The sequence below is a fragment of the Heteronotia binoei genome, chromosome 1, assembly GCF_032191835.1.
Source record: "Heteronotia binoei isolate CCM8104 ecotype False Entrance Well chromosome 1, APGP_CSIRO_Hbin_v1, whole genome shotgun sequence".
NCBI lineage: Eukaryota > Metazoa > Chordata > Lepidosauria > Squamata > Gekkonidae > Heteronotia > Heteronotia binoei.
Genome location: NC_083223.1, coordinates 39,233,957 through 39,306,045, shown reverse-complemented (window position 1 = coordinate 39,306,045; position 72,089 = coordinate 39,233,957).

The following is a 72,089-nucleotide window of genomic DNA, read 5'->3' as shown; positions in this document are numbered from 1 at the left end:
ATTTTTCTCCTTTCTTTTATCTCCAAAGCAGGGCTGGTCCTGCCACTTAGCAAACTAGGCAATTGCCTAGGGTGCCGGCCTTCTGGAGGCACCAAATTGGGCACCCCTCACATGACTCTGTGACATTATCAGTGCAGAGGGGGCACCAGAAGTTAGCCTTGCCTAGAGTGCCAGACAATTGAGGCCTAGTCCTGCTCCTTAGATGTTACCCAAGGCCAATATATATTACCCGAGTCCAAGCACTCATCTCTCCTGGAGGAGAAATATGACTTTACAAGCATGCATGTCTGATTTGGGAGACAATACACAATTTTATCCAATGAAACACTGGGGATAGGCCATGGATGTATGGTAGAACATCTGCTTTGCATTCTGAAGGTCCCAACTCTTAAGTTCAAACCCCAGCATCTCCAGTTAAAAGGATCAGATGGTACTATATGTGAAAGGCCTTCACCTAAGACCCTGAAAAATTGGTGCGCTTTAGAAAAGGCAGCAGTGACTCGGTATAAAGCAATTTCACATCTGTCTAGTTAACCCAAGACAGAAGTCACAGAAAGTGAAACTGGTCATTAGGTAACCTTGACACTGCTCCCATCTGTGCTGTCAGCTCATCCACTCACCATTACCCTAGGTAGCACCTCCTATCTCTTTAGACATATACTTTCCCAAGCAAGGGCACCATTTAGGGAGATGTGCAGTGTTTCTTCCACAGATTTCATAATACACGTTGGATGCATACAGCCACTTATATCTTGGATTATAATGTATCCAGAAATACTTTTTTTAAAAAAAATTAATCTTAGAAGGAAACTTTGAACCTTGCTGTGAATTCCTACAGAGAGGTGGGGGGGGGGGGAGTTGGACAAATCCTAGAGTATTACCCCAATGTGCTGATGTCACTTTCTCTTCATGGAATGTTTTAGTAAAATGTAAAAGATTTATATGGTCTGAAGAGAAACCAGAGTTCGCTAGCGAGGTCCCCCCCTTACCTTCCCAGCAGTCTGTCAAGTGGTGGCATAGGGTTGCCAGGTCCAGCTAAGGAAATATCTGGAGACTTTTTTTAATGATAGTCACCAGATGCTATGCTGGAAATTTGGTGAATCTAACTCAAAAAAACAGCTTGCTCCAAGTCCCAGATATCCACAGATTGATTCTCCATTATACCCTCTGGGGAACAGTCTACATAGGGTATAATGGAGTGCCCAGCAGACATTTACTCCTCCTCTCCACTTTCTGATAACCCTGAATTGGGGGAGGGCCTCCAAACTAGGGGAATCCCCTGACCCCGTCTGGGGATGGCAACCTTATGGGTGGAAAGAAACAGGGGCTGATGCTGGGAAGTCCCACACTATAGCCTCCCCATCTCAGACACACTGAAATTTCTCCCTCCCACTCACCCCCTTCAAACTCTCAAGAAAAGTCTTGATTGTCAGCAGAACAGTTTTGACTTACTCAGATCTGACTTTGGATGCAACACAATTGGCTTAACTAGCACTTTCTTATCACTTTTGTGCATGTACCAGCATGTCCTATTGCCAGTCAGAGATTGGTCAGCTTTCATGAGAATGAACTGGTGGAGTGAACTCAGTCTTCCCTTGGTATCCTGTGCTAATTAATTGCCTTGAAGCTTTTCCCCAGGCTACAGAAATGCCCTCTTCAGGTCTCAGCAGGGAACCGAGTAAAACTGACAGGAAGATCATTGCCAGTATGGTTTAGAGGGACCCCTCCCCCCACACACAGGGCATTCAGATATATGAAAGGCACTGCATAATTGAAATATTGTTTTGGGCAAGATAGACAGGCCAAACTATTTTTCTGGCCTTTCTGCATTGTTTTATTATATGCAGTTTTCATACTGATGCTGAACTAAGCCCGCTCTCCATTACCTCGCTCTGCCCTGGCTTTCCATCTCTACAGCTTCATCCCAGCCAGTTTATAAAATCAGGTCCAAAGAGAAAATGGCCTGAAGTTCAACTGGAACAAGTTTTAAATAATAATTGTAAAAAGACTCCAGAAAGGAGGAATTAATTCTGACACATCCTATCAGCAATTTGTGTTGTCGTTGGTCTTTCATTCCCCAGACAATTGAAATCAACAAAAGATAATCACTTTTGAAATTACAAAATTTCAACTGGAAAGAATTGTCTTTGCTCCCCAAGCTTTTATTGCTATTTTTTTAAAATCTCAACATCTTTAATCTTTTTGCTCGTCTGCAACAGTATGCAATGCAGATGGGCAGAAGAGGAAACACTTGGCTACTTTCCACTCCTGAGTCAAAGAATGAGAAACAAAGAAAATTGAAAGCAAACCCACCAGATATGGGAGAGTCAAACAAAAAAAGGAACACTTTTATTACTTAGCAGCTGGCACAAGCACTTGGTGGTATTTGTACAATGGGAAAGACTATAGGCCAGAATGTGCTAGGCTGTATATGAAATAAAAAGAACCCACAACTGAAGAAAGAGCCTTTCAGCAAAGTCTTGTGCACAAAATGCATTCCAGGATAGGGGACAGTAAGGAACAAAAGGTAGTCAAGTTAAATTGCCTTCTTCCTCCTCCTCTTCTGTTCATGCCTTTTTTTCATGTGTTTGGGAAAAAGAGGGAAAGAGGCCATTTCATTTCATTTCATTTCCCCTTGTCACTGTAGCCCCTGCCCTGCAGCACAGTTTGCTTGGAAGGCTCTATCAATCTGCAGAGGGCTGCTGCAGGATGAACACGAGGCTGCATGAAGAAGAAACGATATGCTCTGCCAACAGCAGGAAATGGTATGCTCTGCCAACACTTTCCAGGAATTCTTCCTGTGGCTCTAAACTTCCCTCTCAGGGTCAAACTGCATGCTATGGTAGACAGGGGTGTCCATCAGAAACAACTTCCCATGATGCATCCTCCACTCCTTCCCCCCATTGTGCAGCTTTACTTAATCGAAGTTGTCAAGGCATCACCTGGTGCATTTCCTTGACTGCCCACATCCCTGACCATTGTTGGTCAGAGGTGAGTATACACAATATGATGGCATAGCATCACAGGTGAGTTTAACAAAATACAGTCCATGGTACAAGTTGGAAACATAACATAGGGAAGCAGTTTTGGGTGGCCAGGTGTGCCTGTCATAGTGTGCAGCCTGAAAAGTCTGCAAAACTCTTGCCTCTTGACTGCCATCATCTTCCTGGAGATCCCTACTTTTCAAGCAAGCTTTCAAAGGTCTTTTCTTCTTTTACTACAAAAATCTTGTATCTGCCTTCCCCCCATCTAGGATCCCATCAGTTTCACCAAACACTGCCATAAGCCTTTCTGACCAACAGCAGCTGAGATAGGCACAGGCTGCACATATGCAGGGTGGAGCATTCACAGTGCTCCTGCACATTCATGGTGCACCTGGGCCAATCACATGGCTGGAAATGGGCCACGGAGACACGACAAGGACTTTGCCACTGGGAAGTTTCCAGTGGCTATCCAACACACATGGGAGTTGTCTTACTACAAGTTAAGACTAAGCAGGCAGATGTGCATGTGTGATTGTGCACATTAAATCCAGGGATGCAGGTGGGTATGGCGGGCCAAAAAGCCCATCTGATTGCAACTGCAGTTTGATCACCAATAGTGAGCAATACTTAAAACTCCTTGATTGCTTATTCTAAATTTTATTGCAACTGTTTTGCACAGGCATGTTCCTACACTGTTCTCCTGCAACTATCCATGCCCCTCTCCACCATTTGCAAGAAAAATATTTCCTTGGTTGTATCAAACCTTCTGGGATGAAGAGGGTATGCGTCTCTCTCTCTCTCTCTCTCTCTCTCTCTAACACTCCAGCCTTGTCCATTTTGCCTGCCAGGCTCTGAAGAGACAAATATGTTTGCAGCAATCAAATGTGCTAAATGAGGTTGCAAAAACTTGGCACCCACTTCTTGCACAGCCACCTGGAAATTGTTCTTTGACCCAGCAAGTTCTGAGCATGCGCCAACACAATTAATGCCATCCATTAATTAACACCATTGATTGTGCAGGCACAAATGCAGTGCATGTGTCTGAAAGCACAGCAGAATTTCGGTGATATATGGAAGACCTTGGACCGTGGAGAACCCAAGGAGGCATGAGCCCAGAGCAGCCAGCCAACATGCTCAGTACTGTCAACTATGCAGATGGGAAACTACTTATAGTACTGCCAATAAATCATCAAGGAACAGGGCACCTGACTTGAAAGAAAACAGGCAAATGATAAATTGGATTTTCGAACAGCTTATTTGTAAAAACTGAATCCTCTCTCATTTGGACCATACAGCAACTTGCTGATATGTAGGAAGCTGAGCTACTTGGTACCAAAAGCTTCATCTTTCCCATAACTATCACTAAATCTTTCTAATATTATAGATGATGGGGGAATGTACTCTCAGAAGCTGGGTCCCCTGCTGCCACACCAAAACAAGCAGCACCAAGATATCCAGATTTACTCTACCTGCCATAGCAATCCAAGACTACAAGATGCTGCCATTGTATTGTTTCATCAGTACATGAGGGATGGACTTGCTCCCTTATTATTTATGCCACTTCATGGCTCCTCCTCAGTCTGATTGAATTGAACATCCCTTTGCATGGCTGAACTGCTTAGGTGCAAGGGGTACTGCATGTAACAAAGCAGTGTCTCTGAACATGCCAGCAAAGAAGCTAAGAAGACTTTAGATTGTTCCACATCCAGTAAAGGGTCATCCATCAATACAAAAATGGATGCAACTGTCATGGTTTTGTTCACAAATTATCCTGGGCAATGTGGTTTACTGAGGATAAGTGAGAATTCTCTACTGGCAGCACCTATACAGATGTTTTGCTCTGTCTCGGCTTCCTAAGAGCAGTGGGGGTTTTGAGAGCACCAGCAGAAAATTGTCCTCAAAATTTGTCCCTACAAGAAAAGATGGCCTTGAACTGTGTCTAAAGGCTGAATCACTTCAGTTGCACATAGAGAAGGTGATTATGTGTTTTTAATGTGTTTTGCTTGCTTTTAATTTAATAATGTTATTGTTCTTGCTGTAGTTTGTCTATGTTCCCATTTGTGCATTCTAATGATAATGGTCTTTGACCCCACACAATAAATGCTACCTTCCTGGCTTGCTACTTTGTTCCCATCTTTCCCAAATTTGGCTTCTTTGTTCAAATCTTTCCCAAACTTTGCTTCTTATAGTGGTCCAAGTACATTTGCTGGACATCTGGATGGACAGGTGAACATTGTTGAACCTCTTCCCTACCCCATATAGCAACTACCATTATTTTTAAAAAGCTTCTGGCACCATGACACATGGTGGTAGGGGGAATATGGTGGTTGCAAGGGGATAACAGAAAAATGTGAAGGAAATCCTCCATGTGCTACTGCTGGAAATGTCTCTATAGTCACAGTAGCAAAAAACTTGCAACAGAGAATCATCACCATGATGTGGATGTAGCCTTAGACTCCCTAGCTTCCTCTTCAAAACTAGGAAGAAAGAACACTTGTTAAAAAGGCTTAAGTCTGTATTCAAAGTCTTAGCCAGTTTCCTAGCCAGGCTCCCAAAAGATAAGCATATTTGCCTCAATCAAGTGTATGAAAGTGGATGGTAGCTAGATGCTTCTGAAAATAATGAAAAACTCATTATTAGTGTGGAAAGCTAATGGGGAAAACAGTTTTGTGATCCAATTTTAGACAAACATTCTTTTTAAAAAGGAAAGATGTTACCCTACAACCAATTTAAAGTTGTTCCACACAGGATGTTTTGAAATGTTCATGAATGGTCATTAAATTGCATTTATTTTCATCTATCTATCTAATTCTCAACATGGTCCCCTGTGTGTGGCTATTTATTTCCACAGATAGGGGTCACATGGAGGGAAAAGAGATTATCCTGCACATGTGGGCACTTCTACTAATCAAAATTTGTCACAAAGAAGGATCTTCTGAAACTTTAGAAGCCTGGCCCTATGTTTAATCAGAGATAAATCCCACTAAATTCAGTTAGGAATGTGTAATGGTGCATGGTGTAGCCCCATCTTGTCAGATCTTGGAAGCTGTGCTTAGTCAGTACTTGGAAGGGAGACCACCAAGGCATATCCTGCAGAGGAAGGCAGCAGCAACTGACTCTGCTTCTCACTTGCCTTGAAAGTTCCTTGCTGGGTTCATCAAGTCACTTGTGACTTGAAGGCACATACATACATAAATTCAATCAAGTGTGCTTAATGTTGCAAACACAGAACTTCCTCAAGCTCCACCCCCAAAATCTCCAAGTATTTTCCAACCTGGAGCTGGCAGCTCTATGAATAGCCGAATTTAGTCTGATCTCATCAGATCTTGGTAGCTAAGCATGGTTAATATTTGGATGAGAGACTACCAAGGAATTCAGGGTCACCACGTTAGCTGTGATTTGATGGCAAACAAAAGTGTTATAAGAACATAAGAGAAGCCATGTTAGATCAGGCCAATGGCCTATCCAGTCCAACACTCTGTGTCACACAGTGGCCAAAATTTTTTTATATATATGTACACACTGTGGCTAATAGCCACTGATGGACCTCTGCTCCATATTTTTATCTAAACCCCTCTTGAAGCTGGCTATGCTTGTGGCCGCCGCCACCTTCTGTGGCAGTGTATTTGACATGTTAATCACCCTTTGGGTGAAGAAGTACTTCCTTTTATCCGTTTTAACCTGTCTGCTCAGCAATTTCATTGAATGCCCACAAGTTCTTGTATTGTGAGAAAGGGAGAAAAGTACTTCTTTCTCTACTTTCTCCATCCCATGCATTATCTTGTAAACCTCTATCATGTCACCCAGCAGTCGACGTTTCTCCAAGCTAAAGAGCCCTAAGCGTTTCAACCTTTCTTCATAGGGAAAGTGTTCCAGCCCTTTAATCATTCTAGTTGCCCTTTTCTGGACTTTCTCCAATGCTATAATATCCTTTTTGAGGTGCGGCGACCAGAACACAGTGGTCCAAATGAGACCGCACCATCGATTTATACAGGGGCATTATGATACTGGCTGATTTGTTTTTAATTCCCTTCCTAATAATTCCCAGCATGGCGTTGGCCTTTTTTATTGCAAACGCACACTGTCTTTACATTTTCAGTGAGTTATCTACCACGACCCCAAGCTCTTTCTCTTGGTCAGTCTCTGCCAGTTCACACCCCATCAACTTAAACTATTTAAGACTTCACTGTTAACTTACCACTTAAGGCAGCAATCTGGGAGTAAGTCTCATGGAACCCACTGGACCTTTCTTCTGAGGTTCTGAAAATCCATACATAGGGCTCAAGGTGGGTATCAGCTGGAGATGGCAGCCATGTGTACAGAGAAAGGGGGAAAGTCCATTGATTTTCCTGTAATCAGACTCTCATGTTTTGTTTACATTTCCTACAATTGGAATGTGATTAAATATGTACATATTAACGTGTCAAATGTTATACTGCTGTACTGGAAATAAAAGAAAATGATTAATAGCAATAAGAAAACAATCACTAGTTGTTGACAGCTGCCATCTCTGAATTCTCACTGTGACAAGCCATATCTTGAAACCCAAAATTGGGTTACTTGCATTGGAGGGTGTGATTTTTAAGAATGCAACAAAAACCATCATTACTTCTTTTTCCATTATAGTTCCAACGATGAGGAGACCACAGAGGTCAGGTGATCCCAAGCCAGCAAAGGCTTGGTGAAGAAGAGATTAAATACAAGGAGAGACTGTTCCAGCATTGAGTGCTTAGAAAGTTAGGTACACACAGTACTGACATTGCCATTAAAATACCATGCAACAGCAAAAAAAGGAAAGTGGAACAAACTGAACCCAACCGATGAGCTAATACAGAGAGCAGAATGGGGCTGGGAGCTGGCCAACCATTATCACTTTTTAGCATCAGCGAATCTGTCTGAAATAGAAGCTAAAAGCTCAAACTCCAGGAGATTCAAAAACCCAACATAATCATTATTATTAAATGAGTAGAAAACACTTTGTAACTAACTAAATTCCACAAGATGGAGAAATGACATCTAGTTAGGGCTTAAAATAAAGTAGAATACATTCATGGAGGATAGGTAGATTGGTGGCTTTTCACTGTAATCATGGGATATGGAGATTTCATGCAACCAGCATGACATGATTTCAACAAAAGGAAATGGTTCTCACCTTGATTTTCATGGGCATCTGCCTAAAAACAAATTGGAAAATCTAATAATTACTGCCAACCTACAGGTGGAGCCTGGAAATTTCCCAGAATTCCAACTAATCTGCAGGCAACAGAAATCCGTTCCCCTGGAGCAAATGGCTGCTTTGAAGGCTGAAGTGTCTATGACATTGTGACCTTTTCAGACAGTCTATCTATTCTGTTTTAGTAACTTGTTACTAAAGGATTTTTCCTGACATTTCAGACAGACTCATATTAGTAACTGGTTGTTAACAGAATTTACTTACCTGTTCATACAAATGTCCCATTAGCACAGTGTGCCTAGGCATTGTTAACGTAAACTGCTTTCTCCCATTTTTAAGCACTTTGTTGCACTTCTGAATTACCAAGGTGTGAAATGACCATAGTGCTTCCTAGAATGCTGCTTCTCTCCCCACCCCCCTTTCTTCTTTTGCCAGGCACATGCTCTTCCTTGGCCTTTTTAAAAACAGTTCTAATGGGAGTAATAAAGTGCTAAACCAACATAGCATGTCAGTGTCGTAGTGACACCATAGAGATGCATTGGTCAGGAGGTGCTCAGGGCATCAATGATTCACGTGACAAGCATCCTGATGTTAACCCATCCATGCCCAGATGTGATTGGCCACTAAGTGACTTTCAGGTCAGGAGAAGCAGTGTGGACTATTGCACTCTGGTTTTTCAGGGGGATAAGGAAAGGCTGCTTGGGTTTTTAAAATGCCCCCCTTTTCCTTCACTATCATGTAGCAGGAACTCTTTTGCCTATTAGGTCACACACCCCTGATGTAGACAATCCTCCAAGAGTTTACAGTAAGCTCCATAATAAGAGCCCTATAAGCTTCTGGAGGATTGGCTACAAAGAGGTGTGTGGCCTAATATGCAAAGGAATTCCTGCTACAAAAAAAGCCCTGACAACATCTGTCAAACCAGTCACTGATGTCCTGAGCGGCCATTGCCTTATGAGCTACTTCTCTCTTGTTTCCAGGAGACAATAGTTGTGATCAATCACACTGGATCAGCACTTGAGATGCAGAATGGAGTCAATGCATCTCTATGATGCCAGTCTGACACTGGCACACTTATATTGGTTTAGTGGTTTCATCACTCTTGACAGTTTGAATGTTAGTCAAAAAGAGGATTCAAAGGAAAGATGTCACAAACTCCTTTACTGAGACAATTTGAGTAAATATTTTGTCTGTGTATAAAATGAAATACTTTCTCCTTTCTTTTCCTCACAACTTGAGATGAATATGTAGCTGGCCCAAGGTCACATAGGCCTTTTCACATTACCATTCTAAACTACATGTTATTCATTGTTGGCCCAGTTTTGAGCAAAGCAATACAGTGATGGGAGTTTCATACAGTGAATTAATGAGCTGTCTCTGAAACAATATGGTCATTTCTAACAGTGCCGTTTTTCCCCCAGTGTGATCTTCCTTGGACTTCCTCTCCACACCCTTTTTCACTATGTGATCTCCCTTTGACATTTTTAAACATTCTAATGTGAGCATTGTAGCACTAAAGTGCTATGGTGCAGTTTAGTGCTATAGCTCTCACATTAAAACATTTTTTGAAAGTCCAAGAAAGATTGTGTGGCAAAAAAGGGGCGTGGGGAGGGGGGGGAGAAGTGGCATTGTAGGATGTACTATGGACATTTTAAACAGTACACCACAGCAATTCAGAAGCACAATGAAGGGGTTAAAATGGGGGGAAAGCAATTTCCCCCAAAAGTGGCTCAACCATGCTTTGCTAACCTGATGCAAGTAAGTTTGTATAAACAGGTAAATAAATTCTGCTAGCAGCTGGTGATTAAAATAGGTCTGTCTGAAATAACAGGAAAAATCTATTAGCAACCAGTAATTAAAATGGAATACAAAGGCAGTTTGAAAAGAGCCATAGTGTAGTGTATAGCTAAGTGGGGATTTGAGCTCTGGCGCAGTGGTAAAGCAGCAGTACTGCAGTACTGTGGTCTGAACTCTCTGCTCACGACCTGAGTTCGATTCCGGTGGAAGCTGGATTCAGGTAGCTGGCCCAAGGTTGACTCAGCCTTCCATCCTTCTGAGGTCGGTAAAATGAGTACCCAGTTTGCTGGGGGGGAAACGTAAAAGACTGGGGAAGTCAATGGCAAACCACCCCATAAAAAGTCTGTTGTGAAAACGTGAAAGCAACATCACCCTGAATCGGAAACAACTGGTGCTTGCACAGGGGACCTTTCCTTTCTTCCCAATCTTAGACCAATCCTATAACAACTACACCATTTGCATAATGGATACTGGATATGAATCTCCAAATGCATCTCAGAATCCCTAACAAATCCACAGTAGATACTGACTTCTCAGATATCATGTAATGGGTCACTTAGGGCTCAGTGACAGTGAGGACTCCCCAGAAGAGAAGGAGCTTTATGTAGCCAGCCCAGGTTCAATAGAAGCCAACCATTAGGATAGAGAGGAGCAGATACATCAAAAGTTAATTACAGCCAGAAGGTGATGCAGAAGAACCTCTGCCCTCCAGCTCTGCCCCAGAAGATGAAAGCCGGTTAGTCATTCCTAGGCCTCCAAGACCACCTGTTCCATTGGAACAACACAGACATAGGCTGAGGAAAGAGTTTTAAGATAAAAAGTGAGGTGAATTTCTCCTGGCTCATCAAAGGGTGAGGGCTGAAAACTGGGAGGCTGATTATAAAAGCCTCCTGGGGGGGATGATTGTAGAGTATGGATTTAAGGAATATAGAAACTGCTGGAAAGCTGACATCATTTGCCTGTTTCTTAGATGACCAACTGGGAAATGGCTGAACCTCTGAAACCCTGACCTTTGGACCGAATGACTTGCTTTTGGAAGCCTCCTTGCCTAATATCATTGATAAATTGATGCTGCAACCTAAGACCAGAAGCCTGTGGGTCAGTACACCCTTATCCAAAATTATGGGAGCATTTCTTTGGTTGAGATGAAGCCCAGGACATCAGAATTACCTCACTTTCTATATTTGGTGAACCAGCTTTCTCTCTCCCTCCATCCCCATGTACAGATGCACAGAGACCCAAAAAGTGGCTATTTCCATATCTTCCATTACTTTTTCTTTAAAGCTGCAGGTCTCAGGATACCGAAATCACCCCAACTTCCAGCATTTAAGCCACACGCCTCTTCTCCCCCATCTGCTAACACACATGGCCAAAGAAAGAAATACCTCCATGTCCTCCATTTCTTCTTCTCTAAAGCTACAAGTCCCTAAATCACTTTAACTTCCAGTATATTGTCTGTTTTGATGACTCACAGGTTGAAAGGAGGGGCTTTAGGCAGAACTTCCAAGAAGTTCAAAGAAAAAATAAGGCAAGGCCATGGAAGGGTGCTCCTTCATGGCAAGCAAATATCCCAATGTCCTGGAGAAAGAAAGCAGAGTTGGCAGCCTCTGTGCTCTGTACAGAGGATGAGGCTGTACAGTTTAATCCTAAACAACTTCACAATGCTGCCTGACCCCTTGGAGGGCACTGCTTCCCTCCAGGAGTCCCACTGTCCCCCCCCATCAGTTTACACCTCTGGGTAGGGATACAGTGAAATGGTCTGTCTTTTTGACTTCCTAATTTCAAAACCCCACAAGGCCCCAGCATTTAATTAGCTGGACAGACATTCCCATCACTAAGAATGTACGCACAATCATGCATAGAGACTTGGCGACCTCTCTCTCGACAGCCTCCTTTCACAGACTCCATTTACATGGCCCATGTCCTTTTGCAGCAAGCCAGGCCAAAAAGGGAGTGATGAGAAATGTTTCTTGCTACCAAAGCTGATTATCTCAGCAGATAACGCTGCCAAACTGCCATCATTAGCAGGAAAACAAGCACCATTTACGGGTTTGTCTGGAGGGGGGGAGAGTAAAACTTGCATGGTTTCCAAAAATCACTACTTCCATGCTTATTAATACTTTTTTTTTTTTCATAAACTGCATGATCTTCTCAACAGCAGGGGTGCTGTGAACATTTCTATTTGGCAAGACTCCTTCAAGGATCCTATATTCACCTGCATTACCTGCCACAATGCACTTTGCCCCGCCAGCCATCATACATAGACATTCCTGAATCTTACCATGGTCATTGCCTGCCAAGTCCATGTACTCTCAAACTGCCCCCTTTCCTCTCAGCCAGGTGACCCACAAGCATCCACTCCAAATCTTAGTAGAGGGCAGATACAGCACTGAGAAAAGCCATTTTGAGACAGGATTCTCAACAGCACTTACACATTTTTGGAACAGAGGTGGCAAATCTTTTGAGGGGTTTTTTTTCCAGTTGGCTGTATTCTTCTAGAGTTTTCCATCCTGACCAATGCCATCTTTTCTAGACTAATCATATTAGTTGACGTTCTTCCTCAAATGCTCCTCCTTTTGATCAGCAAAATTGTGACCCTAGTCTGATGTTTCTGGTATTTTCTGGAAGAAACAGAGCATGCTTCAAAAGAAGTGGATGAAACCACAGTGAAATTAGGGTCCTCACCAACTCCCCCCCTCCAATCCAGTTCTATGCCTTATGCAGCTTTTTATTTATGGACCTTTTAGAAGACACTGTAATGCAATGGTGGTGGTGGAAAGCACCGTCAAGTCTCAGCTGACCTATGAAGACTCTGTAGGATTTTCAAGGCAAGAGACATTCAGAGGTGATTTGCCACTGCCTGCCTCCAGGTCATGACCCTGGTACTCTCTGGAGGTCTCCCATCCAAATACTAGCCAAGACTGACCCTGCTTAGTTTCTGGGATCTAACAAGATTGGGTTAGCCTGGGCATACAAGGTTAACCTAGACTACCCCTAAGCATACAAGGGCACAATTTACCAGCATGCTGCATCACCACTGTCATTTCAAAGGATATAACCTGTGAGTGTCTTTAGCTTTTCTGTTTGCTAAATAGGAGCCTGTTCCAAAAGGTATGAGTCCTGATTTATCGTCATGTCTGGTTTACAACTCGATGGCATTTTATCTGTGCAAAGATAACTCAATTCTCCATAAATCACAAATTCTCTTTGTTAATATGAATTTACAATGGCTTGCAGAGTTAATCCTTTCCAAATTGGATAAAGCCATTCTGAAATCTGTTTCTAGTAAAATCAAGTGCAATTCATTGTATGAAAAGATCTTCCTTCTTTACACAAAAAAAAAAAAAAATCATGGAAACAGAACTCATTGCAATGCATTGCTGGCTGACCTTTATATAGTTCTTCTATTCTTTGACTCAAAAGGCATTATATGCATGTAATTTCCAATATGGGAACAATTTGAGTTGTAATTAGGCAAATCTCAGATGGTTCCGCCACTGATTTGTTCATTCTTTCAATATTATTCTATGGGACACACCAGAAACGCTAGGTGGGTTCAATAAAGGGACAATTAGGAAAACTTTAATCTTCTTGCAAGGGGTATGTAAACACATCATCACTTCATAATGGTGTTCATGCACTTGATGTACTAGGCTATGAATCATATGTTTTTTGCCTTGGCATTAAGCACAAAAGAACCACCTCTGTTAGATGACAAATAGCATGGCACCCAGCTTTTAAGGCAGCAAGAACTGCCTGGCTACCTCCAACCAAGGTCCATCAACTGCAGCTCCTCTTGTCAACAAAAGTCAAAGGCAAATTTGTAATAGAAAAAGATCAGCCAATGCAGGCAGAGCCTTTGCAGTATACAACCCTGTGCCATAACGTAGGGCAAACTCACTCAGATGGTTTCAATTGAATACATAATGTATTGACACTAAGCCATACATGTTGTTCAAAATTAAATCTTCACTACAAACTCAACCAGGCTCCAGTCTTGGCACCCACACAAGGAACTCTGGGAATCGCAGATCTGTGGGGATGGCAAAGGATTTCTAAGTATTCTCAGTGGTCTCCCTGAATGTCCATTTCCAGAGCTCATTGGAGGAAGTAACACATATTGAACTAATTTCAAATCTGTTTAAATTTGCAATTTAAATTTGAATCCATAGTATTATACCATTGAAGCTCCAGTATCCATGCCTGAGAGTAGGGCACATGTTGGGGCAAATGTAACATTTCATGAGATCCTGTAACATTTCTAGTTTAACAGACCAGTAGGTAAGGAAACTACTACTGATAAGTGCTAATACTAAGGGCATCTCCATGTGGGTGTAAATCTGGGATTAGATAAACTATGCTAAGCAGGTCTACTCAGAATTCTACTCCAGTCCATTCAATGGGGCTGACTCCCTGGAGAGTGTTCTTAAGATGGTGCAGTAAAGAACTGATGTCTCCAGGAGCACTGAGTTATTATTGTCTAACAGGGCAATTTGCATCCCAGAACAATGCTATATCATCTGTTTTCTTCTGGGGCACTGATATCCCATTCACACACACAGACATCTGCAAGGCTAAAAAAAAGCTCAGCTCCATCTGTTGTGTTTTTATGCAAAGATCAATATTATTGAGAACCATCATTTATCCATCACACACAAGACTTTTTTTTTTTGAGAATATCACAATAAAAACAGCAGAATCCATAACACAATAGTTATTTGCTGTTCCATCAACAGATATGATACTTTGTTTTTGTTTCACATAGATCATTTCACATTTGGCACTTGGAATTTTAGCTGGTTTTTCAGTGCAGTTATTCTATAGTTTTTCAGTGCAGTTATTCTACAGTGAGGTGCCCAAATTGCTAAACCAGTGTGTAATAGTGAGAAGATTAAACAAAACAAAACAGGGAGTATATGAAGAGGCAACCAGCAAAAAACAGAACAAAACTAATACATGCCAAAGGACTTGAAGAAGAAAGAGAGAAGCCTACTTTCAGCAGAAGCCCATGCTCCTTTCTGAGGACTCCTCTGAACAGGACTGTATATAGCATGACCTAGCATGTACTCTTTCAAGGAGAATGGAAGATCAGCAAACAACATATCCTGGGAGACTGAAATGTTTCCAAATAGATTTCTGAACAGTGCCATTTTATATCAGATTTGCTGTCCAGCTATTCTTTCGCACGGTGTTTATTCTTTGCAGAGACAAAAAGCACCATACAGCATGGCCGTGGGGGAGGGAGAAAGGAAGAGTGATGAGGGCAAGGTGACAACAGTGGTAGAAGAGACAGAGGAGGGCTGAGAAGGTGCAATGTCATACCCTTCCTTCCCCCATAAGCATGCTGGGGGGGGGGGGGCACGAAGGCCAGTGAACAATCCTGCTTTCCTGTCATTGTCTAGGATAGAAATTTTAGAAGTTTTTCTTTCAGTATGGTCAACTTTCAGGTTAAAAATGATCTTGGAGATTAATATTGAAAACACATGAGGTGGAAAAATTACTTTGGAAGAATTTGTCTCTAAAATCAATTAAATATGTCAACAACATCCTGGAGAAAAATAAAGCTCTAGAATGATGGCTTCAGCATCTTCCTAAACTTTTAATTTTGCTTCTAGAGCTTCCAGCTGAGATTTCTGAGAAACGCTATTAATAATTGCTAGAAGAAATAATAAAACAACATTAGAGGTGATAAAGATCAAAAGTCTCCATTCAGCCATAAAAGGCAAATTGAGATCATGCATGGGCCCAATCTGAATTAGGGACATGTGGCAAGGGGAAAGGGAATTCAGTCCTTTAAACTTTTACCTCATTTTTTTACTAATTGAAATGACACCTCACAAAATAATTAGCATTTTAAAGAAAAAGGCAGATTTTTAAAGAATGAGTCTCCCCCTCACTCATTAAAGAGCTAATAACAGTGTATTGCAAATGGTGCTGGTTTCTATTAGCAAAGCTGAACAGGGATTCAACCTCTCTCCCTTCTCTGCGCAGCACCAATCTGAATTGGGGCCACTGTGCATGTCTCCAGTTCATCTTCATGACAGAGATCCACAATCTTTGTCACATCTATTTTGGTACTTGTCTTTAGAATCATAATAATGCAAATGTGGAAGAAACTAAAATAATTGCTACCCCCCCCCCCCAGGACTTTTTTGTAGAAAAAGCCCAGCAGGAACTCATTTGTATATTAGGCCATGCTCCCTGATGTCACAATTGTTTCGCACTGCAGTTTTTTTTGTAGAACAGTCCAGCAGGAACTTATTTGCATATTAGGCCACACCCCCTGATGGTAAGCCAACTGGAACTGTGTTCCCGTGCATTCCTGCTCAAAAAATGTCCTGGTTACCCCTAAACACTGTTCTCACCATATGTAAAAAAAAATCTATGAAAGAAATGCTGGTAAACAAGTGGATACTTTCATAGCTCTCTTAAGCTATAATATATCTAACAATGAAGAAGTCTATCTAGAAACAGCTTGCTGTAAAATTTGGCACAGTATAGTGGTTAAGAGTGATGGACTCTAATCTGGAGAACTGGGTTTGAATCCCCATTCCTCTACCAGAAGCCTACTGGGTGATTTTAGGCCAGTCACAGGTCTCTCGGAACTTTCTCAGACCCACCTACCTCACAAGGTGCCTGATGAGGAAAGGAAGGCGATTGCAAGCCACTTTGCGACTCTTTAAGATAGAGAAAGGCAGGGTATAAAAATGAACTCTTCTTCTTACCATAAAAGTCAACAATCAGCACTCAAGACTAAGGCTACATCTGAATGTTATACTTAGCTATGGCTAAATAAAAATGTACCTGAACTCAGTTTCTGGGTTCCTTTGTGTATCTTTCTCCTCCCCTTCCCATTTACATCGAGAATCATGCTTAAAACCCATGACATATCAGTTCAGGTGTGCAAGTTAATCAGTTTCCATCCATCTACCACTAATAAGCAATAATACTTGTTTTGGTAAGTTGTAGGTAACAGCTTAGATTTTTAAGTGCAATTTTCTATGCAAGAAGGGTGGGGAGAAAGGAGGCATGTACATTCTCTTGGCAGCAAGCTGAGTTCATGCAGATTTTTACTATGGTTAAGTGGGACATCTGAATGCAGCCTATCAGTTAGGAATTGCATTTTACATTTGTCTATCATCCTATGGAAGGAAACTGATTTTGAAATACATGTATTTTTGAAATGCATGTACATCGCTTCTCAGCCTTTTGGCTAAGATCAAGTGTGTATACATGTATTTATTTTGATTAGAATTCATGTCAGAAGAAGAAAAAAAGAATGATGTGGGAAAATGAGACAAAGTCTTGGGCGCCTAATGGAAAAAAGTTGTTGGAAATTATTCTTGGAAATGTAGAGCCAAGATATCCATGAGGAAGTGTAGTCAAAACTTTCAATAAAGTGATAACCCAATTATACAATAACCCATGGAAATTAAAGCAGTTACCCAGTCATCAATGTTAGAGATGTAGCTGTCATAAAGGAGACATGGTTGTACCAATAAAGCAGAAATCCCACCATTAATATGAGGTGGTGTTCTGACTAAAAGACATTTTGAGAAGGGGATCTAGATACTGGATTCAACCCAACTCTCCTTTCTGAAAGTGGAAAGGGGGGTTAACTTATGCAAAGGGGAAGGCCTAATTTCTGCCAACTGTCCCTTCCCGTTGCATTTCACACACACCCATGTTCAACATCTCACATAGTCCTTGAAGGTCTCCTAACCCTCCAAAATGATTTTTCAGGAGGGATGAGGGTGTGGCAAAGATCCATTCTGCAACAGCAGCTCCAATCTTGGTCCTCTGGTTCCAAGTCATCCTTAATACTGCAACAGGTATTGTTGTTGTGATGTCCCCAGCATTGTTTGAAGATCCTTCCTCAAGGAACTTGGAGGAATGGATTGAGCTTCCCAGCCTCCAGATCAGGCCTGGAGTTGCCCAGGAATTACAACTGATCTTCAGACCACCAATTCCCCTGGAAAAAATGGCAGGTTCTGAGGGGTCAGATTCTATGGCATCATGGCTCCATTGAGAACCCTCTCCTCCGCAAACTCTGCCTTTCTCAGGCACTGCCTGCAAATCTCCTGGGTTTTCCCAAGGCACAGTTGACGATCCTGGGGTGGTGGCTCAATGGTACAGCATCTGCTTGGCAAGCAGAAGGTCCCAGGTTCAATCCCCAGCATCTCCAACTAAAAAGGGTCCAGGCAAGTAGGCATGAAAAACCTCAGCTTGAGACCCTGGAGAGCCGCTGCCAGTCTGAGTAGACAATACTGACTTTGATGGACCAAGGGTCTGATTCAGTATAAGCAGCTTCTTATGTTCATATATTCATATGTCTGGATTATTACCATCTGGCAAACTAAGAGAGCTCAGAAATGACTTCCTCAGCAGGGGCCTCACTTTCTAAACATTGGAAAGGCATAAAGGACTGGACAGAGCAATTTTATGTCAGGTAGTAAGGCCAGAGAAAGGCCCTGTTCTGAGATTTTGGAGAGCTGCTCCCTATTGAAGTAGACAAGAGTATGTTCAGACAAATGGCTGAAGTTAAGAAAAAAAAATAGGAATGAGAAGAGACATATGGATAGCCTCTCTTGTATCAAAATAAACCACAGTAAATTAGGTCTTCAGCTGCATTTTCTTAACTGTATATTTTCTCATTCTTCCAAGTGGGCATATCTAAAATCTAAAGTTATTACTGACCTCCTATACAACGCCATAACCTTATGCCACATGTGACTTTATGGATCTTTTCCAGTAATTAATATAATACCAAAAAGAACATAGATGAAAACTAATGCTATAACAAAGGCCCATTAATCATTTGCTTTCTGTGAGCCAAATTAACTACAAAAGTTTTGTGCTGATAGCATGATCGAAATTAAGTGCAAAAAGCTGCTAGTTAAGTATAACAATAAATCCTTTTGCCTTTGGAGCTTTTTTTTTCCTTTTCTTTACAAAAAATAAAAACTTCAGAAATAACCAAACAATGGTCTCACTTCCAGAAACCAATTAGACCACAGGGCAAGGAGTATGAGGAGTAGAAGGCTAAACAGTCAAGAGCTTGAAAGAGAATGGCTGTTACCTCTTCCTTTGTTTCTAGCTAGGGGAGGATCTGTGAAGGGAAGAAAGGAGGTCTTTCTTCATCTGAACCAAAAATCCTTCATCTGCAGGCATCACACTTTGACAAAACTTGCAAATGGAAACCATTCATCTCCTCTATAATGAGATCCATCAGACTCAACAAGAGATGATGACAGCTAAGATCTCAGAGGGGCCATAATTCAGTCACTGGTTATCAATCATTTTTTTTAGCCAACCAAGGAACTCAGCATATCATATATGACCCAATCTTCCAGCACTGCATTGTAAGAACAGCCCTAAGACCAAAGGGGCTTTTCAGATGCTATAATCTGACAGGGACATACACAGTCCTTGAGCTTCCCAATACACACAGTTGTCAAGTTGCATGAACGGCAGCTACACAAGCATTTAGAAGAAGAGCTGATTTTATACTCCACCCTTCACTAGCTTTTAACTGCTTTCCCCTCCTCTCCCCAGAACACCACCTGTGACAGAGGTGGGGCTGAGAGAGTTCTGAGAGAATTGTGAGTGGCCCAAGGTCATCCAGCTGTCTTTGAGGAGTGAAGAATCAAACCTGATCCTCCAGATTAGAGTCCACCACTCTTAACCACTATGCCAAGCTGGTCCCTTGATCATTAATGTTACTGACTTTGATGGATCAAGAGTCAGATAAGGCAAGATAAGGCAGTTTCATGCCTTCACATGCAGGGTGCATTCTTGTTATGTTTGGTTGGCAGGCTGCCAGTATGCATGTCTGAAACAGATCACTAACAGTATAGTCCTGAACAGAGATACACTCTTCCAAAACCACTGACTCTGATGGACTTATAGGGGTTTAATGGAGAAGAAAGACACTGTGCATGACTTCTGTGGCTGTAGATTTCAATTACATTCTTCCCAACTTTGATGGGGTTTTTTACAATTGCTGCTTCCAGGATTGCCTTTACAAGGCAGAGAAGAGGAGAGATAAACTTTTTAAAATCATAGATAGATAGATAGATAGATAGATAGATAGATAGATAGATAGATAGATAGATAGATAGATAGCATAAGAACATAAGAGAAGGCATTTTGGATCAGGCCAATGGCCCATCCAGTCCAAAAAGTATATGTATGTATGTATGTATGTATGTATGTACTTTATATCTCTCTCTCTCGGCTTGGCTTCGCGAACGAAGATTTAAGAAGGGTGCAATAGTCCACGTCTGCTGCAGGCTCGCTGGTGGCTGACAAGACCAATGCGGGACAGGCAGGTCCGGCCACAGTGGCTGCAGGGAAAAGTCTGATTTAGGATTGGTGCTGTAGCAGTGCGATTCTTCCTCAATCTCCTTTTGTCCTCAAGAACAGCTAAGCGTGCGTTCTCAAAGGAAGAGACAGCCTGGTGGATGGTGTGTCTCCCTGCTCCATATTTTTATCTAACCCCCTCTTGAAGCTGGCTATGCTTGTAGCCACCACCACCTCTTGAGGCAGTGAATTCCATATGTTAATCACCCTTTGGGTGAAGAAGTACTTCCTTTTATCCATTTTAACCCAACTGCTCAGCAATTTCATCGAATGCCCACGAGTTCTTGTATTGTCAGAAAGGGAGAAAAGTACCTCTTTCTCTACTTTCTCCATTCCATGCATAATCTTGTAAACTTCTATCATGTCACCCCGCAGTTGACGTTTCTCCAAATATCACCTTTCTCCCCCTGAAGATTTCGCACTGATGTTTCCCACTGCGCTCTAGAAAAAATGAGTGCCCATACATTTTTTTGTTTTTGTTTTGTTTTGTTTTTTTTTGGGGGGGGGGGTAGTTAATGGAATTCCATACTCTAGCAGAGTTTGCCAATGTAGTACTAACCAAATTGAATCTATAGATCATATTCTTTCGGATTGCCATAAATTTTCAGATTTGACAGCAGATCTGATTTTTCCTTTGTTCAAACAGGACTCTGTCTCTCTAGAAGCTAATTCCATTTAATTACTAAAGATGAAGAAAAACAAGTAACCAGGGCCACTGCCAGGTTTTTTGGCACCCCAGGTGAGGCCTCCCCATCCCACTGGCCTCCCTTTCTGCTGATAGCCCCCCTTCCCCAGCTTCCTGCTCTGCCACCCCACCTACCAGGTCACACCCTTGCTCCCCACCACGGGCAAAGCCAGGCCAGGGTCCTGCCACTGCAGCCCCCTCCCATGTGGTGGCTCCTGGCCCTGCATTGCTCAGCTCTCGCCCATGAGACAGGCAAGCAGGCAAGCGGGCATCCTCCGGTGCAGCTCCTCCCCTGGCTGCTGCTGCTGCCATCACTGTGCCGGGGAGGGAGCCAAACAGGGCTGGGCAGGCAGAGCAGCCAGCTGTGCACTCAGCGCACTCCAGCAAAGCTGGGAGGGTGGTGCTGCATTGGGCAAAGTGAGCTGTGGCCAATCTTTCCCCACACCAGCTGCCCATTCCCCTGGCACTATCACCATCTTGCCTTCCCTCACCTGCCGCAATGTCCATGTTGGGCACTGGGAACCCCTGCCTTAGGCCCCACCACAGGTCATGTGGGGGCACCCATTTTGGTGCCACCTGAGGGCCGTTTTCCTAAGTGATGGCCTAAGGTCACTTAGCGGGCACACCGGCCCTGCAAATAACTTTGTGTGTGGCTAAATGTTTGGCGGCTGTAGTAAAATCTGTTGTAAGTCAGATAGTAAATCTTTGGCTTCCCTTTTTAGTGTGCAAAGGCTTTGCTGTTTCTTACTTTTGACTGAAAGCAGTAGTGAAGAATAAGAGGAGGAGAAGTATTGTTATTGTTTGGACAAGGTAAAAGTTTATCAGGGTGGCTTCTTCTAATGAGCCAATGACACTGGAGAAATCAGCTGACGTACCCACATGGTTCTCCCCCTCAATAAACCAAACTTGATGGCTAAATTTGCAAGAGGAAAAAAATATGTCATTGAGCCCAGGCCTAGACACTCTAGCCACTGCTCAATATTCCCTCTAAGCTGTGGAGTCTTGTGAGCAACAATTCTACTTCATGAGCTATTGGCATAAAGCTGTGAGCTACTGCATAAATTAGCTTGCTCTGGAACCATTTTTCCTGAACTAAGAGAAAAATGTGTGAGTCAGAGGCTAAAAAACTGTGAGCTAGCTCACACTAACTCAGCTTAGAGGGAACACTATCTACCACCCCTTGTTCTGCTTTGTGGAAGAGCTAAGGCTCTAATGGATGAAACAGGGATGAGTAAGGAAGCAGAGGGGAACAATCTGGCCAGTTGGGTTCCAAAGCCTGAATGTGAGTACAAAAACAAAACTATAAGAAACTATAAACACATGTTGAATCAAGAGCCACCCTTGTGAGGAACGTTTCCCGAACAAGTACACTGAGCAGAGGATGCCCATAAAAGAGATCACACAGTGCCTCATTTTTCTCAAGACATATAATGTGTTGCCCTAGAGAGATAAATGTCTCTCTCCTTACTCACAATTGGCTACAAGCCTCCTCAGCATCTTCAGAGTCAAGCGATAAATTTCATGCTTAGAATCTGACTGGTGCGCTCACACAAGCAGAATAATTTCTGCAGAGTTAGGCTGAATTTGAGATTTTCGAATCTTTCCCTGACTGAAGTTTGTACATCAAATTATTTAAGGAAACAAACTGATCAGAAACTTGCATTGTAAACCATTGTCATTCCACATAATTATCAAATTGAGGATTATAGCTAACAGTCACTATGCAGCAGGCTTTAGCAGTTAGAGTTTTAGACTAGGATCTGAGAAACCCCCACTCTCTTATTGGGCCAGCTGAGTCAATTACCCTCTCTCTCTCTCTCCCTCTCTCTCTCTCTGCCTAACATCTCTCACCAGGTGGTTGTGGTGAGGATATAGCAGAGGCAAGAACAACATTGTAAGCCAGAATGGGTCCCCACTGTGAGGGAGTGGGGTATAAATATCTAAATAAATAAATAGTTCCTCAAAATCATTTTTCTACCAATGTCAAACTCTTAAAAGGAAAAAAAACTAGAGAAGATGGGTGGCCCAGAGACGGACACAATGACTGAAGGAAAGAGACCAAAAACTTGAGAGGACTTCTGTTCCAGTTGAAGTCGTCCAGTAAAATGTCCAGTATCACAAGAAGCACAACCTAAGGATGACTTTCAATGTATCATCCCTGCAGTTCATCCCACTTCCCAAACCTTATTTCAATTTCTGCTCTTCCTAGGATTGCCAAGTTCCTCCTGGCAACCAGTGGGTTTGGGGGGACTTACCGAGAGCAGCAGAGAGGCCCCCCTCGCTTGCAGCAACCACATGACCTGGAAGTGACATCATCATATCCAGGACATCAAGGCAATGCTCTGATATTTGGGCAAAAATTTGGTAAATTTGGCTTTTACCATACAGTTTCTGCAGAAATATCAGAGCATTGCCCTGATGTCCTAGATGTGATGACGTCACTTCTGAATTGCATAGACAGTGATGTAGACATGTCATTGCATGTCTGATGGATCTCCCTCTTTGGGGGGTTAAGTTCTGTTGGAAATGGAGGACTATGTGCTGTCTCCTGCCTCAGGCTTCAGAGATAGCACCATAGAATTAGATAGAGGGGGTCAGGACACACAGGGCATCCTTTCCTCTAAAAGAGATTCCTGGCTATATCATACCAGTGAATCTAACAAGAAAGGACACTTGGGAACAAGTTTTCCTTCCTTCCTTCCTTCCTTCCTTCCTTCCTTCCTTCCTTCCTTCCTTCCTTCCTTCCTTCCTTCCTTCCTTCCTTCCTTCCTTCCTTCCTTCCTTCCTTCCTTCCTTCCTTCCTTCCTTCCTTCCTCTTTCTCTCTCTCAGAGAGAGAGAGAGAGAGAGAGAGAGAGTGTGTGTGTGTGTGTGAGAGAGAGAGAGAGAGAGAGAGAGAACACTTTCCATCTTTGGCACCATGGATGCAAAACATGCATTCTTCATCTGCACCCATTAAAGCTAGTTAGATAGATTCTATACTATCTAGAATGGAGTTCCCTAAATAAAGAACTCTTATTATTTTGCAACTGACAAAAGGCTCCTTGTAATTCCATAGTTTTGCCAGAACACACAGTACCAAGAAGTTGCTGCAGCATGTAAGGCTAGTGCACTTTGCTACCTAATGGATATTCCCGGCTATATCATGCCAGTGAATCTAACAAGCCTCCCCCCCCCCCCCGCCCTGCAGCCAGCTGATTAGCAGTGGGAAGGTGAAGCATGGAAGTGGGAGACCCCTGCCTCCACCAAAGGGGGGTCTCACAACCCTATTTCTCCTGTAATTAAATCTAGCCTCTGATCCTTTATTTTCAGAGCATTTCATGTTTTCTCCCACTAAATCTTTCCCATAAAATGTACCCATTTTTTCAACTGTCTTTGTTTTTTCAATAAACCAAGATCATACATTATAATCCAATCCCATTTCTCTGGTATTTTTTCTTGCTTCCACAACTGCGCATACAATGTCCTAGCAGCTGAGAGCAAGTACCAGATTAAAGTTCTATCTTCTTCTGGAAATTTTTCAATTTGTAATCCCAACAGAAAAGTCTCTGCAACTTTGTTAAACGCATATCCCAAGATATTAGACATCTCTTGCTGAATCATCTGCCGAAACATTTTAGCTCTTTCACAAGTCCACCACATATGGTAGAAAGAACCTTCATGCTTTTTACATTTCCAACACTTGTCTGGCATCTTGTTATTCATCTTTGCTAATTTTTTAGGAGTCATATACCATCTATACATCATCTTAAAACAGTTTTCCCTAATACTTTGACATGTTGCGAGTTTCATAGAGTTCTTCCATAAATATTCCCAAGATTCCATCTTTATTTCTTTATTTACATTAATTGCCCATTTTATCATTTGAGATTTCACTACTTCATCTTCTGTAGACCATTGTAAAAGTAATTTGTATACTTTTGAAATTAATTTCTCATTGTCTCCAAGCAGAACTTTTTCCATTTCTCTTTGTTCTTTCCTTATTCCTTCAGTTTTGATATCATTCTCCACCAAGCTTTTTATTTGTTGCATTTGAAACCAATCATATTTATGACTCAATTCTTCAGCAGTTTTCAGTTCTATTTTCCCACTTTGTATTTTTAATAATTGATTATATGACAGCCACTTTTCTTCACCTGTTTTAGCCGTTATCTTTATCACTTCAGCTGGCACTATTCATAAAGGTCTTCTCTCATCACCATATTTCTTATATTTTATCCATGTATTTAATAGGTTGCTTCTTATATAATAGTGAGAGAAAAGACCATCCATCCTCTTTTTTCCATAATACAAATATGCGTGCCAGCCAAATTTATTTCCATGACCTTCCAACACTAAAAGTTTTTCGTTTAACAATGTTATCCATTCTTTCATCCATACTAAACAAACTGCTTCGTGATACCATTTTAGATCTGGTAGTTGGAATCCACCTCTCTCTTTTGCATCTGACAGAATTTTCATTTTAATCCTTGGCTTCCTCCCAGCCCACACAAATTCTGAAATTTTCCTATGCCATTTATCAAATTGTTTGGCATCGTTCACAATAGGAATAGTGTGAAACAAATACATTATCCTTGGTAGAATATTCATTTTTATTTCAGCTATTCTGCCCAGCAATGACAAATTAAGCTTGTTCCATTTTAGCATATCTTCATCCATTTTATGCCATAACTTCTCATAATTATTTTTAAACAGATCGATGTTTTTCATTGTTATCTCCACCCCTAGGTACTTTACCTTGGAGGTGACTTCACAGCCCGTTAGTCTTTGTAATTCTTGTTGTCTATTCATCTACATATTCTTACACAAAATTTTAGATTTTTCTCTATTTATAGAAAGTCCCGCCAGCTCCCCATACTCTTGTATTTTCGTTAACAACAAAGGTGTAACTTGTATGGGGTTTTCATTTATAAACATTATATCATCAGCAAATGCTCTATATTTGTAAGTACATCCTTTTATTTGTAAGCCTTCTATATCTTTTTCTTCTTGAATCTGCATCAATAAAATTTCAAGAGTCATTATAAACAACAATGGTGAAAGCGGACAACCTTGTTTAGTACCTTTGCTAATTTTCATTTCTTCTATGAGGTCTGCATTGACACACAGCCTTGCCCTTTGTTCAGAGTATATTGCTTTTATCATTCTTATAAAACTTTCTCCCAGCTCCATCTAATCCATTACTGCAAACATAAAGTCCCAGCTTAAATTGTTAAATGCTTTCTCTGCATCTGCAAAGAATAATGCTACTTCTTTTTCTGGATGTCTTTCATAATATTCTACAATATTTACAACAGTCCTAATATTGTCTCTTATTTGTCTTTTGGGAAGAAATCCTGCTTGATCTTCCTTTATAAAGTTTATCAAATGTTGTTTAAGTCATTCTGCCAAGATTCTTGTAAATATTTTATAGTCATTATTTAATAACGAAATTGGTCTGTAATTTTTTACATTCGTGGCATCTCTATCTTCTTTAGGTATCAAGGAAATAACAGCTTCTTTCCATGTATTTGGTACATTCCCTTTTATTCTTATTATATTAATCAACTTCTGCAATTTTGGTATTAATTCGTCCTTAAAAGTTTTAAAATATTTAGCTGTATAGCCATCTCGCCCGGGAGCTTTCCCATTTTTCATTGCATTGATTGCTACTTCAATTTCTATCTTTTCAATTGGATCGTTCAAAACTTTTTGCATATTTTCAGTTAAGGGCTCTATTTTTAACTTTTGTAAATATTCATCCATCTTCTCTTTCTTTACTTTAACACCTTTAAACAGTTTGGCATAGTACTTAAAAAAAATCTCTTTTTATTCCCTCTTGAGTAACCACTTCTCTTTCATCTATCACAATTCTATTAATAATTTTATTTTCTCTCTTTTTCTTCAATTGCCAAGCCAAATACTTTCCCGTTTTATTTGCCCCTTCAAACGATTTCTGCTGAAGTCTTTTCAAATTCCATTCCACTTCTTTATTTAACAAATGTCTCAACTGAGTTTGTAATATTGAAATTTCCCTTAGAATTTTCTTTTTCCCTGGTCTTTTTCTCAGCTCCCCTTCTTTTTTCTTTATTTCATTTTGAATGTCCAACAATTGTTTTTCTTTTTTTCTTTTGTCTTTATTATTCAAAGTAATCAACACCCCTCTCATTACTGCTTTATAAGCATCCCAGACCGTCTGAAAATCAATATCTTCTTTATCATTCACTTGAAAAAAAGCTTTAGTTTCCTTTTCTAGGAATGTCACTGTTTCTTTATTCTGTAGCAAATCTTCATTCAATCTCCATCTTCTCAATTTCTTGGACAGTTTTGTAATCCACATTATTGGGTTATGGTCAGCCCCAATTTTAGGTAAAATCTCTATCTTCCTTGTTATAAGACTTAAGTCTTTAGTTCCCCACAGCATGTCAATTCTAGAAAAAGTTTTATGTCTTGCTGGAAAAAAAAGTGTAATCCCGTACTTCTGGATTAAATTTCCTCCATATATCTTCTAAATTTTCTTGTTTAGCCAATTCAAAGAAAGACTTTGGCAATTTCCCTTTTTTCCCATCATTTTTTTCCCTCCAGATCTATCCAATGAGTTCTTAACTGTTCCATTAAAGTCTCCCATTAACAATACTTGGTCATAAATCAGCTCATCCAACTGTTGTGTAATGTCTTTTTAAAAGGCATCCTTTGCACCATTAGGCACATACAGTCCCAATAACAACGTTTTTTTCCCATTTAATATTATCTCCGCTGCTACAAATCTTCCATCCTTATCTTTAAATACTAATTTTGGCTCCAATTCTTGTTTAATATATATAACCACTCCCCTTTTCTTCTGTTCAGCTAGTGAAAAAAACTCTGCTCCCAATTGTTTGTTCCATAAAAATTTATAATTCTTTTGTTTAATGTGTACTTCTTGCAAACAAATTATATTACAATTTTGTTTCTTAATCCAATGAAATGTTGTCCTTTTTTGTGGTGAATTTTGTCCATTAACATTCCAAGACAATAATTTGTAATCCATCATGGTGCAAATTCTTTATTTTCCTCAAAAAATCTACGCAACTCCTGAGCATTTGTAATTGTGACTCTTTTCCCCTGGAGTTCAAAGCTCAAAACTTCAGGTATTATCCATCTAAACCTTGTGCCATTGTCTCTCAATTTTTCTGTCAACTTTTTGTATGTTCTCCTATCATTTATCACTTGCCTTGGCAGCTCCTTCATGATTCTCACTTTACTGCCTCCCATTATCAATGCCTTTTCAAAAATTTTGTTCACGATCCTTCCCACCATTTCCTTTGTCATATATTTTATAACAACATCTCTTGGTAAATTATTTTTCTTGGCAAAAAGTGAATTCACTCTGTACATATAGTCATACATATTTTTGGTCTCATCAGGATCTACTTCTAGGAATTCTGCAATTATTTTTATTATATATCCTTTCAGATCACCATCCTCCACTTCAGGTACTCCTCTCAGACGTATCTGAGTTTCCATCAATTTGCAGTCATGAATTGTCACTTTTTCTTGAATTTTCAACAAGGTGGAATCATATACTTTCATTTTTCCTTCTACTTCCTGCACTTTCTTAACTGTTTCCCCAGTTTCCTTTCTGAGATCTTCCATGTCTTTTTTAATCTCTGCAATAATTTATTCTTTCGATTCATCTATCATCTTCCTGACCCCTCTCATCATTCTGGCTTCCATTGCATCCAATTGTTCTTGCATTTTTTCCATTGAAAGAGCCCTTATTCGAGGCTGCTTGGCTTCAGACATTTTAAAAAAAACACCAAAATTTTTAATCTCACAAATCTCGTATTTAGCTATCAGATTCAAGAGATTTGGGCTTACTTTTTATAATAAACTTTATTTCATCTTCCTCGGCGCTTCCTAGGCCAAGATATGAATTTTTAAAACTTTTAAACCCTTCCAAAAATAACGAAATTTTTGACCTCACCAATTTTCAATTTGACTATCAGGTTCAATAGATTAGGACTTGCCCTTTATGGCAAGCCCAATTTCGCAGTCCTCTGAGCCCCCCAAAGTCCAGATATTTATTTTTAAAGTCTTTAAATTTTCCAAAATGGCGGCCACGACTTTTATTATTTCTTATAATTTCTTTTTCCTTTTAAAAAATTCTGAGGAGCCCACAAATAATATGACCAATAGTACTTATCTTCTTACCCTCTTTTCAGTTGATTCCAACAATTTTTAATGTCCCAAATTCTTTTAAAAACAATGTTTTTAATTTAGCCTCCCAGCAATGGTTGCCGATGTTTCTCAATGGTATATATTCCTAGAGTAGGTTTTCTTTCTACTGCTTCCTGTTTTTGTTGCCACCAACTCACAAGGAAATCTCACAATACTTGACGTACTTCCTGTCTTGCTTAGATGTGCTGCAGGTCTGTTCCAGTGTGACAATGTTGCTTTTACTTCCAAACCGCAAGTAGACAAAACAATAAATTCCTTCTCACTTTTTAGCAGTTTTAACACTGTCCTTTATATTTATAAAATCCAAATTTTGCCTCTTCCTTCCCTCTTCTTCCAAGCTTTCTATACTTTCTTTTCCCACCTTTTAATTTTGTCCCTTTAAGCTATAAATAGCTCCGGAATGAAAAAATAATCTTCTGTACCTTTTCTTCCAATTATCCAAGTTTCCACTGGTCTTTCAAAGCTTTAGATGTTTAGCAATGTCCAAGAAGGTTAGGATCCTGATGAGCTTATGTCAAATAAATGACTCTGGGCACTTCTGCAGACAATGACTATGCAACTTCCCCTGAGACCCCTCAAAGCCTCAAAGAAGTCCCCTCTGGGGCTCCCTTTAAGCCAAGGTAAATCTCCTCAAAGTTTTCTGTGCATGTCTTGGACTTTTCTCTAACTGAGAAAAGTAGGCAGTAGGCATTAATTTGCCTTCCACTACCCCGAACAGAAGTTCCAGCCTGCTCCCGTTATGAGAGTCAGCTCAGCTCGGCATTTTCCTCCCCCGGAAGTCCCCGGTGGCAGTGCACAGTGGTGAACAGGACATGGAAATACTCATTACCCCCTGAAATATCTATTAGCATAAGTGTTACCTCCTTGGAGCTCATGCCACCGATTGCTCTAGCATGTCTCCCGTTGGTTTCAGCACTGGATAGGAGAGACTCCACACAAACAGCTGGGGCTGAGGTTAATGCTCAATTTACCAAGTTGTTATATTTGCTGTCAAGTCACAACCAACTTACAGTGACCCTTTAGGGTTTACAAGGGAAGAGAAGTTCAGAGGTAGTCTTTCATTGCCTGCCATTGTCAGATCAGGCTAGTTTAGGCTATCCTGGTTAATGTTATTAACACTATCACTTACTTACTTGTTTTAAATGCTGCCTTGAACCATGAAGAAAGGGAGAGTATAAATGTTTGAATAAATAAAAATAAATTGTTGGTTGCACTGTAAGTTAATGCTTTCAAATATATCCATAGTCCAACCTGAGTCTGTTGGGGGTTTTTTAAGGCAGAGTATAAATGTTGTTACTGTCCATAGGGTTTTATAGTAACAACATTTATACTCTGCCTTAAAAAAAAACAGGCTCAAGTTGGACTATGGATAGAAGATCAAATCAGTTAGTCCTAAGGGAAATCAACCCAGACTGTTCCCTGGAAAGTCAGATGCTGAAGCAGAAGCTCAAATACTCTGGCCACCAAATGAGTAGGGAGCACTCACTGGAGAAGATCCTGATGCTGGAAAAGACAGAAGGCAAAAGAAGAAGGGGACGGCAAAAGATGAGATGGCTGGACAGCATTACTGATGTAATGAACATGAATTTGAGCAGACTTCGGAGGATGGTGGAAGACAGGAGGGCCTGGTGTGACTTTGTCCATGGAGACACAAAGAGTCAGATTTGACTGTGCGACTGAACAACAACAAATAAATGTTGTAAATAAATGGAGTAGTACCACAGGGTAGCACTTCCATATGGAAGCTTGGTAGTGAGGGTGGTGTACTTTTGAACCAGTCTGTAATGAAATTGGGTAGACGCAGTCTTTCCAGTTTCATTTCTTAATCATTGTTTCTACAGCATTATGAACAAAGCAAAATAACGCCCCCCAAAAATGTCATCCTCATCCCCACAATCCAAAATGAAAAGAAATAAAATCTTAGAAGGAAAGACAGAATTAAATTCCCTTCATGGGAATCATCTGAAAAAGTAGCAATTCCACACCTCAGTCAGATCTAGGTTGTAATTTTCTCCATACCATTTCCCTTGTGAGTAACCTCAATCATTGTCTGAACCATTCAAGGGGAAACGATTGGAGTGGCAAGACTTTAAACTGTAAGTTATATACAAAACTGTAGTATAACTGATGCCACAATGGATAGCTTGTGCCAAGGGGGAGTTGGGTAAGGGCTACTTTGCTAAAAGCCATCAATGCTTCTAGCTGTTGTCAATTACCATTATCTCAATGGTTCTTTTTCCTTCCTCCTATTGCTCCCCCCCCCCACTGCTCGCTGTGTGAAACATTTTTACTAACAGCATTTTGGGAAGTCTCCTTTGTTCAGCAAATCAAGTGGTCGTTTATAAAGGCCCAGGCATGCAAATGAAATAATGGAATGTTCCCATTCTCTCTGACACATTTGCATGGAGGCCATCCAGTTGGCTATTCACCCTACTCTTAAGACAATGTCTATTATACATTCAAGTCAGCTCCAAGGTAAGCATCTCTGTTCATTGCTAGAGTGGTGACAAGTCTTTTATTTACATTTGTTGGAATGAGGCAAATCCTGCCATGGAAAGACCTTCATTAACCCCAGAGTTCTCTCTAGTGACAAGCTCGACTTGCCAAGGCTGCCAGTGATTACAGATCATGGGGATTTATGATAACCTTCATCCCCCTCCTGCTACACACAGAGGCACTGGAAGCAAGAGCTGCTGTTGACTAAACAACTGATGACATGAATTAATTGCTTTTTTTGTTTTGTTTACATTTCATTCCTGTTTCCCAAAGGTTATGCCATTTCTATGTTCCAGCAGTTGCTACTGACAGACATGTGATAGAAAACCTTCTACATGGTGGCACAAAGACATAGAGTTGGATCCAGGCTAAGATTACCACAGGCAAAAGAACTTCTGCTTGTGGGGTGCAATCCTCCTCTCTTCCGTAAATCATGTTTCAGAGAGAGAGGAGGAAGGGGCAATATTTTAGGGGGCATTCAGTCTTCTGTGGAAGAGGAGAGGGAGAATCACAACTCACAAGTGGAAGCTAATCAGAGGTGGCTTGTCATGTCTTCCTCTGCAGACTTTTTCTTGGTGGTCTCCCATCCAAGTACCAACCTTGCTTAGCTTCTGAGATGTGAAGAGATCAGGCTATACCACACCTCTTTCTTGGGTTGCCAGCCCACAGATCCCAGTGGGGAATCCCTTGGTTTTGCAGGCTCGTCTCTGCCATGGACCATTTAGCTGATGAGAGAAACCCCTCCCCTAAATGATGTCCCCTAAACAGGGACATCATTGAGTGACTTTTAATAACTGTTCATTTTTAAAAAAAAATGATGACAGGTGTCATTCTAACATTTGGAAGTTGAGTTTTTTACACAGAATGCCAATAATTCAGGCTGGAACAACTTACATGGCCATCCTAAACAGTTACACCTTCTAGATCCACTTGAAATCAATGAGATTTAAAAAGACTGGGAGAGACTGTGGAAGCTTAACGTTAAATTAACTAGGTCAGTAACTTTCAAAGAAAATCTATGTAAGATGTTTTATAGATACCTGATGGACATGTGAGATTGTGAAAGACTATTGGAAAATGGTGCATGAAATGCTACAAAAGATCATGAAGACACAGGTTCATTTCAAACTAGAACTATTTTTATTGAATATATTTCCTGAGGACTATTCCAAAGAAATGAGACACTTGTTGACGCACTTTAATACAACAGCTAGGATCCTTTTGGCGCAGAGATGGAAATCTCAGGAAATCCCCACGAAAATGGACTTGGTGGAAAACTTTTGGAAACAGCAGAGTTGGACTTCTTATCCCAGCTGTTGGCTGGGAAATCTAAAGAAGAAGCAAGAAAATATTGGATGAAATTTTACACCTGGTTAGACAACCAAGACTCTTAAGATTCTCTGATGTGAACTTATTTTTTCCTTATTTTTTCCTGTATTTTATATTATAAAATTTATCTTTACTGGAATTGTCAAAATTACTAGATAATTTTAACAAAAGGTGGTATACTAAAAAAAATTGAAAATGGATTCTGTACAGTTGAGAAAATAATAGGGGACAAAGAAATTATTGCAAAGAAATTATTGTACAATTAAGCTTTTTGAAAGTATTCTTATGCAAAATAATACCAGAATGTATTGTGCTTTTTATTTTCCCATTCCCCATACCTGTCTTTTTCTGAAATGAACAAAACTTTTTGAAAACCAGAAATCAATGAGTTTTGAAAGATGTAATTCTGGTTAGGATAGTATTGTCAAAATACTAGATAATCTAATAATACTAAAATTAACAAATCAATGCAGCATAGAAGCAACCTGGACAAGACCAAAAAGGATGTATTTATAGACTTTCTAAGCTACCTATTTTTTCTGTTAATGTACTTAAAAGAAATCTCATGACTACCATGCATTTCCCTACGGGATCCATTTTGCTACAAGTCCTACAAATTTTAGTTCTAGCACGTCACTAGACAGCTACTGAAAATGACAACAAAATAGCTTTGCTATATTAAATGGCCTAATTGTGCACCAGCGAAGTCAATGGGAACAGTGCCATTTGTTTGAATTGAGTCTAGAGCACTTAATATCTCACATGATCTGGATTTAAACTAAGACATCAAGATGGCTTATGTTCAGAACAGTATTAAATGCTATCTTAGGCTGATATTTGTCCTTCTGTTGCTAATTTTCCTGTTTGTGTTAATTTCAATCAAAACTTCCATCCTATATTTTGGAGTCAATTTTCCACAATCATGGAAGTAACTCTTATTTTTAAGGAAAAAGCATAATATTTCCAAGACAGAAACATTTGTCATTCAAATGGCTTTCCTAACCTGACATAGGTCACTCTAGGACTTTTTCTTCCATACAAGGGCACGTTTTCAAAACATTACAGCCTCTATTAAAGCACATATATATATATAGAGTAAACCCTGAACCTAGGTCCAATGGGTTGCATTTACTTTTTCTAATCAACATCAGAAAGGTTTCAAGAGCAATTGGTGATGTGTCTGGTTGAACAAAATACAGACAGACAATAGCTCAGTGACAGAGTATCTGCTCAGCATATAGAAAGTCCCACATTCAATCCCTGGCAACTCCAGTTAAAAGGACCAAGTGGTAGATGATGTGGGAGGGAAAGCAGCATGGAATAGCCTGATCTAGTTAGATTGTGAAAGCTAAGTAGGATAGGTACTTGGATGGGAGACCACCAAGGAAGACACTGCAGAAAAAGCCAAACCACCTCTGCTTCTCATTTGACTTGATAGCTGCTTATTGGGATCACCATAAATTGACTGCAACATGAAGGCACCTATGCATGTAGTAGGTGATGTGAAAGGCCTCTACCTGAGGCCTTAGAAAGCAATGTTCCCTCTAAGCTGCAGAGTCTTGTGAGCAAAAATTCTACCTTGTGAGCTACTGGCATTAAAGTTGTGAGCTGCTGCATAAATTATTGTGCTCTGGGGCCAATTTTCCTGAGCTAAGACAAAAATGTGTGAGCTGAAGATTGAAAACAATCTGTGAGGTAGTTCATGCTAACTCAGCTTAGAGGGAACACTGCAGGAGAGCTGCTGCCAATTAGTGTAGACAGTACCAATACTGATACACCAAGGGTCTGTCTCTCTTTAAGGCAGCTTTATGTGTGTTGATATACATGAGAAAAGTCTCACTGTTATTTGGATCTCCACCATAGAATATAAGACTAGTTCTACTGACTCAAACTTGGTCCATCCATTCTAGAATACTGTTTTACACAGTGGCCAGCCAGAACTCTCTGGAAGGCTACCTTGTCTACCATGCAGGGCATGGAGACCAAAGCTTCCATTTATTGTTGACTCCCAGTACTGGCATTCAGATTACTGCCTCTGAACATGGTGTTTCCTTTTATAAATCATGATTAATAAGTCCTGAATGTGTCCAATATCCTTGTAGCAGAAAATTACACATATTAATTTTCAATACAGATCTCTTATGCCGATACAGATCTCCACTGCTTACTTAGCTCCATTGTGAGAACTGTCCATTTACTCCTGCTTTCAAATTCCTGTAGTTTAAGCACTTTCTAATACTTGAGAGGATGGCTAATTTTATCACATCTGCTAAATTTATTCAGGAGCCTTTGGCAAAGGATTCTGTAAGCTTTCTGGAAGTCTATACATAAAAAGTCTACCAGTTTGCCTTTTATCTACATGGTTGTTAATAATATCAAAGAACTAAAAAAAGATGGATGAAGCAGGGCTTCCCTTTGCAGCCATGTTAATTCATCCCCAGTAGGCCTTTTTCCTCTTTGTTCTCAATAATTCTGTCTTCACATTTTTCACTAATTCAATCAGAAGAGACATTAGGTTAACTGGCTATTAATCTGGATTCTGCCCGCCCACCCCCCCTAACCTTTATAAAATTAATCTGACATTTCATTTGTTACTTTCCAATTCTATGTAAATGAAGCCAGCTTTGACAAGCTGCATGTTTTTGTTAGCAATTCAGCAATTTCATAAGTGAGTTCTTTAAGAACCCTTGAGTGTATGATATCCAGAATTGGTGAGCTTATAAGTTTTTCATTTGACCATTAGCCCTAGAAGTTGCGTCTGGCATGGGTCTAACTGCCTCACATGACAACAAATGCAAAGAATTCATTCAGTTTCTCTGCAGTTTCTCACCTTCTTTTAGCAACCCTCACACTCTTGCTACTTGTTTTCTCTTTCTAATGTTTTTAAAATGAACATTTATCATTCATTAGTGTTCTGTTTACAGGGTGTATTTGTGAAAAGAACATGCCAATCTGGAAGCCACTTTGGCATCTTTCACACTGCACCCACCCTTCAAGTTGTCCCTGCTGTTATTGAGAACATAAGAGAAGCCATGTTGGATCAGGCCAACGGCCCATCAAGTCCAACACTCTGTGTCACACAGTGGCAAAAAATGTTATATACACACATACACTGTGGCTAATAGCCACTGATGGACCTGTGCTCCATATTTTTATCTAAACCCCTCTTGAAGGTGGCTATACTTGTGGCCGCCACCACCTCCTGTGGCAGTGAATTCCACATGTTAATCACCCTTTGGGTGAAGAAGTACTTCCTTTTATCCGTTTTAACCTGTCTGCTCAGCAATTTCATCGAATGCCCACGAGTTCTTGTATTGTGAGAAAGGGAGAAAAGTACTTCTTTCTCTACTTTCTCCATTCCATGCATTATCTTGTAAACCTCTATCATGTCACCCCGCAGTCGACGTTTCTCCAAGCTAAAGAGTCCCAAGCGTTTCAACCTTTCTTCATAGGGAAAGTGCTCCAGCCCTTTAATCATTCTAGTTGCCCTTCTCTGCACCTTCTCTAATGCTATAATATCCTTTTTGAGGTGCGGCGACCAGAACTGCACACAGTACTCCAAATGAGACCGCACCATCGATTTATACAGGGGCATTATGATACTGGCTGATTTGTTTTCAATTCCCTTCCTAATAATTCCCAGCATGGCGTTGGCCTTTTTTATTGCAAACGCACACTGTCTTGACACTTTCAGTGAGTTATCTATCATGACCCCAAGATCTCTCTTGGTCAGTCTCTGCCAGTTCACACCCCATCAACTTGTATTTGTAGCTGGGATTCTTAGCCCCAATGTGCATTACTTTGCACTTGGCCACACTGAACCGCATCTGCCATGTTGACGCCCACTCACCCAGCCTCAACAGATCCCTTTGGAGTTCCTCACAATCCTCTCTGGTTCTCACCACCCTGAACAATTTAGTGTCATCCGCAAACTTGGCCACTTCACTGCTCACTCCCAACTCTAAATCATTTATGAACAAGTTAAAGAGCATGGGACCCAGTACCGAGCCCTGCGGCACCCCACTGCTTACCGTCCTCCACTGCGAAGACTGCCCATTTATACTCACTCTCTGCTTCCTATTACTCAGCCAGTTTTTGATCCACAAGAGGACCTGTCCTTTTACTCCATGACTCTCAAGCTTTCTAAGGAGCCTTTGATGAGGAACTTTATCAAAAGCTTTCTGGAAGTCAAGGTAAACAACATCTATCGGGTCTCCTTTGTCCACATGTTTGTTCACCCCCTCAAAGAAATGCAACAGGTTAGTGAGGCAAGATCTTCCCTTGCAGAACCCATGCTGAGTCTTCCTCAATAACCCGTGTTCATCAATGTGCCTACTCATTCTGTCCTTGATAATGGTTTCTACCAACTTTCCCGGTATTGAAGTCAGACTGACTGGCCTGTAATTTCCCGGATCTCCTCTGGAACCTTTTTGAAAGATGGGGGTGACATTTGCTACCTTCCAGTCCTCAGGTTTGACTATGGTGCTTTCGCCAGAACCAGTTCACACTCACACTTTTTCTCAGGTTTTCCCCATCAAGGTTCAGTGCATTCTTTAGATGTAATCTTTTTATCATTAAGAGAACATCACAACTAACAAAGTTCTTGCTTATTCTTTTAAAGAGAGAATGCACCTTAAAATACTGTAATAATTATATTTTACTATCTGCTGTTACCATTGAAATTGTTAAATTATTAAGTTAATATCCAGGGGTTTTTTAGGATGGTTTGTGCAGGAATTTGTCTAACTGTAAACGATGTACTCTTCTTATTGGTAAAAGAATACAGCAACTAAGAAAGTTCTTGTCTATTCTTTAAAGGAGACGATTCACCTTAAAATACTGGGCTGAAATAAAAAGATATAAAATAAGGTAAATTGAAAGCCATTAATTAGGCATAAGGGCAAGAAAACAAAAGGTCAAAGAGATTTTGAAAGTGCTTGCTAGATTTTGAAAGTGCTTGTGAAATTGTCCTTCTAGATCGCGAAAGTAAGAAAAGAGGAAGTTACTCCTTCACCCACTGGTTTTGCCGCAACTGCGGAAAAGAGGAACTAGAAACTGGCTGGAATAAGCATTGAGTAATATACCTTGGAAAATGTCTTGGGAGCAGGTCAAAGGTGCAAATGTGTTTTTTATGAAGAATATTGCTGCAAGAGTGTTAGCAACATCAATGCCATGTATAGAAATACCCTCCGTCTGCTCCTTGTTCCTTTAGTAATAAGACGCTTGTAATGATGTATGGGATGTGGGGGTGGTCCTTTCCTGTAATTGTGCGATTGTTTACTGGAAATGATTGTCTGTGACTATAAAACTATAGACCTTCCTGAAATCAGGGCTCCCAGATTTGTTTAGACATGAGTCTGATCTGGGGTCCATGTACACGTTAAAGAAACAGCTGTTTCTTCCTGATTTCGCCTGTGGCCTCGTTTCTGCCTGACCACCAGCAGCTAAGGTTGCTGCTACACTCTCACATTTGAAATATCTATTTTTACTAAAACTGTTGATTTTACTTGTTCATAATATTTGAAAATTAGTGATGAATTTATACTTTCCCTTTTTCCTTTTTTCCTTCTGTACACCACCCTTTTTAAAAAATAAAAATAAAAATCACACACAGAAAAAGTTTCCATCCATTCTCGTTCACAATAGATTCATTTTTTTTGGGGGGGGGGTCTTTTTCTTTTGCACATGTGCTGGAGCGCTAGAGTGACCCAGGAAGCTTGAAGGAGTTGCATTAAAGACCAGTCTTCTCCCTTCGTGTGTCACCTGAAGCTTGCACTTGTAGTAGGTGTCTCTACACTGATTGGTGCTCTCTTTTCCTGTGGTAGAGCGGGACCTCTGATTGGCTTCCACGCAAAGTTTTAATTCATTTACCTGGCTTGCATTAGGTGAGTGACTCACTGCACAGCAATGATAATGGCTGGTCATGATGAAGGCCAAAGCCACACAGCTCATTTATCTTCATGCAAAGTCTTCTTTGGACATGATAGTGGAAGCACAAAGCACTGGCAATGGTGACTTGTCAACATTTCTCCATCACTTGGAAGTGGTCTGTAAACAAACCCACCAAGCAGAGGGTCACAGAACTATCAGTTCACTTTTTCACCTTTGTGTTTGTGAAAGTGCTGCTAGCCCACTGGAAAATATAGAACATAGTCAAAAACAGATGTGAAGAAAGTGAGTTTATAGTTATGGTGCTGGAAAGCAGGGCTGCTCGTCAATTTGTTCCTGTTGATGTCTGATTAAAAGGCCCGTGAAATATTTTCAAACTTAAATCACATCCAAACAAAGTGAACTGTTGATGAATGCCTATTAAGCATCTCGAGATGCTCCACTGCTACATTAATGGAGGCCATATATAGATAAATAGCTGCAGATACACAATTCAAGTCCCCCAGCTGTTCTGTGTGAAAAGGAATGAAAACCATATGCAGTGACACTTGGACTAAGGCATACAGTTAAGAGGAAGCACTCTTAGATTGCCTCTGATAAGACCCGTTTGCATTTCACTTGGCTGACAGGGAAACCAGCTTGCCGACCCCACTCACACAAAAGGAAACAAATCCAATAACAACAGAGTTCTCTTAATCAATCTTGAATTTCATTTATCTGGCATCCAAAGGAACTCTTGAGGTACTTTTCTACCTGCATGCATAACCTTGTACTCCAAAACTGCAGCTGTCACTATCAAACTGCGCCATAATTTAGTCTCAAACATACTCTCAACATATCATATCCTGAAATCCCAGAAATTACCTTCACTTCCCCATGTCTAGCTCATCCAGTCATCACCAGGCAGCTTTGTGTAGTGGCTAGTGGTTTGTGTAGTGGTTAGTGCTGGCCAAGTGCCTCTGAAGATAATGAGTAGAAAAAACAGCCATCTCATCTAGTCATGAATAGCTGATTAAATTTTGAGTCACAATGATATCAACGAAGCTCATTCATGATCACTTGACCAATAAAACTTGGTTACTATAAATCTTAAAGGTAAAGGTAGTCCCCTGTGCAAGCACCAGTCGTTTCTGACTCTGGGGTGTCGTTGCTTACACAACATTTTCATGGCAGACTTTTTACGGGGTAGTTTGCCATTGCCTTCCCACCCGCCCCCGCCCCTGCCAGCAAGCTGGGTACTCATTTTACCGACCTCGGAAGGATCGAAGGCAGAGTCAACCTTGAGCTGGCTACCTGAACCTAGCTTCTACCGGGACCAAACTCAGGTTGTGAGCAGAGCTTACAACTCTGCGCCACGGGGCTCCTCACTATAAATCTTACCTACTTGTTTTTGGTCACCCTCAGATCAACTTCAGAAATCTGAACTTTCAAGGCAAAAATCTCAAGCAGTTCAAAAGTCAGACTATAAGAAGTTTAGTGCTTAGAAGGAGCATTTACTCACAGCAGGAGACCATCTTAAAGCAAGTTGCTGCCAGTGACTGCCAGTCTCCTATTTAATTCAAGTTTGAGTTTTAAGCTTCAATCCAGTGATGCACAAGCAGAAAAATGAACAGTTCTGCTTGTGCAAGATCTCATGCCAACATCTAGCACTTTCCTCCCTTAGTAGTAGTAGGTAGTAATAGTAGTAGTAGTAGGTGGTAGTAGTAGTAGTAGTAAAGTTGGGTGGGAGACCTCCAAGAAATACCAGGGTTGTGACATGGAGGCAAGCAATAGCAAGCTACCTCTGAATGTCTGTTGGATTGAAAACCCTTCTACATCACCGTAAGTCAGCTGTGACTTTGAACATATATGTTCATATGTTCAAAATCACAGCTAACTTACAGTGATGCAGAAGGGTTTTCAATCCAACAGACATTCAGAGGTAGCTTGCTATTGCTTGCCTCCATGTCACAATCCTGGTATTTCTTGGAGGTCTCCCATCCAAATACTAGCTAGAGCCAACCCTGCTTATCTTCCAAGATCTGATAGGATCAGGCTATCCTGGTCAGTGCCCCTTTATATTATAATGCCCCAAAAGATCTTGTGCAAGCTGAAATGCAAGTGGAGATACAATAAGTTAACAAAAGTGGCTACCACAATCTTTGTCTCACATTTCCCCTTGCAGAAGAGTTCTAGCACAAGAAGAAATTCTGTGCTGGATCCAACCCTAAAACTGGTATCAGAATTCCTGGTGGTTGGAAGAAACAGAGAAGGAACAGCAATGCTTTACAATCATTCAGGGCTCAACAAATCCTGGGTGGCTGCTTGCCATGGTACCAGTTTGGTATAGTGTTAAGTGTGCAGACTCTTATCTGGGAGAACAGGGATTTATTCCCCACTCCTCCATTTGCAGCTGCTGGAATGGCCTTGGGTCAGCCATAGCTCTGGCAGAGTTGTCCTTAAAAGGCAACTTCTGTGAGAGGTCTCTCAGCCCCACCTACCTCACAGGGTGTTTGTTGTGGGGGAGGAAGATAAATGAGAATGTAAGCCGCTCTGAGATTCAGAGTGAAGGGCGGGATATAAATCCAATATCTTCTTTTTCTACCTAAAGATTTCATTGTGGCCCCTAAAATTAGAATATTAAAATACCACCCCAGGAGACTAACATGAAATTGGCTCCTTGGGGCTGGGCCTTAGAGCTAAAGAACATTTGTCAAGGTCTGCATTTACTTTTAAAAGGAATATCTTTGTACCAATGGCAGAAAAGGAAACCCACTGACTGAGTGAGTTACTGAACAGAGGTCCTAGCTGAACTAGTCCCTGGAAAACACACGAACTGGGAAGAAGCTCACATGGGAATGGCTAAAGTGAGTTAATCTTCTAGCTCTTTCCCATCAATAGCTGTCCAAAAGCCCAATCCAGTGTCATGTTAGGGCTGGCTTCTCATTAGGCATGTTCATTTCAGTCCTAATCAATAGGAACCACACCAAGTCATATTTAAATTCTTCCATTAATGCTTCCAGCTTAATGAGATCCAATCTCACGAAGTCAAAGAGGGAAAAAAATTATAAGTGCTTAATTCACGTCAGAGATAAATACACCTGTGGCCAGCGCCAGATGCCGGCTAAAACCACTGCATCCAGATCTGATGTTTATCAGAGATTAGTGGTGTCTGGAACCAAGTGGCTAAAACTGAGGCCAGCTCCAAAGTCTGTTTATAAAATATTTTGAACTGACTGGGTTATCAGGACCCTTCTCACGTCCTAGATTTGGACTGGCATACCGCCTCCTCAGAAAACGTGTTGGCAACTGCAAAGAGATCCAAAAAATCATTTTCTTTGTTCTGTATGATGTTTCCAAGAAGCAAAATAAATACTTTTGAAAGGAAAGAAACTAGCCAACAATCAAGAAGCATAGAAGAGGCTGAAGAGAATAGAAAATGTCAACACGCCATTTCTACAGCCACCAGCTATCAACAGACAGTAGGGTGAGAGACAGCGTGTTTGGAGCATTGGACTAGGATCTAGCAGACCCAGGTTCAAATTTTGGCACTACCACAGATTCTTGCTTGGTAGCCTTGGGCCTGTTAGCTTCTCTCAGTCTAACCTTAATTACAGAGGGGGTTTTGTAAGATAAAGTGGAGGACTGGGGAACAGTGTTGTAAACTGCTTTGTGATCTCCCTGAGGAGAAAAGTGGGGTATAAATATAATGTGTCATCAGATAGATCTAAAGAACAATGAACAGAATTATGTTCATAGAATGACAGAATGAATCTTTCTCACCTTTCCCTTCCCTCTGTGTCCCTCAAAGCACTTCTCCTGAAGATCAGGGAACCCTCAAGAACAGTGAGGGATACAGTCCAGGGCTCTACACTGAAAAGAACAAACCAAAGGAAATAGCTGCACAGTTTCCACAAGTGGAGGAACTTGGACCCAGATGTTTAAGTACCACAAAAGGCATGTCCACATTGATGCTACGAATAGTCCTGTAGCACAGTTCTGTGTAGCACCTCACCTGTAGAAGCGGTTCACTCCAATTTAGCATGGCTTTTAAAACTTGGAACAGGGCCCTTCCACTCAATGATTAAGCACTTTTCAAAAGACTAGGACATTGCATAGTTAAAAAACCATAGCAGCAAATGATGCCCTCCCTTCCAAGTGGTGCTCCTCCAAACTCCACCCATCTGGCACACCCAGTCTGGACCACCCAAGGTTATTTATTTATTTCATTCTATTTATATCTTGTCCTTCCCGCAAGGAACCCACCACAGAGTGGGTTCCATCAAAAGATTTAAAACAAATAAAACAAGATTAAAATTACAATATACAAGCTAAAATATCGATTTAAAAAGCTCTGCTCCAACAGTCATGATCAAATAGGTCCAGAGGAGGTCCATCAGATGCCATGATTGCCAGAAGGGAAGGCCTGATTGAAGGTGATATCTGCCACCTCAACTGAAGGCCTGGTGGAAGAGCTCTGTTTTGCAGGCCCTGTGGAACTTCAGAAAGTCCTGCAGGGCCCTGATCTTCAAAGGAAGCTCATTCCACCAGGCAGGGGCCAGGACCAAAAAAGCCTAGGGCCTGGGACCACCAGGAGATGTTGTATTGTTCATCTTAAACACCTATGGGTCTCATAAAGGGAGAGGTGGTCCCGAAGATATGCTGGCCCCTGTCTATATAGAGCTTTGAAGGTAAGTACCAGCACCTAGAAGCAGATCCAGTATTTAATAGGCAGCCAGTTTAGTTAACAGAGTGCAGGATGGATCCATGCCCACATAGGTGACAAGGCCAACATTCATGCAGCTGTGTTCTGCACCAGCTGGAGTTTCCAGATCAGGGCCAAGGGCAGCCCCACATATAGTGAGTTACAATAACCCAGCCTGGAAGTGACCATCATGTGGATCACTGTAGCCAGGTCACTGGGCGGGGCGGGGCAGGGGGGAGATATGAAACCAGCTGCCTTATCTGCCTCAGATAGAAAAAAGCAGACCTGGCAGTGGCAGTAACCTGAGCCTCCATAGTCAAAGAGGCATCTAGGAATACCCTCAAGCTCTTCACTCCTGATGCTGACACCAACGGAATCCCATCAAAGGATGGGAGCCTGATCCCCGATCCTGGTCCCCCATAGCCCAGGCACAGAACTGACATCTTCAATGGATTCATTTTCATCCAGCTCTGTTGCAACCCTCCAGCCATGCCTTGCAATGCTCCACCCAGCTCCTCTGGGGCAGAGCCTGGGCAGCCATCCATTAGTAGATAGAGCTAGGTGTCATCCACATATTGGTGACAAACCAGCCCATACCTCTGGATAATCTGGGCGAAGGGGCACACATAGATGTTAAATAACATTGAGGAGAGAATTGTTCAATGTGGCACACCACATTCTAATAGGCACCTATGAGACAATTACTATTGCCTTGGGGTGGATTGTTTTCAACGTTACCAGCATATCATGCTTAGATTGTACCAAAAGAAAGAAAGGAACAATCCCAAAAAAGGCTGACTCAGAAGTAAGTCCCATTCTAGTCAGTGGGGGGTTACTTCTAAGAAAGTGTTTTTGGGGCAGCATCCTGCGACTCATAAGATGGCAGGATGCTAAAATAGGACAAAGGAGATGTTTCATTTATGTTTAAAAGAAGGTGCTCATTATGGTGAGGATTTTGGAACTGTTTTTATTAAAATTCTGCTGTTCTCATAAGTACCAAATCTCCGGTTAGTCATACCTTTATTCTAAAAATTCCTGGAAAAGAGAAATCCCTGCCTAGAGAAGGCAGCTGTCTATGGTCCAGCTGAGAAAGGAACGTGCCTCATCACCTGCCTTGTTGCTAGAAAGTAACCCAGGAACAGTATACTCCCTGGCTGCTTCCATGCAAATCCAGAGAAGGGGCATTGTTCCATGATGGAAGACAGGAAGGCAAATTGCAGTTCACTCCACAAGTGATGTTGCATTGTTGGGAGGAACACTATTTCCCCTGCTGTCCTACCAAGGGGCAATGGGCTGCCAGTGGGAAGTCTCCCATCCAAGGCTGTAGTCAGGATTTCATGTTTGGTGGGACCTACAGCAGGTTTTGTTGTATGGAGGGGCTAAGGGGCCCCCCAGTTTGGAAACCCAGGACTCTTGGAACTGTAAGCTGCCTTGAGTTCCACAAGCTAACCTCCCATCACCTGGGCAGTCACAGTAGCTTTGGTCCCCGCCACCCCTTTCTTATGTGCCCATCTCTCAGAGAGACAGTGAGTTCTTGACTCTCCCCCCCCCACTGTGCTCTGCAAGGTGTGTTGGGGAAGGGGAGAGAAAAAAGCGAAAATACCTGCAGCAATGCTACTACTTGTTCAGAATGGCAGTGAGCAAAGGGGACAGATTGGGGGCCCCTTTGGGAGCAAAGGGGACAGATAGAGGGCCATTTAGTTGGAAGGGAGGGTTGAAAGTATAGGCCTGGCCCCTCCCAGGCCCCACTGTAGCTACAGGCCTGCTCCCACCAAAACAGGAGACCTGGCTATCTTACTATGTATTTTTTTAGCAGTGAAATTAGCTTAAGATATGGTCTTCGATCCAGCAGAAGATTTCTGCCTGAAGAGCAGGACACCACTTCAGCTGCAACCCCACATAACTGCCCCTCCCCAAGTTGTTCCTAGATAACAGCATTTGGGAGGAACATTTGGGGCTGCAGCTGGAGAGGGAAGTGAGAAAGCCATACTCCAGAGGTGGCCTTCCATCTCTGGAAATGCTCAGATCCAAGCTATGATCACGTTATTTGTTTTTCAAATATACCTATTAACCAGGGCTTTTTTTGAGCAGGAACACAGTTCTGGCTGACAGTGGCTGTTCCAACTGGCTTGCTGTCAGGGGGTGTTGCCTAATATGCAAATGAGTTCCTGTTGGGCTTTTTCTACAAAAAAAAACTGTGTGAAACCATGGTGATGTCAGGGAGTATGGCCTAATATGCAAAGGAGTTCCTGATGGGCTTTTTCTACAACCCCCCCCTTCTATTTGATACTGAAAGGTGCTGCCTGTTAATATGGAGCACCCCGATACCTAGAGAGAAAGAGTGGGGCTCCCATTTTCGCAAACCAAATGGAGTCTGACTAGAAACAGGCCAAGAAAACACTCCATCTAAAATGGACCCAGAAGAGAGTTTGTTCTGGTTACCACCTGAAGGCCTCCTCTCAGTGCAACCCCACCTAGTTCCTCCACCTCCGCCCAAACAGGATGCATAGTAACAATGGGGACTGCTGGTAAGTATTGCTCACACCCTAATCTTCTACTGCTTATCTTCTTTTGACCCATCACCTCACCCAGCCACTTCTATTCGCTTACTTGATTAGACCCACCCTGCCTTTCCAAGTCTTTGTCTATCTTAGAAGATTTCTTCCTGAGTGTCAAACCCAAACCGATACCAAAACACTCAGTTACACCCTGACCCATTCTCTTAGTGAATACCTTGAAATCCTGACCAATTATTTTGATTAAGAATCTATCCAAGAGAGCCATCTCTGGGCCATTAAAGGCTCCTTAGTTACTAAAGGGTCTCCCACCCCTCAGAACTCTATATAACATGAGCTGGAAACCCATTTTGGTGTGCCATTTGCAGTCTGTACCCGCCCCCCCCGCCCCCGTTACTCCTGTAATTGGGTCTAAAGGGCTTGCTACACTGGTCGTGCTTGTCCCTCTCTCCAATTTTCCTGCTGAAACAGACATCTCCTCTTCTGGATCAAGTGACTATTACCCTCCTTAACAATCCCTAAAATCTCTATCAATACCCTCTATCCTTCCTAGTTTCTTGATCGCCTGTATTGTGTATTTGTGTGTGTGAATGTACCCTTTTATATATTTTGAGTGAAACATTATAAAATATACTTGCCTGGAGTATTCTTGCTGAAAACCCGAACTCCGTATCATTAAAGTAAAGATGCTTTGCTCCTAATTCACTCTACCAAGTCTCTTAGCTAATTTCCCCATTAAAAAATAAGAGACTCAAAGCATTTCCAGTAACATATTAACTAACTTACCACAGAGGCTCCTAGCCACATGCCCCTTACCACAGATGCAAAGAAGCCCAAGCCAACCCATACACTGTTAAATAATGCCCCCTGAATAAGAGTCACTAGAAGACTGATGTTGCTGAATACTGTGCATAAAAACACATTGGTGACCCTTTGTGACCTTGTTAACTGCCCTAGATGAGCTCAGTAAAAAGCCATAAAAGCTCATATGGGATAAGAAGTATTTATTTCATACGAAGACCTACCTCCTTAGATTGCTCAGGAGATACTAATGACCAAAACACTGAGTTCTTAAGAACCTTTCTTAAAAGAAAAGAAAAAAGCCTTCCACTAGATTAGTTAAAATTACCCGTGTGCCAGCACACAACCTTGCGCTGAAATTCAATGGTATATTGGTTCCAGGCAAATGTCTGATCAAGCCGCAGGGTGTGTCCATCACATACAAACATCCCACCCTACTTCCAAGCATGGTCAGTGGCTTCATTGCTCTCCCATGGTTCCCAAGTCTAGCGATGGTGGCACTGGACTGTTTTTAAAAAAGTATAAGCCAGAAAGCTTATAACCAAGGGGAGGGACTGTGGATAAAAGCCTGGTAAATCCTATTACAATCACTGCTTCTCCCGTGAGAGCCTGAAGTGATGGAATGAATCAAGGCAAGGAAAAAAGCACACGGCACATTAGGAACAGCCATCCGGTCTCTCAAACCTGTAGACCAAACTCTCAGAGAAATGCTGGCAGCCCTGCTCCCTTATGTCATTCCAAGTCAGGCTGGGAAGCGCTCAGCTAAGCCACAGCCTTGGACCTACTAACAAGGAACACTGATTGGGTGACCTGAGAGAGAGAGAGAGAGATCCATTTTTGCAGTTGGCTAGATGTTATGCAAGAACAGCCTGGAATGATTGGCAGACAGCATGGTCCCAAGTAATGTTCTGGACGCTTTCAGTGCCACTTGTATCCCAAGCACTGACTGCATTTGCTAGGCATGTTTAGCCACCTGGCAGCTGCTCCGGAGCCAACCCAAATATTTCATCTAAACTGAAATGAAATAGCAAACAGCCATCGTTCAGAGAAATGTTAATTTTGCCTGGGATTTCTTTGAACAGACAATCTAAAAACAAGTGATTTGAACCTAGGTGCTTGCCGAGCACATTCGGGTTCCAGCAGATTCCAGTCTACTGCTGAGTGGAGTCTGGCGGAACTGTTGATGGAAACAATTTTCGGCATTAATTGGGGGCAACATCCACATGTTGTGTTTGGACACTCATGCAAGCTTCACTTGGGGGCAACAAGCTGTTCCTCATCTGATGTAGGAAAGGTAGAAGTACTCAAAGTCAAAAGAACGGAACATGAGGCTACCTCTGCCTTAGAAAAATATACTCCAGCTGTTTCTGGATTTTCCACCCATATCCACTTCACCTTTTATATATATATATAAATCACAAAGTTGAGAAGTTCTCCAACACTTGATGCAGCTGGTGTGTACCTCTTCTCATCAAATACTCACTGCCCAAGTCTTGGGACTGGGATTTCCTACAGCTTTGGCAGCAGATCCCAGCAATTTTCATCGCTAGGATTAGAAGTCAACAAGCCTAGTCACTGAAACATTTGGTGATGGCATGTAGAAAATATGTTTTTCCCACCCCAGTCTCAATCCATGAATTTCCAACACCTCCTGAAAATGAGGAAATTCCAAAGGATGAGAGCAATAGCAACCTGTGACCACACTTTCATAGCCAATTTCCTCCATCTTGAAGCACGGGCAGTGGTGGAGGCAAGAGAGGAAGATGGCTGCCATCCAAACCTCCCTCCATCATTCGCCTGTCCCCTTCTGTTGCTATCTTCCACCAGCATGTGAAGACTTTTGTTTGGCATTCCCTCAGCGATCCTTTGTTTCTGACCAACATTTTAATTGCTGCTTTAATGTCTGTGTATGTATTTTAGTTCTGTTTTGCTTTGGTGGTATGTGTGTTTTTGTAGGGGGGTTAAATGGTTTTTAAAAGTGATTTTATTACATATATTTTAATTTGTTAGCCACCTCAGTGGCCCTTGTGAGGGCAGAAAGGCAGGACATAAATAATGGATCAAGCAGGGGAACAGGGATCTCTGCTGTCCATGTTCCCAACCCACATTTTGATTCCCCCCCCCCCTCCTTTCCAGACCCAGGCTAGGACTATGGGAAGAAAGTGGCAATCTGGAGGGTAGATGGACTCCATTGGAGACAGGCATCATGGAAGAGAGTAATGACCATGGTAATGCTGGCAGGAGGCCCAAATTAGTACATGGGTGCTATCCTTCTAAATCAGCTTGCAGCAGAGTTAGTCCAGTTAAGTGAATGGGACTTATTTCTGAGTAAACACTTAAGATCATGCCGATGGGTGCAAACATTGCAGAAATGTTATAAAAATATAACACTGCATTAAGTGCCACGTTCTAATTCTGTTCCAGCAGGTAGTGAAAAAGCAATATTTTGGGGGAATGACTTAGGACTTAGTTTCTATGGGTGCCACAGTGCTCATCAAGGAATTTCTTGGAGCCCACCTGCTTCTCCCCCAAAGTATCTTCCACAGCAATATAGGCTCTCCTCTACTTCACTATAGTAGGAGGTGGTTCAAAAGACCTCAGGGGACATTATTTTTATATCTACAAGAAGCACCCATTTCCTTAGCTTGGAATCTCCTAATGTTTATTTAGCCTTCATATGTTTTATGACTGTGCCCAATCCCTACAGCAGCCATTTTGTGATTGGTTCCTCTCCCCAACTGCCATTTTGCCATGGCAACCACAACCTGTTTGCAAAATTCCAGATGCAGAACAGGTTTATCAAGACTGGGGAACCCTAATTAGTACTGATGGACTTTAAGTACGTTCATATAAAACAAATGTATTTGTGCATTAGGTATTTTTAAAAAGGCACAAATCCTTTCACTGAAGGAGGGAAAGTAGTAATTGATCTACACAACATTATGATTGTTAATATAGGTATACAATGTAGCCACAACAAATACTCTTAAAAGATTTTGCTTTTTAAAAAGTTGAAAAACAGGCCTTTGAAACTGGCTGTGAATCTTGTCTATGACCACAAATAGCTTTTCCACCCCCTGACAGTTGCCTTTCCCCTTTATGACAATCTCCAATCTCCTTTATACCTGTTCGGAAGGTATGAAGAGCACTAGCAGCAAATCAGGACCCATGGAATGCTGTAACCGCCGATTGAGAAAGAAGAATGAGAAGAAAAGAGGTAAAACCATCAGCTTGAGCGAGACAGGGTTTGTATTCTGTGTTGGGAGATGAATTATAGCAGGTGATACAGCATGTCTCAGAAAAAGAGGTCACCAACGGAGAATCCCTGGGCCATTGAGGGCACCTCTGAGCCAGCCTTGAGGATTAAAGTGTCCAGCATCATTCCTTCCCATGCTTGATTGACACAGAAGTTACTGTGTTAAGTGGATAGGTGGGAGTCCAGCCTGCTCAGCCACACAGCTTGGATCTATTTGGGAACTGAGGCCTGCTGACATGACCCCTTCAGCCAGAAGCAGTTGTTGTTTTCAATCAGATGGCAGAAATGGTTCTCTGAAGTTACAGCAAGCTGAAGCAGTTGTGTTTCTATCAAGTGGCATCCTCAGAAGCTTATGGGGACCGGATTTTTGTGCTCTGTTGCCAAGTAAGCCTTAGAAGTTAAACAAACAAACAAAAACAAGATGGTGTGCGACTGTAAGCAAAATATTCAAATGGTAACAGCAGCTGGAGGCAAGGGATTGATAACCAGACACTGCCAAAAATCCAAATGACATTATAGTAATATTATTTTGTTTATAATTTCCAAGTGCTGTGCTCAACTTCTTTCTTTACCACGGCGAAGGCTGCTTTTCATTGCATAACAATATTGCATTCCCTCCCTAAATGTGATCTCTTGATTTGTAGCATCAGTAAGAAATATGTTCTCCAGCTGCTTTTAGCCTCATACAAGCATTAAGGGAAAAAGGAAAGAGATGAGGAGGGCTATACAGTGTCATGTGGTCAGAGGCTGCCACCTAGTGGTTACAGGGTTGTACTGACTCTTCTGGATCCTTGAATGAAGAGAGAAAGGATTTATTAGCCATGAAAATCCAATTTTTCGCTGTCTGGAAATTACACACTTGGTCAGACACCAATGCCCCTTTCTGCTTAGGATGAACATCGGTATGGTACAAAGTAAAAGGAAATAGCAACAATTTTCTTAACAAGTAGGTTTTAGACTTGATGCCGTGTCATAGTAGGTTCCTACACATTCCTAGCTGTGTTAATGACTTTGGCCTTATTTTGACAAAGAAAGATAGTAGCATGGATTTCCTATAACAATTTGACCTTTTACAAATTGCTTGCAGTTATATGCAACGTGATATTGACATGTTCCACAAGAATTAGTTAGAGCTGCATTTCTATGATATTCTGGGAAAAGTGCCTGTAAGAATTTAAGACCAGTAACATTTAATTCTGGTTATAAGCTTTTGTGTGCATGTGCAGATGGCAGGATTCTCTTACTGAAAATGAAAGAGATTTACTCATATGTGAACAGTGTGCTGAATCACAGCTTTCAGTTTTAGCACTGGTCCATAATTGATCATGGGTGCACCCACATTTTCTCCAAGGTGTCCAGGTCAGCATCCTTTGCTTTCATAACAATCCTGTTTGGTTGGTTTTTTAAAAATCTACAGTGAAAATGTCATGATGCGATGTCATCCCAGAGTCGAAAACTACTGGTGCTTGTACAGGGGACTACCTTTACTTTTATGGTTTGTTAAGATGAAGAAGATATTGGATTTATATCCCGCCCTCCACTCCGAAGAGTCTCAGAGCGGCTCTGTGATGTACTTAGAGACGAGATGTGGAGAAGGCAACTAGATTTATTAATAGTGCATCACAGAACAGAACTGAGAACACACGGGCCGGGACCCGCTTATTTACATGTACCCGGAACAACCTCCCAAGCTGGCCAGTCCTTTCCTGGCCCATCAAACTTCCCGCCACTGATGGTGATTGGCGGGGCCTTTCGCGCGCTGTGCTGAGCCGCCTGGGGACTTCCCCCCAGTCCCCTCTGCTGCGTGGCCGCGTGGTGCTTGGGTTCAACACAATACACTACACTCCTCCCCCCCTAGTTAATGTACATAGTCCTGCAGGTAGGCGGGAGCCCGGCGCTCCCGGGTTGATCGCCTTGGGGTTGCTTGTGGTGTCGCAGCGGCCCCCAGGGCTGGAGTCTCCCCTGGGGGTGGCCCCTCCGATGGCTGTTGGTCTGGCTCCGCCGGTTGCTCTGGCGCTGCTGGTCTCGGGGGATCGTATGACGGCAGGGTCGGTTCCACCGCGGCCTCGTCTGGAGGGCCCATTGTTGGCTCTTCCCCGGCCCCTGTTGGTTCCTCCAGCACAGTGCAGCGGCGCAGTTGATCTATGTGTCGTCTTAGAATCTGCCCCCCCTCCGTCGATACCTCGTACGATTGGGACCCTGTTACCCTCAACACCCTGCCAGCTACCCACTCTGGACCGCTCGCGAAGTTCTTCGCGAACACTGGCTCTCCCGGAAAGAACCCCCGCACCACTTCCCTGATTTCGGGGGAGCCACAGACATTCGTGGCCCTGTCCGGGTTGAGACGGTCGAGCCGGGTCGTTAGCTTCCTCCCCATGAGTAGCTCTGCGGGGCTGGACCCTGTTACCGTGTTGGGGGTGATCCTGTTATGGAACAGGAAGGCTGCCAGACGGTGGTCCCAGTCCCCTTGCACGATGCGACCCAGGGCTTCTTTGGTCGTTCTTACCATGCGCTCTGCCTGACCGTTGGTGGCGGGGTGGAAGGGGGCTGACGTTATGTGGTGGATGAGGTACCGGCCAATGAACTCCCAGAATTCCCTGGAGGTGAAGGCCGTACCGTTGTCTGTCACCAGTGTGTCGGGGATCCCGTGTGTGCTAAAAACCCTCCTCATGGCCTTGACAGCTGCCGCCATGGAGGTGGAAGCTACGGGGATCACCTCGAGCCATTTTGTGTAAGCATCAATTAGTATGAAGAAAATCTGCCCCTGGTAGGGCCCGGCAAAATCTAGGTGCAGACGGGACCACGGCCGCCGGTTCAACTCCCAGCGATGGACTGGGGCGCTGGGCAGATCGGGGCGGGATTCCTGGCAAGGCTGGCACCTTCTTACCCACCCCTTGATCTCCTCATCCATGCCCGGCCACCACACATAGCTGCGGGCCAGGGCTTTCATTCTTACTATCCCCGGGTGGGTTTCGTGTAGAGCCTCGAGGACCTGTTTGCGCATGGAGGGCGGCACCAGCACCCTGCTTCCCCAGAGTATGCAACCCTTGTGTGAGGATAGCTCGTCTTTGCGGGTCACGTAGGGTTGGAATTCCCTGTCTACCTTACCCGTTGGCCATCCCCTTCCCACCCAGTCCCGAACTCTTGCAAGGATTCGGTCCTTGCCCGTAGCCTGAGCCACCTCCTCGGCGTGTAGGGGCCACTCGGGCAGCGACTCCATGAGCATCACCATGTGGGCTGGGTCGGGGTCGGTCGAGGGAAGCAGCAGGCGGCTAAGTGCGTCTGCGTGGCCTATGGCTTTGCCTGGGCGATGTACTAGGGCGTATGTATATGAATTTAAAAATTGGTTCCACCTCAAGACCCGCTGGGACAGGATTTGTGGGGTCTGGCGATCAGGGGCGAGGAGACCTAGGAGTGGTTTGTGGTCAGTGGCAATGGTGAAATGCCGCCCATATAAATAATCATTAAATTTGTGCACCCCCACCACAATTGCCAGAGCCTCCTTATCGATCTGCACGTAATTGCGCTCAGCGGGGTTCAGGGTCCTTGAGTAATACGCCACCGGAACCTCTCTCCCGTCCGGGAGTTGGTGCCCCAGGACTGCGCCCACCCCATATGGAGAGGCGTCGCACACCAAAATCAGTGGTAGGGCTTCGTCGAAGTGGTGGAGCACTGCGTTCGAGACCAAGAGGTCCTTCACCACCTGGAACGCGGCGGCTTGTCGCTTGCCCCACACCCAAGGGGCTTGTTTGTCCAGCAGCCGGTGTAGTGGTTCCGCAATGGCCGCTTTGTATGGCAAGAACGCGTGATAAAAATTTAGCAATCCTAAGAAGCTTTGTAGTTCTGCCTTGCATGTTGGGGCCGGGGCTTGTACGATGGCTCTGGTTTTGTCTTCTGTCGGGTGAATCCCTGCCACATCCACTGCAAACCCCAGGAACTCCACCCGCGGTACTCCCAGAAAGCATTTTTCTCTCTTGACCTTAAGCCCTGCCTCTTGGAAACAGCGTAATACTTCCCTTAGGCGGCTGCTGAACTCCTCGGGGTCCGGGGCGGCAATTAAAACATCATCGAAAAATGGTTGGACTCTGGGGATTCCTTTAAGAAGAGAGTCCATTATGCTCTGAAAGATCCCTGGGGCTACGCTGACCCCAAATTGCAGCCTCCGCACCCTGAAGGCCCCCCGGTGTGTCACTATCGTCTGGGCCTTGGCCGTTTTGGCGTCTACAGGTAGCTGCTGGTAGGCTTGTGCCAGATCCAGCTTCCTGAAAATCTTGGACCCAGACAGGGCTGCCAGCACATGGCTGACCACCGGGACGGGGTAGGGGTTGTCTTGGAGTGCCTTGTTGATTGTGCACTTATAATCTGCACAAATCCGCACGTCCCCATTTGGCTTAACTGGGGTAATGATGGGGGTTTCCCATGCCACGTAAGCCACTGGTTCTAAGACTCCCTGGGCTGTGAGGCGGTCCAGTTCCACCTCTATTTTAGGTTTCAAGGCGAACGGGACCCTCCTCGCCTTGAGCCGGATTGGCCTGACCGTGGGATCGAGCGGTAGGGAGATGGGTGACCCTTTGTAGCTCCCCAGGAACCCATCGAAGACTGCGGGGAACTCGCTGCACACATCCCCAAAACCACTTGTTTGTACTTGTTCCACCCCCTCTAACCGGATCCCCAGTGGTCGGAACCAGGCCAGCCCCAGCAGGGTGGTTAGTTGACGCTTGACCACCAGAATGTCCAGTGGTCCCCTAAAAGCCCCTCTCTCTACCCACACCCGGGCCCACCCTGCAACTTGCACCGGGTTTTTTTGGAAGTCCTGCAGAATAAAATCCGCTGGCCTCAGTTGGAGGCGGTGGCAGGGACACAGTTTCCTTAGCGTTTCCTCCGAGATTATGGAGATGGAGGAACCCGAGTCCACTTCCATGAGGCATGGAAACCCCTCGATGCGGATCGACATTTTGACCTTGTCGGGGGCTGCGAGGGGCAAGTTCAGTACCTGCAGGCTTGTAGACGCGGTTGTGTGGGTCTCCGTCGACTCGTGGTGGGTGGTCTGTCTCCTGCGGCCGGTCTTGGACCGACAAGCCCGCGCGATGTGGCCCGTTTTCCCGCAGCTTCGGCAGTCCAAGTTGCGGTATGGGCAGTCCCGCCTCTCGTGGGGGTCGCCGCAGCTAGCGCATCGGGTGGTAGAGGGCTTGTCCGGCGCTCGTAGTCTCGGGGTGGCTCCCGGGACTGTTCCTTGTGGCCGCCGCAGCTGGAACACCTCTTCGTCCTCTTGGTCGGCCGGCGCCATCTCGTCGTGGTGGACAGCCTCGCCACGTGGCTGGCTGTATGCCTTGGTGGCCCTCTCGAAAGCCGTTGCCTCGTTGAAGGCTTGTTGGAGGGTGAGCTCTTCCTTGGCGAAGAGCTTTTGTTGCAATCTTTCGTCGCGGAGGCCCCAGACGAAACGGTCCCGCAGGGCCTCCTCCCGCTTGTCAAAACTGCAGTTCCCTGCGATCTGGCGGAGAGCAGCCAGGTAGACTGCAGCTGTCTCCCCAGTCTTCTGATCCCTCTTGTGGAAGAGGAATCGGCGGGCGATGATGGACGGTTGGGGCGAGAAGTGGCCTGTGAGGAGTCTGACGACCTCCCAGTACGTCCTCTCGGTCAGCTTCGCTGGAGCGGAGAGGCCGCGCGCGATCTCGAAGATCTCTTCCCCACAGACGCTCAACAGGACGTCCCTCATCCGGTTGTCGTCTGTGATCATGTTGGCCCTCAGATAACATTCGACCCGTTCGGTGTAAGTCTCCCACCTCTCCGGGTGGGCCGGGTTGAACTCTGCAAGGTGGCCCGTCGTTACACTGGAGTTCGCCATGGCGGCGGGCGTCTCTGTTCCTTGCAGTTCTGCACCTTCCTCGTCCCCAGCCAGGTTAGCAGCTTCCCCCGGGGGAAAGCCTTCCTAGCTGCATCCCATCCTCGTCGCCAGTGTGATGTACTTAGAGACGAGACGTGGAGAAGGCAACTAGATTTATTAATAGTGCATCACAGAACAGAACTGAGAACACGTGGGCCGGGACCCGCTTATATACATGTACCCGGAACAACCTCCCAAGCTGGCCAGTCCTATCCTGGCCCATCAAACTTCCCGCCACTGATGGTGATTGGCGGGGCCTTTCACGTGCTGTGCTGAGCCACCTGGGGACTTCCCCCCAGTCGCCTCTGCTGCGTGGCCGCGTGGTGCTTGGGTTCAACACAATACACTACAGGCTCACAATCTCCTTTACCTTCCTCCCCCACAACAGACACCCTGTGAGGTGGGTGGAGCTGGAGAGGGCTCTCACAGCAGCTGCCCTTTCAAGGACAACTTCTGCCAGAGCTATGGCTGACCCAAGGCCATTCCAGCAGGTGCAAGTGGAGAAGTGGGGAATCAAACCCGGTTCTCCCAGATAAGAGTCCGCACGCTTAACCACTACACCAAACTGGCTTTTCACCAAGGTGAAAAGTGTTGGTCCTGTGAGATTCATAGCTGTGAGAATTCGAAACCAGGTATTCCCAGATAGTCCCAATAACTATGCCACCACAGTTTCCCCCTCCCCATCTCCCAGTTCTGAAACACTTATGTGAAACATGCAGTCTTTCATGCTTTTAAAAGTAGGCTTTTATACCCCACATTTCTCTAGCCTAAGGAGTCTCAAAGCGACTTACAATCACCTTTGCTTCTTCTCCCCACAACAGGCACCTTGTGAGGCAAGTAGGGCTGAGAGACTTCTGAGAGAATTGTAGCTGGCCCAAGGTCACCCAGCTGGCTGCACATGAAGGAGTGGAGAATCAAACCTGGTTCTCTCGATTAGACTCCACTGCTCTCAACCACTATACCTGGCTCTCTATCAGGGGTGTCAAATATATGGCCGAGGGGGGAGGGGTGGCATACAAATGCAGAAGTGAAGTTGGAGCCAAAGAAACAGGAAACTTGAGCTACCGTAAAGACTTTATGAAATTTCTCTCCATATGGGGACCCAACACAATTTACAAGTATTGTTCTCCCCATCTATGTTTTTGTTCTCTCAACAACTGTATGTTAATAGTGACTGGTCCAAAGTCACCCAGCAACTTTCTTGGCAGAGTGGGACTTATTTGGAGGAGAATGGATAAATCACACCGAGGTGGTGGGAGAAAACGGCTAATTTAGGAGTTCTGCTCATTGATAAGTGACTGGTGAATCTGTGGAGGGTTCATGATTTTTATGGTGGATTTTTGTGGTGGGTTAAAGGCAGTGGCTTGAGTTCCTTGGAGAGTTTATATTATATGTGCATGTTTTGGTGTGGAAGATACTCTGCTTCACACACACAAAGAAAATGCTTCCAGGGTTGCAGAGAAAAAAAGTTGCTGATATAGTGTTGTGGGGAAGAGGGATTACCCGGGATTTTTTGTGCCAGAGGTGGTGGTGGTGGAGGTAGACAGGGATTACTTGTGCCAGGGGGTGTTAAGGTAGGAGGCATACTCAAAGCAGAATACCCATACTGAGTCAGTACAATCAACAAAATGGACATTCACACTGCTCCCCACCTACCAATGAAAAGAAATTGCAGGTATGTGAGGAAGCAGTGTGATGCTGTACTGAAGAATAAGCTTTCTGAAGTTGGTATTAGCAAATTTTACCAGTTTTGGGGTCCAAATTACCCGCATCTTAAGGTTCCTGCTTCTAAAATTCTGATGATGTTTGTGACAAATATATGTCTGTGAACAGTTCTTTTCTGTAAATGTCAATAAATCAAAAGTACATTCTCAAGTTACAGATACATACCTAAACAGCATACTCAAGATTGCTACAGTACAGGCATTGACTCCACATTTTGATGCAATAATTCAGAGAAAGAGGTGCCAGTTATCAAAAACTGTTAAAGGAAATACTGTAAGAGTGTTAATATTTTAATCATGTTTTGTATTTTGAGGGGAAACTAATACTGTTAATACAGTTTTCCTGTGTTCTTTCTAAAGTTTATATCTCTGGTGGCTAGCATTGCATTTTATGGCACATGTGGCCCAGCGAGAAAGTGACATTTATGTCAAATCCAGCCCTTGTAACAAATGAGCTCAACAACCTGTCTACATTCTACACCTTCTTTACTGCTCACCCTGTTCTCTGAAAGAATATCTTTTCTCGCTAAACAAAAAAAGATATTGGATTTATACCCTGCCCTTCACTCTGAATCTCAGGGCAGTTTGCAATCTCCTTTGCCTTCCTCCCCCACAATAGACACCCTGGGAGGTAGGTGGGGCTGAGAGAGCTCTCACTGAAGCTACCCTTTCAAGGACAGCTCTGCGAGAGAGCTATGGCTGATCCAAGGCCATTCCAGCAGCAGCTAGTGGAGGAGTGGGGAATCAAACCCGGTTCTCCCAGATAAGAGTCCGCACATTTAACCACGACACCAAACTGGATCTCTCTTTTACTGCTGGGAACCTCTGGGTTCCTTGATCAATAGAAAAACTAATTTTGAGTCAGCCTTGAAGCATATTTTGACACAGGTTTCCCAAACTGGACAAGTTAATTTCTAAACTGCCATTCACCAAAGTATAAAACTGGATGTCATCTCTGCATCCATTTCCTAAAAAGTAGGAGTCCACACAAATGAAACATCAAATGCATTCTGGTGGTGGAAGCTGATCTATTTCCCCTCCAACACACACACAGATATTGGCCACTGTGTGACACAGAGTGTTGGACTGGATGGGCCATTGACCTGATCCAACATGGCTTCTCTTATGTTCTTATGTCACACGGGAATGGCTGTGAGGTTAACTTCAGGCCATCACAACTGATATTGTTCCCCACACAAACTGCTGCACTGATCCAAACAAGACAGCCTGTTTGGAATACATGTTGACTGGCAGATCCTTTGTATGACCAGGCTGAGTCATACGCATAACTACTAAATCACACTGGACAGACAAAATAACTCACACTGGATTCTTTATTAGCTGAGTTTCAATCCTATTCCCTTCCTGGCTATCTGAACCAACAAAATGTCAGTGGACCCAAAGGGGCTGGGGAAAGCCATGAAAGTTTATTTTTACAGGAATAATGCGATGACACATTTTTCGGCAACCTATAGCCAATTGTCAAGTTGCACTTGGACAAGCCAAATATTTTTGTATGATTTCTGTAATAAAAATATGAACACCACAGAATTCAGACAGGCTGGCTTTTGTTACGTTGGCACTCCAAGAATAATACTGACCTGCATGAATTCCCAACAACAACAAAAATTCCAGGAGGGGAGGGGGAGAGAAGAGCAGATTGCTATTGTAGAGGAGAATCATTAGTCCAAAGTCTGTATTAACAACTACATCTGCACTCCTACAAAAAGCAACTTTAGAGCTGTGGCTTTCTGTTCCTACCCATATGATGGTGTTCAAGGCCCTGCATCTAGCAACCTGACAAAGCAGCCTGTAAGTTCTGGGATCCTGACCTTATTTTCCCCCCAACCAATGTTAATGATGATTTATGACTTGCATTTGGTTCATCTACAGCAGCACTTTTAAGAAGCTCTTACATTACTACTGAAGTCTACTTCTTTCTGGTGTGAAACATGGCAACAGTAAAACAGCACTGCATTGTTGCCATCTGGTGTAACTGCTGAAGAAGAAATAACACTCACTTCTATTCTAAACACCTATAATTTTCAGATGCCAAGCATTCACAAGTTACATTAATCAAACTGTTAGCAGTTCTTTTCATTTCTTTTGCCTCTGTTTTGGGCTCTCTGCTGCACACCCAACAACTTATGATTTGGACCCTTGCCCCTCCTGGCTGATTAAACCTTGCCAGAGGGAGCTCAGATGTCCTTTACAGGACATCATAAATAGATCCCTCTTGGAGGGGCGCTTTCCAACACCCTTGAAAGAGGCTTTGGTCTGCCCCCTCCTGAAAAAACATACAGCAGACCTGGCCGAATTGGCAAACTACCGACCGGTCTCTAATTTACCGTTTTTAGGTAAAATTATTGAGAGGGCAGTGGTGTTGCAGCTGCAGAGTTTTCTGGATGACGCTTCCATCCTAGACCCTTGCCAGTCCAGCTTCCGTCCAGGCCATGGGACGGAGACAGTGCTGGTCGCCTTGGTAGATGACCTCCAGCGGCATCTGGATCGAGGTGGCATGGCGATGCTGATGTTGTTAGATCTGTCGGCGGCGTTTGATACGGTTGACCATCAGCTACTGACCCGCCGTCTCACCGACATAGGGGTTAGGGGGTTGGCCTTACAATGGCTTTCCTTCTTCCTCAAGGGACGGGGACAAAGGGTGGCAATCGGGAGTGAGCTGTCCGAAAAGCGCACACTAGATTGTGGGGTGCCCCAGGGAGCAGTTCTCTCCCCGATGTTATTCAACATCTACATGTGCCCCCTTACCCAGATTGCCCGGAGGTATGGGCTTGGTTGTCATCAATATGCAGATGACACCCAGCTCTATCTGCTAATGGATGGCCGACTTGACTGCGTCCCAGGGAATCTGGACCAGGCATTGCAGGCCATGGAAACTTGGCTTAGGCTGAGTGGGTTGAAGCTGAACCCGACGAAGACAGAGGTCCTTTGCGTGGGCCGCGGCACTCTGGGGAGGGAAATACCTCTCCCAGTTTTTGACGGTGTGCCGCTGAAAGCGGCGCACCATGTCAAGAGCCTGGGAGTTCTACTGGAGCCTTCATTATCAATGGAGGCCCAGATAGCAGCCACTGCCAAGTCGGCGATTTTTCATCTGAAGCGGGCAAGGCAGTTGGCCCCTTTCCTAGAGCGTCAGGACCTATCAACAGTGATTCATGCGACGGTCACCTCAAGATTGGACTACTGTAATGCCCTCTACATGGGGCTGCCTCTGTGCTGAACCCAGAAGCTGCAGCTGGTGCAGAATGCGGCGGCTAGGCTATTACTAGGGCTCCCGAAGTTGGAGCACATACAGCCAGGGCTGCGCGGACTGCACTGGCTGCCAGTTACATACCGGGTTCGCTACAAAGTGCTGGTTATTACCTTTAAAGCCCTATATGGTCGAGGACCTGCCTACCTGAGGGACCGTCTTTCCCCATACGAGCCCCAGAGAGCACTGAGGTCAGCTGGGAAGAACAAGCTGGCTATCCCCGGGCCAAAGGAGGTGAAACTGCAGAACACCCGCACACAGGCCTTCTCTATTGTAGCTCCACACCTATGGAACCAGCTCCCAGAAGAGGTGCGGGCCCTGCGGAGCCTTGACCAATTCCGCAGGGCCTGCAAGACAATCCTTTTCAGGATGGCCTTTGCGGATTGCTGACTGAAGGATTGATGGATTCGCCTAAGTGACTTTCGCCATCATGTTAACTGACAGAATAGCACCAGAAATGCCTACTGTTATTGTTAATTTATTGTTAATTGTAAATTAGAATGGTTTTAAGACTAATGCTGATTTTAAAAGTTTTGTATAATTATTATATGGACATGTTGTTAGCCACCCTGAGCCTGCCTAGGCGGGGAGGGCGGGATATAAATAAAGTATTATTATTATTATTATTATTATTATTATTATTACACCCATTTGAATCTCCTCATCTCCTGAGCTCTGCAGTCAGCTTCATGTCCCATAGGTGGTGAGTACATGGGCAGGGTCTTCTCTGATATGGCACCCATTCTGCAGAATGGCTACCAGAAATGTCTGGCTTTTCACCATGCATATCCCTCTGCAGTGGGAGACTGGGTCTAAAAATATTGGTTGCCAGGAGACAAAGGGGGCCCACCCACAACTATAATTTTTATAAGAAATAAATTAAATTTTCAAAAAATACGTAAGTGGAAAAAAGGTACAATTAAAATTTTTGCTAAATAAATGCATATATATATATATGTAAATAAACGTGTGTGTGTGTGTGTGTGTGTATGTGTATATATATATATATATATATATATATATATATATATATACATACATACATACATATACAGTAATTACCGCTTTCATCAGCGCTGCCTTCACACCATCCTCAACATCCACTGGAGTGACTTTGTGACCAACACTGAAGTCCTCAAGCGGGCGGAGGTTACCAGCATCGAGGCACTGCTGCTGAAGACGCAGCTGCGCTGGGCAGGGCATATTTCTAGGATGGAAAACCACCGCCTTCCCAAGATTGCCCTGTATGGCGAACTCTCCACCGGCCATCGAAATAGAGGGGCACCAAAGAAGAGGTACAAGGACTCCTTGAAGAAATCCCTTGGCACCTGTCGCATCAACCATTACCAGTGGTCTGACCTAGCCTCAGATCGCAAAGCATGGAGGCACACCATCCACCAGGCTGTCTCTTCCTTTGACAACGCACGCATAGCTGGTCTTGAGGACAAAAGGAGATTGAGGAAGAATCGCACTGCTACAGCACCAACCCTAAATCAGACTTTTCCCTGCAGCCACTGTGGCCGGACCTGCCTGTCCTGCATTGGTCTTCAGCCACCAGCGAGCCTGCAGCAGACGTGGACTATTGCACCCTTCTTAAATCTTCGTTCGCGAAGCCAAGCCGAGAGAGAGAGAGAAATTACAGTGTACATATATTGTACATTTTACTGGCAGTATACAGTAGATATTAAATGTAAATACAGATTGCATTTTCTCCAGGGAAGCTGATCTCTACCAGCTGGAGATAAGTTGTAAAAGCGGAAGATCTCCAGGCCCCACCTGGAGGCTGGCAACCCTAAATACAATGTAAATTTTAGTTGCATTATGGTAATAATATTGGAACTTCTGTTATATTTTCAAGCTACTAAAAGGACATTGACATTTTTAACGTATTGTCTAATGTTTAAGGGGGCCCACTTCATCAGGGGCCCACCTGCCATCAGGCAAGCCAACACCCTGGCAGTCTGCCACTGTCCCTCTGGAAGATGAGCAAGGAATTTTCTTATTCCAAAGGCATCCTGATCACTATTAGAGGCTGCAATGACTGTTTCCCACTGCTATACCAGTTTCCTGCCTGCATTTCTGAAACAATTTTATCCTATTTCACAAAATCTTTGTTGAACATAGAAACCTTTGACTATCACCTTCAGCTAATACTGTATGGACTGTTGTCTCAGTGCAGGGAAATGAGCAGTGGGGTCCCACAAGGATCGGTACTGAGGCCAGTGCTACTGAATTTGGAACTAAGAGTGAGCAGTGGCGTGGCCAGGTTTGCAGAAGACACCAAATTATTCAGGATGGTGAAAACCACAGCTGACTGAAGAGTTCCAGGAGGTTCTCCCCAAACTGGGTGGGTGGGTGACAATGTGGCAATTGAAGTTCAGTGTAGGCAAGTATAAGGTGATGCAAACTGGAACAACAAAATCTCAGCTTCAAGTATATGCTAATAGGATCTGAATTTGCTGAGAAAGAGAAGGAAAGAGATCTTGGGGTCATAGTGGATGGCTTGATGAAAATGTCAATGTAGTGTACCGCAGCAATGATCCTTTGTTCCTTTGCAAGCTTTTTAGTAAATAAACGAATGAAGATGGTGAGGGGCCTGGTGACCAAGGTTGAAGGAGCTGGGCATGTTTAGCCTGGAGAGGAGGTGGCTGAGAGATGATGTGATCACCATCTTCAAGTACTTGAAGGGCTGGTGCAGAATTGTTTTCTGTGGCCCCAGAAGGTAGAACCAGAACCAACGGGTTGAAATTACATCAAAAGAGTTTCTGGCTCAACATTAGGAAGAACTTCCTGACAGAGTGGTTCCTCAGTGGAACAGGTTTCCTCAGGAGGTGGTGGGCTCACCTTCCTTGGAAGTTTTTAAATAGAGGCTAGATGGCCATCTGACAGCAATGCAGATCCTGTAAATTTAGGGGGAGGTATTTGTGAATTTCCTGCATTGTGCAGGGGGTTGGACTAGATGACTATGGAGATCCCTTCCAGCTCTATGATTCTATAGTTGTATTTAAGATTTTCTTCCCATAAAGCTTCCATTGTCAAATTCTCATACACAGGAGATTGCATAATTCAGAAGGAAGGAAAGGAAAGGAAAGGAAAGGAAAGGAAAGGAAAGGAAAGGAAAGGAAAGGAAAGGAAAGGAAAGGAAAGGAAAGGAAAGGAAAGGAAAGGAAGGAAGGAAGGAAGGAAGGAAGGAAGGAAGGAAGGAAGGAAGGAAGGAAGGAAGGAAGGAAGGAAGGAAGGAAGGAAGGAAAAAAGAAAGGAAGAAAGGAAGAAAGGAAGAAAGAAAGAAGGAAGGAAGGAAGGAAGGAAGGAGGGAAGGAGGGAGGGAGGGAAGGAAGGAAAAAAGAAAGGAAGAAAGAAAGAAGGAAGGAAGGAAGGAAGGAAGGAAGGAAGAAAGAAAGAAAGAAAGAAAGAAAGAAGGAAGGAAGGAAGGAAGGAAGGAAGGAAGGAAGGAAGGAAGGAAGGAAAGAAAGAAAGAAAGAAAGAAAGAAAGAAAGAAAGAAAGAAAGAAAGAAAGAAGGAAGGAGAGGGAAGGAGGGAGGGAAGGAAGGAAGGAGGGAGGGAGGGAAGGAAGGAGGGAAGGAAAAAAGAAAGGAAGAAAGGAAGAAAGGAAGAAAGAAAGAAAGAAAGAAAGAAAGAAAGAAAGAAAGAAAGAAGGAAGGAAGGAAGGAAGGAAGGAAGGAAGGAAGGAAGGAAGGAAGGAAGGAAGGAAGGAAGGAAGGAAAGAAAGAAAGAAAGAAAGAAAGAAAGAAAGAAAGAAAGAAAGAAAGAAAGAAAGAAAGAAAGAAAGAAAGAAAGAAAGAAAGAAAGAAAGAAAGAAAGAAAGAAAGAAAGAAAGAAAGAAAGACTCTTAGTAGTATAACAGGAAGGGAACCTTTTATATGTCATAACCCCACTGGGAAATGGGCATCATCTGGGCTAAAGAGAGCAATGGTTATGGAAGATGATCCTTCTCCATGTTATCTGGACCACATCTCAATGACCTCACTGAAATGATCTTCAAAAGGTCAAGAGCATGCATGAGGCCATTTCCATCCTCTTCCTATCTGCTGTCAGATCTTGGCCTTATGACCTTACCCTCTCTCTGAGCAAACATTTTAGATTTGATTAACACAGAACAACTTCATGACAAAAGCAAGGGACTCAAACAAATAGTAGGGATGTTGTAGTAAATCTAACCTCAGTAATCCAATATCCTGCAAGGCCACGCATGGAACACTTGTACTACAGAAAGAAATATTTCATCCAAGACATAGTTTATAGATGGGAGGTGGAGTGAGCTACAAGTGGCAGAGATGCTTAAAAAGAAAAGAAAACACAGAAAGATTCCAATAACTCTCAGGTCTCCAGCAAGATTGGTTGCCAAAAGACTGTCTTATCAATGTAAGAAAGCCAAGGAAGCTTACTCCTACATGTCACTGTCTTTTACCAATCAAAAGCAGTTATGCTTTGGCTGGATTAAGGCAAAGCTGCACATAAAACCCCTGGAGACAGGCTATCAAACAAGCCTTTAGACAGCATGGAGACGGCCATGGCAGATCTGATACAAAAGGCAGATCCATGCAACGTGTGCATAACAATTCATGCAAACTAATCATGGTTTGACACAGCAGTAGACAATCACAATGTGGATTTTTCTCTCTAGGGAATGGGCAGGCCCCCAAAGCATCCAAGCTTCGACCTCTTCTCTCCATAACATGTTTCCCATATTGCTCAAGTTAACATTCATAGTTCCCTATTCACCTAACTTTCCTTGTGGATATTGTCAACTGCTGGGCAATATGTAGGCAGAAGAAAACTCACTCTCTCTCTCTCCCTCCCTCCTTCAGTTCTATCCCAAATTGCTGTTGAAAAGCACCACCAAGTTCCAACTGACTTATCGCGAACCCATAAGTTTTTCACAGCAAGGCGCTAACAGAAGTGGTTTGCTGCTGCCCCCCCCCCCCCACAAAAAAATTCCCTTGGTGCTCTTCCTGCCAAGTACTACCCAGGGCTGACCCTGCTTAGCTTCCAAGATCTGATGAGACTGGGCTTGTAGTATATTGGACCTGTCTCTTTAAGAGACACCAGGGCTTTTTTGTAGCAGGAATTCCTTTGCATATTAGGCTGCACCCCTCTGATGTAGCCAATCCTCTGGAGTTTACAGTAGGCCCTGTACTGAGAGCCCTGTATGCTCTTGGAGGATTGGCTACACCAGGGTTGTGTGGTCTAATATGCAAAGGAGTTCGTGCTACAAAAAAAGCCCTGAGAGACACGCTTAGGTCCTAAATGGAATTCCCTCTTCTCACATGAACGGTTGTGTCTTCTGGGATATCCTGGGTTGTTGGTAGTTAGGACTTCAGCTGCTGTGAAGTCTAAGTTGTTCCCTGCCTCATTGTTCTGCATATTAAAGAGGGTATTGAAGACAACCTGCCCGCTGCATCGCTCTGGCTGTAGGGCAGACCATTTACCCGCCTCCACAGTGAATATACTTTACAGAGGAGCTAAACACCACATGGTGTTAGAAGTGGGTCTGCTCCTTTATCGTAAATAGATCCCTCTCTGAGGGGCTCTTTCCAAGGCCCCTTAAAGAGGCAGTGATCCACCCTCTATTGAAAAAAAACCCCAACATTAGATCCGGCTGAATTGGCACACTATCAGCCAGTCTTGAATTTGCCCTTTTGGGGCAAAATTATTGAGAGGGTGGTAGCATTACAGAGTTTTCTGGAGGATGCTTCCATCCTGGACCCCCATCAGTCCAGCTTTTGCCCAGGTCATGGGGTGGAGACAGTACTGGTTGCCCTGGTGGATGATCTCCAGTGGCATCTGGGTCGAGGCGGTTTGGCTGTACTGACGTTGGACCTGTCGGCGGCAGTGTTTGACACGGTTGACCATCAGTTGCTGATCCACCGCCTTGCCAATGCAGGGATTCAGGGGTTGGCCTTACAATGGCTCTCCTCTTTTCTCCATGGTCAGGGACAAAGGGTGGCAATTGGGACAGTCATCCCAGAGGCACCCACTTAACTGTGGTGTGCCTCAGGGGGTGGTGCTCTCCCCAATGTTATTCATCATCTATATGTGCCTCCTTACCTAAATTGCCTGGAGACATGGGCTGGGTTGCCATCAGTACGCTGATGACACCTAGCTCTATCTACTGATGGACGGTCAGTCTGCCTGTACCCCAGAAAATCTGGATCTGGATTGAAGGCTGTGTCAGGGTGGCTTAGGCAGTCGATTGAAGCTGAATTCAACGAAGATAGAGGTCCTTTGCCTGAGCTGCGGTGGCCCAGGAAGGGGAATCCCCCTACCAGCTTTTGATGGTGCACCACTGACAATGGTGCCCAAGGTCAGAAGCTTGGGGGTGCTGCTGGAGCCTTCACTGACAATGGAGGCTCAGATAGCAGCCACTGCCAAATCCGCCTTTTTCCATCTTATGCGGGTAAGGCAGTTGGCCCCTTTCCTTGACTGTGGCGACCTGGCAACTGTGATCCATGCTACAGTCACCTCAAGATTGGACTACTGTAACGCCCTCTACATGGGGCTGCCCTTGTCTCGAATCGGGAGACTGCAGCTGGTGCAGAATATGAACATATGAAACTGCCTTATACTGAATCAGACCCTCAGTCCATCAAAGTCAGTATTGTCTACTCAGACTGGCAGCGGCTCTCCAGGGTCTCAAGCTGAGGTTTTTCACGCCTATTTGCCTGGACCGTTTTTAGTTGGAGATGCCGGGGATTGAACCTCAGACCTTCTGCTTACCAAGCAGATGCTCTACCACTGAGCCACTGTCCCTCCCTGGTACAGCGGCCAGGCTGTTATAGGGACTCTCCATGCGGGAGCACATATAATCAGGACTGCGAGAGCTGCACTGGCTGCCGATAGTGTACCGGATTCACTACAAGGTGCTGGTTATTACCTTTAAATCCCTATATGGCCAAGGACCTGTCTACCTTAGGGACCGTCTCTCCCCATATGTTCCCCAGAGAGTACTTAGATCTGGGACACAGAATCTGTTATTAATCCCCGGGCCAGAATCTGTTATTGATCTGGTTGAAGACCACCAGAGAGAGAGCCTTCTCTATAGCAGCCCCTTATTGGTGGAACCAGCTCCCGGAAGAAGTAAGAGCCTTGCAGGACCTTGCCTAGTTCCACAAGGCCTGTAAGACAACTCTGTTTCGACTCGCCTTCAACTGATGAGGATACCCAAGAGGGCTGAAGACACTGAAAATTAATGACACTAGCACCAAATTGTTTTAATCTGTTTTAATTGTTTATTGTTTTATCTGTTCAATGCATTAACTATTAAAATTCAGAATTGTAAATGTTTTTATTGTTGTGAGCTGCCCTGGGCCTGCTTCAGCAGAGAGGGCGGGATACAAATCCAATAAATAAATAAATCAAGTCTGACACAGCCTTCCTAGGACCTGTGCTTTCTCTTCAAACCTGTAAGATGCAGTCTTTCAAGCCTCTGTCTGAGCTGGTCTTTGACTGGCAATTTGGGAGAGAACTGGAGGAGACTGGAGCAAAAGCTTCATCTTTGCCTCACAGTATCCAGTGCAATAAATAAACCAGAAGAGTACAAGATTGCAGTCCTATTGCACCGCATTGGTGATAAAGCCTTGAAAATGTACAATAATGTCCAGAATATGTTTGCAGATCCATCCAGGAAAAAGTCTGCAGCCTTTAAATATTATTGTGAGCTGCCTTGACCTGGATAGCCCAGGCAAGCCCAATCTCATCAGATCCTGGAAGCTAAGCAGGGGTTAACTCTGACAAGTACTTGGATGGGAGACCTCCTTGAAATACCAGCAGTCAGAAGGACAGGAGCAGGCTTTAAGAGACGGTCTTAAAGCCAGTTTGATGTAGTGGTTAAGTGTGCAGACTCTTATCAGGGAGAACCGGTTTGATTCCCCACTCCTCCACTTGCACCTGCTGGAATGGCCTCGGGTTAACCATACCTATCACAGGAGTTGTCCTTGAAAGGGCAGCTGCTGTGAAAGTCCTCTCAGCCCCACCCACCTCACAGGGTGTTTGTTGTGGGGGAGGAAGGTAAAGGAGATTGTGAGCCGCTCTGAGATTCGGAGTGGAAAAATTAAATCCAATATCTTCTTCACCTTCTTCTTTATTCAGCCACCTCTCCAAATATTTCAAGGCCCCCAGTAGGGGTCTGTCACCAGAGGTCATCATGACTTCCAAGTATATCACACACACACATTTTATATAAAGAAAAAGAAAAAAATTGTGAGCCCAGAAAAAAACCCCTACTTTTGAATGTTACCAGTGTTGCAAGGCAAGACTGTGGATTTGGAGCAGCAGAGGATGTTATGATTAGGGACAAAATTGTATTTAGCATTATTGATAATAAGCTAAAAAGAAGCTGCTAGAACATGGTGGAAAAGTGTTGAAGTATCTGCAAGTTCTCTCCCTGATGACATGAATAATAATAATAATAATAATAATGAAGAGTTAACCTGTTTGGGTAGTTGCTTATGGGGCATCAAGTAGACGTTTCCAAGCTAGAAGGGGAAGGTTTATGCATAGTGAACTGACCTTTAGTCTAGTCATTGGTTAATTCATAGTTGGGTGATATTACCTAATATTTGACCTGCAGCCATTTCGGGGTCTTCTTCTCCCTTCCTTTGTGAAGAGTTCAGTAGCTGTAGTTTCCATCTTAGAGTTAACATCAGCTAGAAAGATGTAGCTTACTCAATTAGACTGTTTATTGTTTTATTCCTCCGTGTACCCTTTCCTATTCTTTAGTAAACTTTCTTTTAGATAATTTACATGTGTGCGCTTCATTTTTATGTGCTAACAAAAAGCAAAAGCAATTGGTATTTGCAGATCTCATGTACATTAGCTAATGTACGAGCAATGGCTCCAGAGACTTTGCATGCAATAGCACAGAAACAAAAGCAGCCAAGACACAAAGTGTCCAAGTAACACTCCAGCCTCAAGAAATAGCTCATCTGCACGGGGATCGCCTTGAGAGGCGTGGCTGCAGCCTGAAGCCCAAAGCCTGCCCTGCTTTTGGGACTACCTGCTACAAATGTGGAGCACAGAATCATTTGCAAAGGTGTGCCGGACCAAACAGACCCTCACCCAGCAAGATATAAGTTCAGACCCCTTTCTCACGGAAGTGATTACAATATCTCAGCATAGCACAGAACCTAAGAATTCTACGGCATGGTTTTCCACCACTAGTATAACTAGGGTTCCTGTATCTTGCAAGCTGGATAGTGGTGCTCAACCAAATACCTTACCTGAAGGCAGAGTCTCTACCTTGCCAGTTGCCATGCAGGAAGCAACAGCCAATATCATTCTGGTCGCTTTTGGAGGGTCCAAAATCAGGTCGAAAGTAACGATCACAGTACCCTGCATGGTTGGCTCTCAAACAGCCATGTTGACCTTCTATGTCATGGAAGGTGATGAGTCACCCCTGCTTGCAAAACCAACCTGCATGGCCCTTGGGCTTCCTAGGAAAATCAATACTGACAAAAGTGATCTTTTGCAAACCTTTGCAGATGTCTTTCAATGGCTTGGACATCCTGCCTGCTGCATCTGTCTGGCTGTAGGGCAGATCATTTTCCCACTTCCACTTTATGGAGGAGCTGAACATCACAGGGCTAGCCTGGGCCACCCAGATCAGGGCATTGGGCACCTTAGTCACATAAATTGATGTGACAGTTACATAATAGAAATACATTCCCCTTTTTTGTCCACTACCATCTCTGATTGGATGGATTTTACATGGGTTTGCATTGCCTTAAAATCCTGCAACACTCTGGCGGTTGAACATAAGGAGAATGACATGAAAAATTAAATAAAAACCCAATTGGGTTAATACAGTTCTCTGAGTTGCATGATTATCAACCTTCACAATTTTACTATTCAGATCTACATGGTCTGCTCATATATAAACAATGCTTCCCTTTAATATTACATTCAGAACAATCTAGGGTTGCCAAGTCCAATTTAAGAAATATCTGGGGACTTTGGGGGTGGAGCCAGGAGACTTTGGGGGTGGAGCCAGGAGACATTAGGGGTAGAGCCAAGATCAAGGCTGTGGCAAGCATAATTGAACTCCAAAGGGAGTTCTGGCCCTCACATTTAAAGGGACGGCACACCTTTTCAATGCCTTCCTTCCATAGGAAATAAAGAAGGATAGGGACACCTTCTTTTGGGGCTCATAGAATTGCACCCCCGGTCCAATCTTTTTGAAACTTGGGCGGTATTTTGGGGAGAGGCCCTAGATGCTATATTGAAAATTTGGTGCCTCTACCCCAAAAAACAGCCCCCCCCCAGAGCCCCAGATACTCGCAGATGAATTCTCCATGATTTTCTATGGGAATAAATCTCCATAGGGAATAACAGAGTTCCCAGCAGACATTCCCCCCCCCCCCCGCTTTATGACGACCCTGTAGCAGGGGGAGGGCCTCCAAACCGGGGGATCCCCTGCCCCCACCTGGGGATTGGCAACCCTAGAACAATCACTTGGCAATTTGCACTTTCACAGTCAGACAACAACGGCACAGAGATTCAGTTCTTCCCACCAGCCATAAAAACATCAACAGCTTCGGAGTACATTGTTACAAGGGATCAGGCTCAACAACCTGCTATTCTTGGCAACCAGACATTGCTCCCTCACTTCCTAGCCTCCTCCCTATTTGGAGAGGGATTGGAGGGCCGTTTCCATCCTTGTCATGTTGAAGACATCTCAAGAAACCCACAAGTTCAAGATACATTTATGAGCACCGTTTCATTGTTTCCTCAGCTTTATTGACTTCCTGAATTATACAGGCCTGTGTTCTGAAGACCCTGTCAGACTACTTACATATTCCATACTGGATTGCAGAACACAGGAAGAAAGCCAAACATAGCTCTCTCTCGATTCAGTGTTGCTCTCCAAGTAATGAGTCCAACTCATCTTGTTCAGAATTCCTTCATGCTGCTACAAATATCTCACAAAGCAGCATCTCTGGGGATCTGACCCTCTTCAGTATTCATCACATGGATATTTTGTTTGTGGCTTATTCCTCAGAGGTATCAGCTTTCTAATATCTCTGAC